Raw genomic sequence first — 72,089 nt, forward strand, 5'->3', positions numbered from 1 at the left:
TACGGAAGTCCAAAGATTTTATATATTACATCCGCCCTAAAGCGAGCGCTTATGACCAGCATTCGAAATGACTACTTAATCTTTAGCAATATTGTATTGGGTCTCAGGTTGCATTCTCAAGGCTCGAGGAAGCCCCCCCCACTGTATTTGTAATGGCGAATTAAAGTAGAGACAGAGAGGCAGCAATATAGATCTCTATAACCAAAGAGGCAGTATAACAAAGATATGCGTTGTTGTTCGAAGGACAGGGCGCGCATGGTTCGAGCGGAAGTTATTTCGTAAAATTATTTTGTCCTTCAATTCGGATTTAATGGTAAATTCTGCATATATGGTTTGACGTTCGCTTCGTTGTTTTGTTACTTGTAGGGGAAGTCGAGATTGTCTTTGTTTAACCCAATAGAATGTATATTGGTACACCATTTATGTTGTCACCAGGTCGTTTCTAAGGTCCGTAAAAACGTACTTAAAATTCAATAACTAAAAAACCGAAATGAAATTAAATTTTTTGTGGAATCAGCTTCCAGTTTGTGTTCGGACGGCAGACACCCTATCCGTTTTTAAGAGTGCGCTTAAGACCTTCCTTTTTGATAAAGCTTATAGTTAGGGCTGATTAGATTCAGCCCCTAGTTTTGCTGATATAGGCTTAGTTTGTCGGGGGACATCTTACTTCTTCCTTCTCTCTGTCTATACCTGTGTACTCTCATGTTCCGATTAACCCAGCTTCCCCAAATGTCTTTCTTTTTGGTGTCTATATACGCCGGGATCCGGAGTCATGGATGATCCTGCGGTCCTGTGTCATGGATCGCGAGTCCTGGATCTTGAGTCGTGGCTGTGGTCCTGGATCATAAGTCCTGGATGGATATCCTCGTGGATTCATCTTCCTATTATACACACATGCATTTCCAAACATTTGGACTACCTATGTTGCAAATGTATTATCTTTTCAATTTACAAACGGCATCTATTGCACGTCTGTCCGTCCTGGGAGAGGGATCCCTCCTCTGTTGCTCTCCCTGAGGTTTCTCCCATTTTTCCCTTTAAACTGTGGGTTTTCTCTGGAAGTTTTTCCTTGTACGATGTGAGGGTCTAAGGACAGAGGGTGTCGTATTGTCGTATTGTCATACTGATATTCTGTACAAACTGTGAAGTCCACTGAGACAAATGTAACATTTGTGATATTGGGCTATATAAATAAACATTGATTGATTGATTGAACACTGGTCACTACAAATGCAGGGATGAGCCATTTAGCTAATACATTTGCCTAGTTGGAGATGACCAAAACAGGGGGGGAACCCAAAATGAATAGTTCAATTTCTGCCTGAGTCATGGAGGATAATAACTCAACAGACCACAACTGTCATGCAGCTCACAGTAATAGACTTACACATTGTTCCTGGATATTGACTAATCTTGTTTTTTTTTAGTAGCTTAGAATCTTGGTGGTTGAGTGTCCCAAGTGCAAAGCTATACACACAGTCTTGTAAATGTATGGTACATTTATTTGGAGCATCCTATTGAAATGACCTTGGCGTGGCACCGTTGCTGAACTCTATTGCATTTCAATCGAAGTATCCTTAAAGCTTTCCCTCTTTTCTTTTTGAAAAACCTATGCTTTTAGTTCAAGGATAGCCTAGAACGACAGAACCATTTTTCTTTGAAAATAAAGTATCTCTGGGGAACTAATCATTCATTTTCGTCAGTCATATAAAATGTTTTCCCCTTTAGGAATATCATTTCTAATTTGTAAATAAATGATAAATGTATTAAAATGCACACACTTGTTGCAGTATAGATGTACATAACACTAAGAAAATGTCTGTGTGCACTGCTTATTTTGCAGTTCTTGTTTGAGAACATTAACCTTTCAGAGTGTGTTTTTACTTCATCATGGTTCAATCGTCTCTTTTGTAGCCTCCATTTGTACTTGCTCTTCCCTCTCTGACCTCTGCAGGTTTCAAAAAACAAGATGGTGATGAGCAAATGCCAAACTTGCAGCTTCCAAACGATAGTCCAAAAACCAATGGGTGACGGACAGCAATTATGGCAGATAATATGGTAATTTGTCATCTTTAATATAATCTCTGTATAAAGATTACATCGTTTTGTTATAAACTGCTCTTTAAGCAGCACATTGTGATAATCTACAATGGTAATATTGAATGCTAAATACAACCTTTTATGTAAAGCAGATACAAATAATTCCACTTCCCTGTTTATCACAAACAACAGAGCAATGATTTATAGGAATAATTGTCAGTACAATTGCACTTATCATTGGAAATGTGTGCACTGCTACTTTAACCAAACTTGCATTTAGAGAAGATCTGACCCACCCTGTGTTAAATCCTCAGTGTTCAATCAGGTTTACAATCGATAGCGTCTCCTCACTGAAGAGTGAGGATGTCTCTTTGCAAAATTAAAAGATCTCGTGATCCATTGAACACTTTTTAAGCATTTCTTTTGTTAAAGTAAGTAGATTTTCTTATAAATGGCGACCAAAATAAAATAGCCCCATTAGTTCAGTACTCTGAATTCCCCCTGACCGCAATTCTTTTTTGCAAACCATTCATGTAGCGGCTTACATATCCCCCCCACACGTCATCATGGCCGTTGTATTGTACACACATCAAGGACTTAGAACAGTCCTGCTCTGATGCTTGTACCAGCATAGCTTTTAGTCATTGAAGTGCAGCACAGACAAAAGCAGGGCTTGATTGAGTGGGTGGGTAGGTGGGCAGAACTGTTGGGTCTGCATGATGGGAAAATAAATACTGAATCTGGTGGTGATGAATGCCACCGCCTTACAGGATGTGAATCCTTGAGCCCAAACATTATTTCTTTCCCTGCATTCAGCCACACAAAAACGGCTAGCCAAGGAAGGACATATTTGTTATCAGCAAACTTCAGAGACAGGATAACATTCATGGGGAGAATCTTCTATAAAGCCATAGTTAAGATAAAGTATTTTGGCATGCTTTGACCAAACCACTGGACTAAAATTAGCTGGCTCATAGGATTTGGTATAGCATGCAGTGTCTTTATGTGCAGAATAATAGTTTCTAGAATATAAAATGGTACAAACAAGCCTTGCTCTTCTTATTAAATATAGCCTTTTAATGAGAAATAGATTATTATATGAAACATTCATTTGAAATAAGCTGATATAATGATCTCAACAGAACAGCAAAAAAGTACATCGGCAAGGTATTAGTTGTAAAAATCTTCAGACATATCCATGGACACATGTAAGCAACACTGTGGTAGCATAACGCCATACGAGTAAATGTGCTTGTTTCATGGACTTTGCAGTGGCTCAAAACTAAATATTTATGTACAGTATGCTTTGACAATATAAAACAGTCGTACATTGTCATGAATCTAATTAGATACACAAGACATGGGGGCCCTGTACTTTGTGCTGATGTACTCAAATAGAGGTTTTTTTTGAAGTAGTTTTTATATTCCTTTTCTTTACTCTTATATTTTATTATATTGTTACTGTAGCAGAGGGTTGTTACTGTAACAGAGTTCATATTTACAGATATATTGTACAACAGGGGACAAAGACAAAATCAACCATAACTTATAAAAGTCATCCTTGACCCTCGGTCTGGTGGCTGATTTCCCCACATGCACAAACTTCCTTGAAGGCGAAGTTCTCAAGAGGATATGGAAAGTGTATATTAGATCAACATTTACGGTCTCAAATCCTTAAGCTAATTCAGTGTCATTCGTCTGTGTTACATCTAAAAGGTTCCTCCAGCTCTAAATGCGTTAAAGGGATAGATAACAGGCACTTATAATAATCATAATAATAATAACTAACAACTCATTTGGATGGTCCAATGTTAGTGCTGAAAAATAAAGTCCACTATTTACTGCATCCCTATTGACTGCAGGCTTGTTAGGCTTAGCTTCAGTATGTTTAAATCAACTCCACAGTACGTTAGCTAAAAATGAATCCACAAGGAGGTACCGTTAGCATGCAAATGTTACAGTGGCAATGCTATAGATGCTAACATATTTAAGAAAGTGTAAAGTCTATCATGTTAACATCAGCATGCTAATAAGCTGGGCTTGATAAACTAAAATACCAAGCAGCTTTGAGACAGCTTGCAGTTACCATCCACACCCAGGCGGACATACCGATCACGATACAGTTTATTAAACTGGAGGTTAAACCGGTCCAATGCCCTCTCTGCTCCTGCTGTTTCTTATCTGATTGATTAAAGTATTGTACTGTGAGATTCATTTGAACCTGACCTGGCCACCACATTTGCAATAACCACTATTTTGGATATCGAAAAATGATTTTGCTGACCACTGAATCTCCTGAAATGTATTACATCTGTAGTGACTTAATAAGTGACTAAGCTGTTATTTATAAAGCACCTCTCAAGAGTTAAAAATGCTTCACAAAAAGACTGAAAACAGTAAATGAAAACATAAGGATCATCATGGCCACACACAGAAATACATGGTTCTGTTACTTACATCATGACAAAAATGCACATTTACGGACAACTATAAAAGTTGTCAATGCAGTAAAGTCTTCAGCTGACAAAGCTACCTACCATGGATGTTTCCTGTATTGTAACATGCCTCTGCTTACAGCTAACCACACAAGACTAGTCTCATCACAATGTAAAATGAAAATGGGTATTTAAAAGAACACAAAATGAAACACAAGAAAAGTACCAAAGCAACCAAACGAAAGCTACATCCATTGACTAACAGACATCAAAAATAAACAATGAAATAATTTGTAATATAACAGTATGCATTTTTAGGTGTTAGTCTTGCAACTTGGCTGGCAGCTTTTAAACCTGGAGATGTTTGAGAGCCATGACAGCAGCGACTTAATGTCTGCTTTTTTATTTTTAAGTTGAACCCATCAATGACCAGGACAGCAAGGTTTTATGACACGAGTGACCTTGCCTTTGTTGTTGTTAATAGCAGGTTAACGGATTGGATTTACACAAAGTCATAAGCAATATGATTCAGGATCGGATTACCCAAATAACATGTGACCAAACATTACATAGGTAGTGTTTCATATTTCAATTCGACGATTGAATGTTAAACACAGTCAGAGCTCTGTTGATGTTTCCCGCAACATGCAAAACAAAAAAATCTGACATTTGTACACAAGGTCATTAAAAGCTTACAGATGAAACACTGCCAAAAAGGTATTTTAAGATTTAATTTAACAATTTCTTTTTTTTCTTTTTCTTCTTCCTGTGGCACAACAGAGCAATTCAATGGCTTTACAACATGACCCTTTTCAACATAATATGCTTCCTCCTGTCATCTCCCTTTTGCTGTGCTCTTGTCTACAAACTGATAGAATAAAATAAAAACATACAAACCAAACATTTCCTTAAATGTATGTTCTTTTGTGAACGGGGATGGACTTAATGTCTACCTCAGGGAAGTGTATGGCTTTAGGTCGTCTTGCAAATGTGCCTGAATGATGAATGTTTACATTTTGCTCTTGGTGCGGAAAAGCTCCACGAATCAGCAGTCACAACATGTACATTTTGCAAAGCTGTACAAAATAGCATTGATTGTTAAATCTTCAGACCACAATATTGCACTCACGCACCAGGAGGTACTGCCTTGTGAAAAACACAGCTTGAATTTCAAACACGGGAAGAAGCGCTCCAAATGCAAGATTTTGCTTAGACTGGAGTCAATCTCAAATGACACATTCAATTAACGAACAGCAATAAGCATCAAGCCAAAATAAGGTATACGCACATTTGCACACGCGCACGCACACATACATTCATCCACATATATATGTACTGTATATATAAACAGCTGGCTTTTGTTATTTGACATGACTATCCATTACTGCCCTGCTGTGTGCCTTACGTATCAGAACAATGACAGAGTGCCTCATAACTCACAATGCAGATTTGCTGTGGGTTTGAAATGTAATAAAGTCTATAAGTAATGTGTTGACTACTTATTCACTAGGGCTATTTAATCCTTACCATGTATAAACATTTTTTAATATTAAACTCTCTGTAATGTCTGAAATACTTTGAACATTAGCTGAAATAAAAGGATATCTGGTCTGCCCTTGTGTTCCATTGTTATTCCTTTAAAAATGTTTTTGTCAGTAAAGAATGGCAGTTTCAGATAAAACCTTTGATCCCTCGGAGTAAAATCAAGGCCTCTTTTTCACCAGTACATAGATTTAATATTTCTTTTTTTTCTTCTTTTTTTTTTTAGATCTTTTTAGGGAATGACAGACATGCTGGGACAAATATGATACAGTCTTTATAGTGGTTCCATTAATCTTCTTTATCTTAATCTGAAATACTTTTCATCAGTGCCTTTTTCCTTTATCTCTTTAAGAATTATGCTTACAAAGTTAATATTACATCAAAAGGCAGAAAAGGTCCAAAAATGAAAAAAGAGAAAAAGAAAATTAAGATTAATATCCCCGCCTAGTTCATTTGTTGGGTGTTTCATGTTGCTGTCCTTCTGTGAATGTTACTATGTTCAGCAGAGTTTAGCAGTCAGATGATCTGATTGTTTTAGTATCTCTGTGCTGTACATGTCCAAGGCATGGTTTACTCGAATCATCTCGCTGTTGTTGAGCTTCAGCCTATGCTTGAGCATACAGGAGAAGAGGTCCAGCTGGGGTTTGCCAGGAGCAGATGGAGGGGCAAGGCGGTTAATCCGATCCCTTATGTCCAGCAACAGGAGCATGACTGATGAGGAGGAGTAGAACTGATTTCCCTGTGTGTACGACTGGTTAACCTGCTGCACAGCACTACGGAGCAGGTCGGCATTAAAGCGTAGGCTGTAGCCAAACACTTGGATATCAGATATTTTGATGTAGATCTGCCGCTTGTTGGGATCTCCAAGATCCACTGGACCCTGTCCCGTGTCATTGCGTAAGCCAGTTGGGATCTTAGCGCGGCTACGCAGGTAGATGTGCACCGTCTCAAAGAAGGTCTTCCACCGGTTGCCCAGCAGGAGAGTCCAGTTGAAGCACTGCGAGTTTTGTAGTCGTACCTTTTCCCAGCGTGGGTATCCATGTTCCCCAAAGGGCATGCTCCAGCCTTCTGAGTGGCTACCACTGAAGGGGTTGACATAAACAAAGAACATGGGGTCAATGCTGCTATTTCTCATCTGGCAGATCTTCATCGACAGACCGATAATCATGTGGAGGTAGTCCATCCGGTTTTTGTTACTCTTCAGGGTCAGGGACATGCGCTTACGCCATCTTGGGTCAAAGAAGGTTTCTAGTCGGATCTCATTGCTGATGAAAGTCGTGTGAATGTAGAGTCGGGAATCCATTTTCTGCAACAGGTATTTGAGTTCCAGGTCCTGAAAGTCCAGATCAGTTTCAAAGCTGATGAACTGCTCGCTACGTTCTGAATCCACGTTCTGGGGCTCACAGCGGCCACGGTACAACTTGTAGCCTTTGTTGCAGGAGCCACATTGTGAGATGTTGGCCAGGCTGCACATGGCGCAGCTGTTGTTGCCACCTATGACGCATGGGATGGGTCGTTGGCATAAGGTAACACCTGTGTGGCACACGCATGTCCTTTGGCTCTCCAGGAAGGTCCCCCAGAACCCGTTCTCATTACAGTAGAGGAAAGACTGGACCCTGTTCAACCACTGCATCACAGATCTAGAGAGAAAGGAGAAACAAAATATGGAGATAATCGTTAAAGGTCACATTTGAGAGCTTTAAGAGTTACAATATAAAGAAGACCTTTCATTCACTTATGTTCATTTTTACTATCAACAAATAAAGCTTGTGTTAAATTAGTTTCAATAGTTTGGTAATGCACTTGAAAGCATTACAAATAAAACCCCAAATTAAGTTAATTGGGATGCCTTACTTAGGCTTGTACTATGTAGTCAGTTCACTTAACTTTACTGAAATCAATGGATGCCAATAGTTAGAACAGATACAGTGGCAAATCCAAAACTCAATGATATGCTTATTAAATGTTTGGCAGCAATGTATACATGAAAACCATTGAGTCAGGATAGTATGGGAATAGGACAATTTCTTCCCTTCAAGGAGGGGGAGGAGTTGCGTTATTTCCCTCAGGTGGAAGGCATTACTTGCTATTCTTATCTTGTCTCTTATTTTCCCTTCAGGCATCTTTCCCTGTCATCTTGACAGCAATGGAACTTCTTTTCAGACTGTAGGAGGTGAATTCTGAATCTTGATTTTTCAGAGACGAGGTCTGGTCAAGGTTAACTTGACATGTTAATGAAGCCAAGGCTTAACTATGATGGATGGAATTGCATTCTCGGCAGGCCAGAAACCCCCCAAGCTTAACCCAAAATGAGCCCGGAACAAATCACCTATAGAGGACATTGCTTGATTCCACTAACTTTGGCGTCAAATTGAGGATGGCATGAAATGAGGATGAACATTAAGGAAACGAAAACATCAACTTTCAACGAGCTTACTCAAAAGCAAACATGTCCTTAATTCTGCCCCACATAAAACACATATAATGTCAAGACATTAAATTGTCCTTGATGGCCTGGAATTCAATAAAGTGCAATCCAAAATAGGTTGTGCAGTTGGTTTTAATGAATGATGTATTTATAATGATGATGAATCTCACTGATTCATATTTTGCCAATGACTAATATCTGACCTATGAAAATGTATTCACTTGCAATTTTTGTAGACATATTTTTTTTCTTTCCAAACTGTAACCCATCGGATCATGTCACTGACTGGTTTCCTGTGTGTTTATCCCATTGGAGATGTGAAATGTACCTTGTGTGGAGAAGTTATTTCTTGACAGTGTTTGCTTATGTGCACTAGCGTTCTCATGTCTGGTTTTGTCTCTTCCCCTAGAGATGAGGTGTCTTAATATCCTGGTGCAGGCAATGTATTTGTGATTTTTATATCACTTTCCATTTCCTCTCTGTCGTATTGCAGTGTTGCCTGGAGTGTCTTTAGAGAGATGAGTGTATCATGTTGGTTCCCTCCAGCGTGTGTTTGCTGTCCACTCCACTATGAATACAAAAGTAGCTACCTAGCAGAGATGTACTAATATACTGGTTTTACTGTTTTTTTGTGACACAATCTGATGGTAATAGATGTTATTTATCTAGCAAAATCTATTACCCTCATTACTGTGATTATAACTTCTTGTGAAGTGTCTCACAGTTTTATTTTGATTAGCTCTGATGGAAGCAGAACAGGCACAGCAGGGTCAGCTAACTAGGCTTCACATCTTTCTGTCTCCAGGTTCTAGGTACTCTGGTTTATTAAATTGTATGTTTATATGAGCTAGTCCACCTACTGAAGCACTGCCAGTTTATGGCTACAGTTTACATAACTGACACATAGGAAACTAGCCTCTTTAAAATTCAGAAAATAACATTTATTATCAGAGGTGAGCTTCATGTGTGCAGGATGTTGGAAAAAATGTTTCATTCACAAGTGAAAACACCCAAAGAAACCAAAATGTGCACGAAAACATGAATGAGGGTAATCCAAATTAAAATCGACAAATAGAAAGTTAAAGATTAACTTGTCTAGTCCTAGTTTGTCTCTAACAGCTTTTATTGGCAAATAAAATACTTTTTTTTGTTCATGTATTCTGCTTAATGACACATTTCAAAGTCAAAATCACTGTGGTGGAACTCATCACAGGAAAAAGTGACACAGACTAAAGGAATGAAGTTCAAAGACCAACAGCGCTGTATCTGGAGAACAAACTTGTTGTGAACCCTTCAAAAACGAAACAACTTATCATAGACTTCAAGAGAAACACTACACATCAACAAGGGCAGTATGGAAATAATTTCTGCTTTCAGGTTCTTTGCACATTGGTAAAATCGCTCTTGGTCTACCAACACCATTACAGTAAAGGTCTGGTCAAGAAGGCACAGCAGGGACTCCGCTTCCTGAGGATTTGAGCAAACCAGGAGATAACCTTCCACTGCTGCCCCATCGAGAGTGTGCTGGCGTACTGTATCACTAACCTCATCGGAGGAATTATTCAGCCTATTCTGCCTTAGTAGAGCAGCCGACATACTGAAAGAGCCATCCCACCCTGGGCACCATCTTTTTAATCTGCTTCCCTCTGGAAGATGCTTCAGCTCCATCAAATCATGGACACACAGATTCAAAAACAGCTCCTGCCACAGAGTCGTACGAGAACTGAACACTGTCAAACACTAACATTGACTGTTTTTCGACTTGTATACATTTTACATAAACTATTTATGCTATTATATTCATAAAAGTAATTCAACAAAGCTATAAAGGGCACATCAAGCCATTCGCAATACATGCTATTTTATTGGCCAAAAAGATTATCCTGTGGACATAACATGTGTTTATTCTAAAGAAAAACGTTAAGGTCGACACGTTAGGAAGCTAATGCCCACTGTATGTCTGTGTATAGGTAATTGGATCCTGATTTAAGAGATGGTATTTAAAGCGTAATTATTTGCCAATAATGATCAGATTTATTTTTCGACAGTTAACATGATTGTGAAACATTAGACATCTAATAATGCCAGATATACAAGACTTTTCAAAATTCTCATTACAATGTGCATACAAAACACATTGATTATGTTGGCTTTAATGTAAAACTTATCCTATTACCTTTTACTGGCTATGTATTATTACATTAGACAAAGGCACAGTCATAAAGATCCCTCATTTGAATTTATTTGCAATAACTGTTGAAATATCCTGTTTGAATTACTGAAAGATATGCCTCCCTCAATAAGCTATTTGAGAGCATCATGTGGCTAGTCTAATTTCTCTCTTATTTGTTTCTACAGCAATAGCTTACATCCCAATACATCCCAATGGATACTGTTTTGTTTTAATGAATTTGAGCACACTTTAGGTTTGTAATAATGCATCAAACAGGCCCTGGTGTTCAGATGACAACTGTCATAGCTTCCCCCCCCCCCCCNCTCTTATGCTGCAACACACAGTTGCACGGGGTGCAGAATAGTTTCCCCCCACTTTTTGCCCGGTCTTTAGTAGAAATTTTCGTTGGTAAATGAGCTCTATACAGTGTTGTTTACATTCTGTGATGCGCGAGCTGATGACGTCACGTCAAGACGAGTTAACTTTTTTTACTTCTCAACTTTGTGTGGAAAAATGCGGGGATTATGCGGCCTTTTGATAAATATGCGGCTTTTTAAAAATCTGCGCCATTTGGCTGATTATGCGGTAAATTCTGCGATCGCAGAATCGCGTTTTTCTGGAGGGTCTAGCTAATACAACAATGTTATTCAAATGAGTACTGAGCCACAGTGGGAATTTAATCGAGAAATCTTTTTGCGTTATCTGGCTTTAGTTTTATGATGCAATGTTTTCACATGCTCTATAGACAAAGACTGAGTTGCATGATGTTGTATTATTATGTAGTATGTAGTGTGGTCGTTGCCATGGCTGTGTTCTTGTTGTCATGATTATGACATTAGTTTATAAAACATGCAACACTTCAACATGGTTTTGTTCAGAGAAGTTACATGGTTATGCTGGCGGAGCTTTGAAGCCACTCTATCAGTGAACTCCTGTGGTGTATTACTGTCCTAATACTGCCCAAGCTCAGCTATTTGAAAGGAATAATGAGTTATAAATGCATGATTAAAACAAATGTCACTCCATTCTTCCTATCTCTTGTGTAGTGTTCCCATAAAGTGACATTGTATCATAATCCACTAAATTTCCCCTGCAAGAAATATTGCGAGGGAATGCAAAATTAGTTTCTAAAAATATTCCCAACATGATCTTTCAAGAGCTTCGTATGAAAGAGAGCAATACCCTTGATGATTTCATGAGACACTATATACAGTAGCGTAAACTAAATGCAAAAATTACGTTTGAATATGTTAAGGCGAGATTAAAAAGCAGCGTCAAGTCAAAATCAATAGACATTATGGCAAAGTGACTCATCACATGGAGGGTACATTTCTTATTAGTAAATATGCTTGACTTGACATGAATAATTAAAGCCAATGCATAGCCTGGATGCAAATGATTTGGCTAGGAGTGAAGCTACTTCATATCTGTCACTATGAATCATTTACACCAAAGACAAACTGCTATGTTTATTATACTTGAAGCAAGCTGCTATACTCATTACAGGAAATGCAATAGGAAATCCAATATAGTTCAGCTATAAAGTTTCCACACAGTTATTGCGGTGAGTGTTCGCAACAGGGATTTACGATGCTTGTAATGGATGGATGCCTTGCGGTGAGGTAAGAGAAATTATAAGGTGGCGATATGCATTTGTAATTACAGCCGGCCAACAATGCATCGGACTCCTTTCCTCCATTAGCTGATGTAAATATGTTTAGTGACTGACCTAGAACGATATGCAATGTTGAAAGTGCAACATGTTTTAACATTTAAAAATCTTTTTTGGGGAAGTTAGACTTGATAACACAAGTTCACATCAGAATAATTGCAATTAGTATAAGTGACTTCCTCTTCCCTACTTTGCATCCATAATTTAATTTAACTAAAAGTGTACAAGGACATCATATTAATAGGCATAATATGAATGCTTTAAAGGCTCCATGTAAGAGTAATGGAATAACGTGAAACGACAGTTTAGGAGGGGCTGGATCATTAACAATGCATCACTCTTCTGTGTTGTGTCAGTCAATACATCGGAGAACTCTATCCGTCCCTCTATTTTTAACTTGGCCAATACGCATTTACTCACTTCCATACATGCCTACAGAAGGCTGCCTGATACATGCAGCACTTTCTAGTTCTAGTATCCCTCCTTTGTATTCCATAAGTATGTGCAGCCCTGTTTTCTTATTACTACATGCGTTATTATCTTGGTCACCTTCAGTCACTGGTGATTTAAAAAAACACTCAACTACCCTGTCAGAACAAAACATGTATCCTTCCTCTCTTGACACATACACTGCTCCCTCACAACGTTTTCTAGGACCCTCTGAAAATTGCATCTGAAAAGGTAGGATGTGAAGGTGAATAATGAAAGCAATAAAGGAGCCACAGGTTTCCAACTACACGATCTAACATGTTTGTGATGTATCAAAAATTGTGTTCTTGGCAAAGTAATCTGTGATCAATGGGGTTTCTATATGCATAGCTTTGGGAAATGATCCCAGGAGAGGACCACGGTGGTGCTAAAACCCCTGAGGAAGTCAGTGAACAAGATGCTTTCAGTGGCTGTCCAAGTATGCAGAGAGAAGCAGGTGGTTGACAGCATCATCCTTCCCATTGTGGGCCTGATGTATGAAGGATCCGGCCTGCTGCCATTTAGAACCCTGGTGTGCCCATTCTTGGCCACTGGGTCCAGGCAGGATGTTTTTCACATGATCATCAGCACCCTCTGCAGCTGACAGGTTGGGAATGTGCTGGAAGCCCTCCCTGAGGAGGTTGGCAAAAACCTTCAAAACACTTGGCGTGATGGTTTATGGGCTTTCAGCTGTAACTCCATTCCACCATCCACTGATATTATAGGCTGCCCAGTGACAAGGTGGAGACTGGAGTACCTGTTGGTGACTCGGGCCATTTTCTTGAATTGAGGACAAAGACAGAGATTGTAATGTGGCAAACTTGCCAATATGTTATTAAAACATAGTCCTTTAACAAAGTCATTTTGAGAATGCAGTAACATTCAAATAAATCATAAAACAATTGCTAGCCTTCATTAGACATGAACATAAGACAAAATAGGGATTTTACTGTGGAGGAACTATTACAAATGCATATTCTGTATGACAGTGTACAGTAAGATAATGTTCTGTGTGTATCAAAGGGCTGGTATGTGGTTGCTTTGAGTTTTTAGTTTTTTTAATCTTGAACCTTTAATCTATTACATTATGTTATATTCACACCAAAGTTAGGTTTTATTTGAGAAAATAAAAAAAGCAAGAGCTGATTAGATCCAACCATTAATAGCTAGCCCTCACTCTTAAACCTTGGCCCCCTCCCCCGCTTCTATCTTCGGGAAAAGACGTAAGCCCTATGATAGCCCAACAAATTTAAAACATACATAGTGTAGGAATGACCCTGTCATGGTGCACTCTGGGCTTTCCCCTGAGAATCTGAAACACATTGAAACATAAATGTAGCATATGTTAAGAAAGGTGTGGGACTGTGAAGAATATGAGCTGGGACACGAGTCACGACACAAAGCCATGTGGGTATTGTAGTTGTCCATCGGGAGCATGTTTCCTTAATGCTTAACTTCTACTGACATGCTGCATTTGCTTAGTCTTCTACTGTCATGTTTCATTGTTTGTCTGTTTTCCTCACTGTGCACTATGACAGGGTTGCACTACAAAAATCTTGTTGGATACTTTGTACAATGACAATAAAGGCTTCCTATTCTAGGCTGGCTAGTTGTTGTAATGAGGGCGAGCAATGGGGGGTAGATACCAAGGTAGAAAAAGCCTATCTTGAAAAGAAAAAAATAAATATATGCCTCTCCCCAATTCTTTAAAAGGTATTTGATGTGCCTCCCCCGTTAGCAACACCCTTTTATCATATATAACAAGCAGTCCCTTATATGAAAATGTAGCGCTGTAGCCTAGGTTAGAACATGTGTGAAAGCAATAGACCACTTACCACCCACTCAAGCACGTAGGCAAAGTGCACAGACATGCAAACAGATGTGTTGAAAACAAATAAGTCCTCCATCTGATGCAAGGCTGCCTCACACAAGCAAACAAATAAACATGCTGCTCTTATTTCCAGTGCCATCAGGCCCTCTCGATGCGCACTCCATGGAAGAGCAAGGGCACATAGTGCGGCTCTTTGCAACACTTCAGAACAATCCTTTGCCATCCCTTGCACACAAATGTGGGTGTGCCCCTTTTCTGTCGTAGACTGTTGACATCTGCTCATTTTAAGACCACTTGAAGAAATATTTCACAGATCCCATTTCCATCACCTACAGAGAACCGTTGTTGTGTGTTTCATGTGGCACACTTTGCATATTTCGCATAGTGTTTTCTAATATTTCCTGCAGCGAATGTGGAAGTTCCTGGCAGTGCTGACACCATGGCACATTCACAGCAAGGCTCTTAAGCTGCAACTGCAGTAGGTGGTGACAGATGTGTGCAATGACCTATCAAGAACACTCCCACAGCTACATTTACTTTTCAGACTGCAATGAGAAATACAAGAGTGAGCAAGAGTGCTTTGGGCATGTGCAAGCCTCAGCACTAAGTTGGCTTGATGGACAGAAACAACAGAGCCATAAGTTGAGATGTATAATAGATGGCATCCTTACTGTGCATGCTTCGAGAAGCAACAATCAAAGTTAAACCTTTACATCATTTCAGAGAAGAAGTTTCCCTGAAATATCCTCTGTGGGATACATGTTCACAGCTGCTATTCTCACACTTGGAAAAGAAAATATCCCAAAATATAAAATGCCAAGTCATCACCGAGTAAATTCACATCTAATCCCTATCATGATCTAGAGGTCGTATTTCTACCCACCTCTCCCTAGGCATCTGGTGGTTGGGGTTGTGGTGACAACGGATGCTGAGGCCAAAGAGCTTGCGGGCAGTGCGCTGGATCTTGAGCCGCTGGATCTCCAGGGAACTCTGAAGGAGCCTGTAGCGAGCCTGAAGGTCCCAGTCACTGCCCCACAGGAGATGCACACTGCTGATGGGCAGGAAGTGAGTGGAGGGCAGCCTCTTCAGGAAGGACTTGAACTCATCTGGATGACAGAAAGTGATGAAGTGAGAGAGCAGATGGCAAAACACAGGATGGTGGTGAGACAGAAAAATGAGAGAAAAGTACAAGTTCAAAATTAATTTTCTGACTTGAAAGCTTGGAATCAGCAGAAGAAAGGGTGAATTCAATATGAAAGTTCTACTTGAAAATGTAATCAATTGATTTCACTTAATATGGATCTACTTCTTTTGTGGTTCTTACAAAAAAATAAATCTGAAGCAAACTTTTCAATATATTTTTTTGAATTACACTGACGTTTCCATGGCAAGACTTAGACTTTAATGCAGCTTTTTTGAAATAGCAAAATAAACTGAAAAATGTACACAAACAGTCTTATCTGTGAACCAACCATTGTGTTTTTATACACATGATTAAGTGTCAACAATATCGGAGAGTGCGTTTGCATTACAGAATACTTATTTGTTCAACCCTATTCCTGCTAAGCATCCTGGGTAGAATTTCAAACAAAGCAGCAACTGGATGTAATTGGTAGTGTTGACAGAAGTTAACAATTTGTGTGCATGCATTGTTTTGAATATAAAAGGGTTATCATTTAAAACTTTATCATCACATCATTTCACAAGTTAACCAATATGTCCAAAGTTTATTTTTTGGAACACTGCAAAAATATCCAGTAGGCTCTTTTTCAAGTAGGGACAATTTAAAGAATCACCAAAAAGAGTCAGTCCCGTTTTTTTAACGTGGCAATGGTCAGTGAGCACACAGAAACTCGACCAATCTTCTTGATGTATGTTTGGAGGTCTTTGGTTGGATTGCTTCAGTTGTGAGTATTTGCAGTGAATTGAAACTCTCGGTGCAGTAAACACCCTCTGACTGTGCTCCCACAAACTTACTGAAGAGCCTTGCTTCAACAAATATGTTCCCACCAGTGTCGCTTATTGCCCTTATGTTCGTCCTGCTGCTTCTGATAACTCACGGCTTGTCTCCTCCCCAGACAACCCGTGAGCCCAGCTCTCTGACCCTTGTTTTCAACTCTGGTTCCAATTTTTACTTACAATGGGCATGAGGATGCTTGTAAGACTCCAGCAGCAAATACACAAGTAGAAGGAATCTTTTATTTGGTGTGCTAATTAAGGAAATATGACTCAGAGTATAGCTCATTATTGTCTCCGAAGATAAATTCAAGCACATCATTATAAATAATCCAATGAACAGTTTTTTCAATTCCAGCATGTTGAAGAGAGTGCAGAAGTAGTCTAACACAAAGATGCCTCTACTCAGGGTACTGACAATCTAATCCAAATCTATGTATAAAACCCCTGGTCCAACCACATTTGTTTGGGGAGAAAAATGAATACACAGCATTAGGCGGAACTCTTAAAAGAAAAGATCCCCATATTCAATACCTGCAAAATAGACATTTGCGATAAGCCAGTGCTTTCCTACAGACGTCTTAGTCTAACAGCATTAACCACGGAGTTGAGACTCTCTTTCAGACACAGCTAAGAAATGTCAGAACTTCCTCCTCTCTCCTCCCAGGCATGTCAGAGCTCCTTTTCCCCTTTTCTTCAAAGAAGCCAGATTCCTTCTCCTCCCATGTTTCAAACTTGCCGTATTCCTCCACCCACTTTTCAGAAATGTCAGGTCACCTCCCTCGCCCTTTTCCTAGAAAAAGATGGTTGTCCCCAGCATCCAGCATTCAAAAATGTTTGATTCCCACACCAAAAGAATCCATTATCACATCATGCCAGTTCAACAGATGCCAAGTGCTTTCATACAGGCTTCAAAGCCACCAAGGATCTCTTCCTTGATACAGCTTCCAAAGAGTCCACATAGTCCCTCGCATGACTCTTATCTCAAGTCACCAAGCACCTTATCTAGAGATTACAGCTCTCAGAGTGTAACCCCACTTCATACCTCTTGTGCCATTACATCTCAATATGAAAGGTCCAAAATATATATAGAGATATTTCATTTTATTAATCTAATAGCATTTGGATAAATGATTGATACAGACACTAAGAAAGTTATTAATTGCCTTGCATTTTAATTTATAAGTCTTAATATAAACCTTTATTTTTGGCCTCTTCGTGTTGCACCCTTTCCAGACTCACTGCACTCAGCGACTGACATGCACTTTCTATGGTATATCAATATATTTATCTGCTGCTGGCAGGTTTTATTGGGACACTTTTAAATCATATCAATAATAGATTAACAAGGTGACTCGTCGCCATGTAGCAGCCGGGCAATAGCTGTGCTTTTATTTCTTTTACCACCGTGTCCAATATCTTACCCCCCCACTTTGGGTCTGCATTTGTATTCAATGAAAATAGATGCATTGGTTTAAGAGAGAATATTAGCTGCAATGACATTCAAAGATTTGACATCCTAAAGTTTACCTTTTCAATGAAATTTGTTCTGTATAAACACAAAATGACTAAGTAACAAAATGGGTTATTTGTAAGCTAGTGCATATACAGTAAGTGTTCTCCTGATCTGTAGCTTTTGTTTACAACAAACATCATGCTGTATTACATATTACATGAAACTAGTTGTTGATACCATAAATAAGTAAGAAGTGGGGTCATTGCTCATATCGTATATGTATATAGTATGTGTACGATATGAATCAAACGTTTTTGCAACCAGTTAAATTCCCCCCTTGCTTGGCATTTAAAAAAGTGCACTTTAAGGCATTTCTGAATTGGTTTCACTTTTCAAAAAAATAAGGTTGAAAATGAATCAGAATAAAAGAGGGTCATCGTTGGCCCATCGATGAACCTTGACCTTTTGTAGCACTATGACATTGTCACAGTACTTTCTGCAGTGAATGTAGGAATGTTCTATTAATTATGTAAATGTGGTATTGAACAAGGGCAGACTAAGCTGCAGAATTATAAAATGGGATTTTAAACGATCTTCAAGCAAAGAGAAAATTGCAAGGTTATGATATCACCTTAATTACCTGAGCTCTGCATGTACCCATACACAGAATAGGATAGCTGCATATCTCAGGAATGATTCCCTTGCCAAATAGTAAAACAGCTACACACTTCTCCTAAGCTGTCAAGGTAAATATAAGTTGGAAGAATTGTAAACTTACCTGAGTTCTCAAAGTCTTTGTAAGAAGAGGCCCAGGACTCAGACATCCCCAGCAGGCTATTCTCCATGATCTGGATGTCAGTGATGGGACAGTTGCACTGGGGATAATCGTCGGCGCACTGACAGATGCAATGGTTGTTACTGCACACGTACTCTCCCTCTCCATTGCACATGATGTAGCTCAGGGCTGACTGGACAAACTTCTCCTGCAGGTATTCTGGGAAAATGACCTGAAGACCTGACAGAAAAACAGAGACAAATGGGAGGTTTTAGTGCAACAGAATGTGTTTCATAAATGATCTATTATCGAATATGACATAAAGAACAAGAAAAAGCCTACAATCTCGCTTTCTTTTCAAGTATACAGTGAAATGAAAATATGTGAGGCAGGATTATTGTCAACGAATGATACCCATTTTGTCTTTGCATCAATGCAAATGTGTGAAAAGGTTAACACAGTATTAAAAAAGCGGCGGTGAAAGGGCGGACTGACCTTCCAGGATTGCTTTGTGTTATAAACACTCATTTATTTTTCTGAAGGGTGTGCTTCAAAGCTCGAATATGTTCAACTTGAGCTGTCTTTTCAGTGGTGGGTCACTCATGATGTGACAATGTATAACAGTGATTGATGCCTGCTCTCTTCTGCTGCGTTGGTTTCCTTAGCACAGATTGTTTAATACCCTTTGTGAGCATTTTTATTATACTCCTTGCTTTGTACAATACATGTTTCCATTTGTATTTGCCTGTGGTTTACATACCAAACGTTGCAGCATCCTGCTAATTATTTGCTAATAGCGATATCGGAATTTGTAGTCAAGAAGCCAATTTGGGGCTGAAGCTGAAAATACCTCGCCGCTGACAAGGTATTTATAATTTTCATACTACAAGCCAATCCGTATCTCACCCTGGGGATCTCATAGACGTGAACCCTGAAAAGCTAACAGTAAAGCCTTTTTCTTCAGTCCAGGCCCGTTGAAAATAAATCCTTAGCTATACAAGCCACTGAATTGGAAAATAACTAAATAGATTTATTTTCTCCTGTATGAAACAGAATCTTGGTGAGGCAATATTTTCTTAATAGGTTTTACTTGAGCACAAACAGTGTTTCAGCAGGAAATATGCAGCCAGGAACCAGAACATAACATGTTATTGAATGATGAATGATTCCATTATTTTTTCTGCTCACGTATTATTTTGACTTTCGGTGAAAATAGGAATCAATTCATGCAAAATTAACATAATGTAGCTGAAAGAAAGGGAAGAGTAAGCCTATAATTGAATACTCTACACAAGAATCATTTCCATGGCATTGTCATAGAATTGAATGGTATCTGGTATTATTCCAGTGCCAAAGTGTGCTCTTTATTTACACCCACAACATGCACTTTAACAGAAAACAGTGGGTGATTAAGAAGCATTAATGTCCTAATATGTGCCAAGATGGTTGGCTTTGCAACATAGGGCAACTTCATCCTGCATGAACAGTGACAGTCTCTAAAGAAAATAAAGTGGCTTTGGCCAATATCGAGCAATGTTTATACAATTCTAAATATTAATGCAAATATTCATACTCATACCAAGCTACAAGCCATGTTTTACTTGTCTTTAAATGCAGCACAATAACCCTACTCTTTATAATAAACCGTCTTCTTGTGTTCCCTTTTTAGTTATGAGTAGATTCCCTTCTCCTTTCTCCCTCTTTAGAACCGTTGCCCATCAGTGATGAAGGGAACAGCAGGAGGGAGGGAGTAAAGGGGATGGATGGATCATGTCTGACCACAAAAGAGTTGGGTTGCACAGGGCTTTTTCTCCATCAGGCCTGTCTGCGGCCCCTGGATCCAATATTCATTTAGCTTGATGTATTCCTGGGCTTGAAACTTTAATGTGATTTGTGGGAGAATCCAGATGGCAAGTTCACGGATCAACGCTGCTTACTGACAGTGCTGGTGCCAGCGGCCGGGTGCACAATAACACCGAGTGCCTCAGCCCTCCCCTCCTTCCCTCTGCCGTCTAACCATTCCCCCAACCCTACTATCAACACACACACCGACACACATTTTCTTCCTGTGACATCATCGTATTGGTACCGGGAGGTTGCAGAGGGATTGGTTGGGGATGCTGACATTCAGCTCGGCACTATCAGTCTTGCAATCTATTGTTTTCCACTCTCTTTTCTTCTCAATGTTTCTGTCTCTTCTCTTGCCAAACCTCTCACTCTTTAGCTCGTACTCCGTACACATCTCTTCCGTCTTACTTCATTACACTCACTCCTACTCTCACCATACTCATGCCCCTTGACTCGTCCCTCTTCATCCTTTGGCTCACATTCACTCCATCAATCACTCTCATCATTCCTGTTTCTTCACCTCTTTTGCTCTCCTCAACACTTTCCCACCCAGCACGCACTCAAGTATTGGAAATTCAACGTCTTGTCCTCCCACTCCAGTGTAGAAATGATGTCATGCAATAAAAACAAATCCATCCACATTTGTTAGTGCAGTGGGGAATGAGTAAGAGAATTGGAGCCCTCGGGCCCAAAATGAAATGAGAAACTAATCAGAGTAAAAAAACATTTATCTTTGTGAATATCCCGGCTTTGCTCTGGTAGTGCGGTACCATGTGAACACTTTGAAAATGATTGGGCTATAAAGCTACAGTTTATATGGCTCTTATGCAGGTGTTTGTTGAGTAAAAAAACAACACATTGGAGCAGGGAGTTACACTTTCCATCATTAAAGAGCTGCTGATGAAATAAATAGCTGGGTATTGGAATTCCCGTTCAGCCATTTGATAACCTCCAACTTCATGCTCTGTCAGTGCACATAATTCCCTGCAACCCCTATGCCTGGCTTGCTCTAAATAAATAGCACCTGAAAATGGCAAATAGATAATCTCTCTGCATACATCAAAGGCTGATATATTTCCTTCACGTACGTTGGAGGATATAGCCCCTCAAACCTTCCATGAATGCTAAAAATGGAGCCTGCAACTGTGACTTTGCCTTTTCATTATGTCTCTTTCTAGAGTGCTCTATTTTCCCATGGTGATAGATGGGGAGTGTAGTCCACAACTGAGGCTTGTAACAGCCTTGGCAAGCAGTTGCCCGCTTATTGCAATGCCACGCTCCGCCTCATAAGTTACAGTTTCATTAAAGATTAATTGACCATTGTGTGGCCGCAATTTCGCAAAATAATCATTACTTAATCCACTGGTGCAATAAAGTGCATTACTTGAATAGGGGCATTAAATTACCATTGGAGGTTATCGTTGCAGCCATGATACAAAACCAAAGACCTCTGAACTGGAAGATTGCCTGTTTCTCTTCAATCTGGGCCACCCTGCTGATCCCTAGACACTTAAAACAGAGGGGGCATACAGCTTTAAGATTTGCGGTATTGGCCCATTTCACACGCAAGCTCCACTCTCAGATGAATGAGGCAGAGGGGCATTTAAAGTTGCTTTTTATCCACTCATTCCGCCACATAAAGCACTTGAGTCTTATACAGCGTCTGTTGGGCCTGACAGAGGGTAACATGTTCCACTGGAGCTATTCTCAGATCTCAGAATATGTTTGCATTTTTTAAAGTTCTGAATGGGGTTTACTTAGCATTCAAATGGGTAATGTGTTGCTGTGTTGAGTAGATTATCGTAGATTATCATAAATGTTCCAAGCAGTCTCTAAGGCAGCAGCCCATTTTCCAACTGGACTGTTTACTCAGTGTTTTTTATACAATCTTAGTTAACTTTGTGGGAAAAATAGTTTAGGACCATGAAGTTCATATCTTCATGTCAAATGCATCCAAAGTGCAGCACAAACACTTTTTTTTTTCATCCCTGAGTGCTATACTTTGGGATTTATTTTACAGTACATAAGATTTAGGCATGCATATATTTTGAAAAAGCAAAACAACCGAGAAATGACAAATCCCATTTCCTAGAACTTATTAACATACAAGAGCCTGCATGTGAATATGTGATACACTCCGCTCTTTCTACATGGAACAAAAAGACACAATGTGCTCCTTACGATACCTCCAAATAGCGTTAGCTTTGAAGAAGCTCACTTATTCATATTGTTAGCACAAACTGCAAGAAAGAAAGCAGGTGCAGTAATTACTGTAAACGCATAAATTACATATAGAAATGGTCTTGGCATTCAGGCTTTCTGCTCCCGCCTCCTGAAAGAGGGATATGCTGAAATTGCATGTTGTAGCAATTGCTGGATTGAGAAGAGCGGGCAGTCTGGAGAGGAAGATGAGCTCTCCATGGCGCTGAGTTATTGCCAGGTGCGCAGCACTCTGGACACAGACATGCAAGATGAGTCAGAGAAAAGGTAAGTTAAAAAAAACGTGTTAGATGTATTCTAATTAGATGTGTGCAAGATCACAATAGGGTTCCTTTTTTCTTTCTGTTATAGGAACAATCTCCCATAAATGGTGCTAGTAGATTGTAGTAATTTTGGTTTTGAATCATACACACTGAATATTGTGTTTCAAGATGTGTGATGTGGTTGCTGTTGGCAGCCTGTGCTCTACAGTCAAGCTGCTTCCTCATGTGCTGCCATGTGTCCCCGCACAGCAGTAGCACTAAGGCCTCGGCTGGTAACTTATCATCATAGTGTCCCACTTTCAATTGCATGCACACACACACATAAACATACACATACAGGCACACCAACACACACGCTCTTGCAGAAATCACATGTTTTACAGGAACCCTGGAGAGGGGGAGGAGAGATGTTTGACAAGATTTGATGTTTCCATTCCAGCTATCAACGATACAACTGCCCTCAAAGTGTCAAGATATGCTGCACACACATCCCAGATCAAAAGCCCAGATTTATCTCAGAAAGTACATCAAACTTCCCTAAATAACAACAAGTAATGTTTATCTATTTGAAGGAACATGTTTGCTGTGCACTAATCTGCTGATTCATAAACAAACTCACAATAGTGAGCAAAAAACACACAAAATATATGTTTTGTGGGTTGCCTTTTTTCATTTAAATATCAAACTTTTTTAAGATCGTCAATCTAACACAGTATTATTGGTAACGCATAATGATTTAGCACTACATTATAATGCAAATGTATTAAAGTTTGTGACCAGCCCGTTGAAAAGCCATTATCAGTTTTTATCACTGCAATTCTAATGTCTAAGACGTGGCAAAAAGGGCTTCACACTCTGAAGTATCATCAGTCGTAATTACTTTTTAATTGTGTAAAACCATGGCCCACACATCTGAACCGACACAAAACAGAAAGTGACTTTATTACCAGTTCAATACTTTCCTTATACAAAAGACGAATAAAGTATAGAATTCCCCAATCAATTGATGAAACAGTCTGTCAGAGGGAGAAGAAAGACTGAGTGGAAAACCATGGTACTTGCTGAAATGGCAGCCTGAAGCTGGCAATGGTGAGTGGAAAAGGAGATTTATGGCATGCTGGCCCAAATGGAAACTCACTCTTGATTGACCACTTCCAATTGAAAGCTGACCTTCAGGTCTACATGGAAAGATTTCATCAGGAACTTGGTTTTCAGAATGTTAGAGAGAAGTGAAAAAAATGTGTGCAGCCATCCATCTCGATGGATAAGATCCTGCGTTGTTAGTTTTCTGGGCAAAAAAAAAATGGCCACCTTGGTTCAATGCATGGGCCTGTCCATGAGTTGGGTCAATACCCCAGATCACTACTGTGACATGAGGTATTCACATGTGACTTCGAATGAAAATAAGAATGGTTTTAACTGGGATGAAGCATCAAATGAAGATATAGTGGGGTGTTTTTCGGTTGGGTCCAAGTTTGAGAAAGGAATAGATGAATAGTTAAAGCCAGACAGTGTTTCTGTGTACAGATAAAGATGCAGAGGAAGGGAGCAGCTGAGCGAATAAAAAAGATATGATGAAAACGCCTTGTTGTGCTCCTCCAACATCTGCTCTCCATGCTTTGCACCACATCTTTTTCTTCAGTAAATGATTCCCTGGTAACCCAAGACATTATGTTTACTGATATACTTTAGTCTCCAAATCAATTAGGCCGTCATCAAGAACAACTCAATTGATTTGTGTGTTTGTCCGTCTTCCCCATGGTGTTTGCAGCTTTTCTTTTACTTGAAATGAGGGACAGGAATCGAGCGACAGAGCAATGAGTATCTAATTCATCACTCTCCACACGACTTGCCTACAGGGCCAGTCTAATTTATTTTCACTTCACCACTTTGAAAACTGTTGGCTCAGGCTATTCTAACATATTCATAAATCTTCCCAGATAGGCTCATGGCTCTTCCAAGATAGGCTGTTGAAGAAACTGGAGAAAGAAAAATAGAGAAAGCATGTGTCGGGGATTGAAAGAAACAAATTAGCTGGCTTTTGTTTTGGTGCTAATTTATGACAGCCATATCGGAGGTGATTGGGTCCTTGCAAGGTAATGGCTTGTGGAGGTTCCAGGGCATTTTATCTTTCTTTGGCAGAGTTAATACATGTATCCAATTTGCTATTTTCATTCCCCAGTACACGTTTTCTTTATTTATGTTGGCTATAAATCAAAGAGCACAACAAATATTGCAATATTCTGCCCAATAAAAAGCCCCTGCTCCTTTGCTATTTAAAAATACCACCTATTCAAATGTCAAACACAATATAAATACTGACAGATGGAAGGAGTTAGGGTATTAAGAGAAAATAAAAAAGACAAAATGATCCCTGCAACCTAAAGCATCCTGTGAACGAAGGGAAAGTGAGAATCCAGACAAAACCAATATCATTGGGTTTCCTCAAAGTAGCCCGGGGAGAAGACAAACACACAATGAACAATCAAGGTGGTAGAAAAAGTGTATTTAAATCCCCATAGTAGAGAAGCTCAATGGTGTGAATATTTTAGATTGAATTTATTCAAATATACATGAGGAAAACATGTCCATCAAATGCATACAAAATCCACAAGGAATTTAAGAGTGTAGTCACATTTACGGCTTGTGGTACCTCTGATAATTTGTTATAACCAATAGGCTGATTATATCAGGTTCAGGGACACAAGTGCCTGCAAGGTTAAACTATAATTGATGTTAAGTGACAGAGGAAGACCGGTCCAGGATCAATGAATTCCTCTTGCATGCCCACAAACAGCCTCTGCTGATAACATACATGCCAAAGCCCTGTGGTTCTGTATGTAGCTGCCAATACAGCTGTGCAATATGGCATTAAACATCCACAAATGTTAAACCTAATCCTCCATAGCCAAATTAAGTTTAAGGGATGCAAATGTTCATATTTGATGGATCAAAGTTTTGCGAAATCATGCATGAAATCTAATGTGAATTTATTTTTTCCAGTGCCATCTTATTCTGCTGATGAAAAAAGGCCGATAAAGGAGGAGGCACAAGGTGTTGGTGAATTTGCCAAACATTTCACAAAGCAAAACTGTGGGAGAGGAAAGGACTGACTCTAGCTTTGATAGGTAGCTCCCTTGATGTGAGATTTGACTAGAGCATTCTAATCTAAATCTAAGTGAAAGCAGAGGGAATATCCAGGGAGTGTCATATCCTCACTGTGTTATCTGAGGCTCACAGGCCCAACAGCTCACATAGAGCGACCGCAGGGGTGAGAAGGAGAACAGGGGGAAAAAACCCTTTTAAGAATTCGGTTATTTTCCTAGAGACAGTCAAAAGTGTCTCCAGGAGCACTTTGGCCACAACGAAATTGACTATCTTGTTCATTTAAACCAGAATGCTGTCTCAGACTTTCTATAACTAATCCCAGCAGTAAAGGTGTTTGCCAACAGGTTTGTAATCATTTTCTTGTATATATTTTCTAACAAAGTTTTGCAGTTACACTTGTGCCTCTAGGTAGATAAAGTGCTGAGGTTTTTAAAAAAAAGAAAAAGGCATGATTACAAGTTTAATTAGAAGAATGAAAGGAAGTGGGTTTTCTATTACTGCATCCTTGTTGTAACTCACATGGCGCTGCATACTAATATGAACCCCTTATTAAATTAATATGCAATTAAAATAGCTCGTCTCGATTAAGGTTTTTACAGGTTTATTTGGATTATTTCCAAAATATTGCACTATACATAAAAGGTTTTTGTTCAACACTGGTCACAGTTGGTCAGAGATAATCATGTTTGTGCATACACGTGAGAGTCCAAAATGTGTCGTCATGGTGTTTCGCAGAGTTAAATGAGGAATGGGCCGAGCAAGGGATAGATAAAGTAACTTGGTGAATCATTTCTAAAAGAACAATTTCAGTAACGCATAAACAGGAAAATATATGTGCATAAAACCAGCTAAAGTGAAACCTTCTGAAAGTAATATTCAAAATGGTTTCGCAATCTCTTCATTCACTCACTGGCAGTGATTTAGACAGCTGTCAAAAAAAACAAAAAACAGAAGCAGACAAGCCTGTATATAGCAACGGCTACATGTAAGTGCCATAGGAACCTAGAACAAATGTAATTATTGGAACACATTATTTGTCAGTGATACAGTGTTATTTTATAACATAAATCATTTAATAATAATATATAATTTAATACATAGTTGGCCCAGAATCAAATTACAAGAACACCCAACCTATAATTGGTTATTCTCACTTAGCTAGTGTCGTATCCGAACTACATTACTACATTACCTCAAGAGATGTGCATTTCCCTTGAGTTATTTATGGATGAAACATCAACATTCAAGAATAATTGGGTGGTTGAGCAATATGGAGTCCAGAAACACAAATTTAATGTGTTTATTTTAAATGTCTAACACAAATCATACTCAAGGTATAAAGACAGAAAATACCAAATATAAGAATATATACATATCACGTTTTTGAATCTTTGTTTTATGCTAAATCTACATTGGGGCAACGTTTTTTTTCTTTTTTGCTGGTATTCTGTTTCATCTAAAATGTTGCATGCTGTGCAATTGTTGCGATTAGATAGTATTGCAAGTGACCTGTGATCTTCTGGCCAGCTGTGAATCCTCCTCACAGTTTAAATGCCAAAAGTTCGCATTTTAGCTAATTGTCTGGATAAAGGTCAATGGGCATTTGAAAATGAGACACATGGTGCGCATTCATTAGATGTGATGGGAGCCATGAGAGCTTGTAAGAGCAATCCTGGGCCCAGCCAATGCTTCTCCCCCCCAGGGATAGGTTGTGAAGTCCATTCATGGCGTGTTGTCAAAGACGAGGACAAAGCTGTCAAAGCTTTCATTTTTCGGGCATTGACTGAGTGGACCAGACAATCCTGTAAATCTGTCAGAGATTCTAGCTGTTTTGTACAAATAAAAGGCGAAAAAGCTGCTTTTGGAACCACCGTGAGGTCCACGAGTTGTTCCAAATGGCTTAAACTCTAGCTTGCAAGTTTTTGGAATTATTCAATATGTCCAAGTGCACCCAAATAGAACAACAACAGCTGCTTGTGGCCCGTTCTGTCGAGATTAAATGTATTAAAACTCATATTAGCACAGCGATAACAAACAGAACAATTTTGTTATAGAACAATCCAATTTATCTTTACAACTCATACATAATAATCATCCTTGAGTCTTTATGAAATAATATGTTAAACATTAGATGGACAACACCACACATACACCTACCAATGTGTTATGGCTGAGAGCTTTCAACCGAATGCTGTGTTGACATTTTAAAAAGAGAGAAACCTAGAGATCTAGAATAATATATGATGGTTTTATATTGCACTTCAGGAAGCAACACATTTTTGAAGTTTATTGAAATGCCTGAATGAATGAAACAGCTTTAATCCAGCCAACATGATACTCAACAGCAGAGTGTGTGACCCAAGTGAATAACAATGTTTAACCTATACCAGCAATTTAAGTGCAGCAGGACAAGTACCTTTTAAATGCACATGGATGGCTTAATATGAGAAGAACACATGGTCCACTGAGGGATAACATAAAACTAATTGTTACACTTACACCAGTGTTCATGACAAAAGGATAACTATAAGGGTGAATTAGAATCTCATTAAAAAATGTATTTGAACAGCGTAAACCTTAAAAGCCCTCCTTTGACTAGACACCTCCCTATGGGCTGTGTGAAGTGCTATCACTTTGAAGAGCACTGTGATTTACTGGGGAAGTTACACCATCAGCTGTCTTTATAATTAAAGGTGCAAAAGCATAATTGCTCTATAAAGACTACATTGTCAGCAGAACTCTCAACACCTCCCATCACCCTTCGCCCACACACAAAATGCATAAACACATCCAATATAATTTGGCATAATACAAAACTCTGAGCCAGAAAACAATCGGAAAAAACGACTCCAGTCTATTGGGGCTATTATCCAGCCAAAAGAAAATAATCTTTCCCAGACCTGTCATCTGTCAATTGGGTGACAAAACAGTCTTCAAAGCACAAGGCTAATACGTTTGGTGCATGACAATAAAGCTTTTCCCAAAACCTATAGAGTCCTTTGAGTAAGTGGCAGCGGAAGACTTAAAAGTGTTTCTTTGACAAACCACTTAGTTCTCTGATTTTCAGAGGACGAGTAATGATCCCTTCAGAGAGAGGAAAGAGAGGGAGAAAGGTGGGTGGGGGTGGTGGTGTGCATTGGATTGAAAATAAGCCTGTAATTCTCACACTAGTTTTAATAACCTGCGTACATTCGAATAAATCAAAGAAACAATCACTCTGTTCAAACACTTGACCACAGTTACAGTCTTTTATCAGTCTTTTCCCCAGGGTGTCTGTCACTGCAAGCTATTCCTTCTCGCATGCTAATTATAAATTGTGTCAATGTTTAAGACAGAACTATTTTTCGCTTAAAAGAACATAACCACTAATGGGTAACCGTTGCTATTTGCACATACTGACATTTGATCTGTGATATAAAGTTATAAATTAAAGCATTTATGTGTCTACTACATTAAAGAGATACATTCTGATCAACTAAAAATAAATCAGTTTGACACTTATATTGATCAGTACAGCGATACCTTTCCTTTTATACATTGTTTCTACTTAGACAGTGCTGGTTCCTGCGTTAATGTCTGAATAGTTTCTTCAGTTCAGTTGAATTTAGGCCTCTCTTCGCAGAAAGCTTTAAGAAAGCTCTAAGACCATGGTCACGTTAGCAAATACCTTTAACAGGAGAAAATCATATCGCATTCCCCGGAGAGGACTGGGAAGCAAATATATCCCAGTTCCAATTTAAAAATGCATTAAAGTATTGAGAAGGCCTTGTCCAAATAAGAGCATTTCATATATGACTATGGATCTCCTTTGCTTTAGGGAGGCTAAAATGAAGTTTGGCCCTGCTAACCTGTGATGTCCAACATCAATGGGCAGCAAGTGGAAATGATTGATATGCTGGGATTGTTTACCTTGCAGATTAATCTTGCTCTCTGGGCTCTGCAGAAGGATGGAGCTAACCGAGTCGAGATTGTCATAGCTACTGCATCCCAGCGGCCCCGTCCGTGTCTCTGTCACCTGCAACAGAATTAGGACAAAAATTAGGCACACATTTGAAAAGCAAACATATTGATATGTGGATTGTGACAACATGTGAATGTGTGCTGGTACATTATGTGAATGTAGAAGCGAACACCTGCATCTTTGAATCTCAATTTTCGGAGAATGCAGAATTTATACCATGTAAATACTTTCTCTTGCAGAGCCAGCATTTAATCTGTTTTAATTAAACTCCATGTGTCTTAACCTCTGCTGTGAACACAGCGATCATTCTTTCTGAGACTGCTTGCGAGTAAACTCTAGAGTGAACCGTAGTGTGATTCAATTGCAATCAGAAACAAATTTGACCGAATTACTGGAAGTCGACCAAAATGCAGACAATGATGGGCTGCCTGTGCGGACATTTGTTGAAATGGACACAGGTAAAAGACAGGGTTAAATGAGTGGGAGAGGACTAACTGGGACTTCTGGAGGAGGTATGATGTGAATAGGAATCTTGGCTTGTAGAGAAAATGCTGAATATTCTAAATAAAGTTAAAAAAAGTGATTCTTATGAGCAAACTGTAGAAGAGGAAACCTAATTTGTCCCATTTTCCTGTATTCATTTGTGCGTTCTAAACCTAACTAGATAAATGAGAAAACAAATCAAAAGTGAAAAGAAATGATTCTGATACAAAATAACCAAAGATATTGAGAAAGAGATTAAAGTAAGCATATGCTAAGTTCAGTCACATAGGAGCCATGAGCATATTAACAATGTCAGGTGGTATATGTGAAGATCTGTTCATTACTGCTGTCAGTGGATAATTTATAAGGCCGACTTTCACATGTGCTAATTGCACAGATTTCACACTGGTAAATGTAACACCCTGTGGCCCAGTGACACAGGAAGAGATGCGGTGACAGAAAGTATTGCCACAGGTTATCACAGTAAAATCCATCATCATTTTAGCTTTTTTAGTTCACAGGACATAATTTGAGGGCTAATTACCTCTAAGAAAAAAAGGGCATAATTGCATTTTTAACAACACGTTTACACAGCGCATCTTTAATTAAGCTGCTGGTAACATGTCTCACGTGTTGCAAGGCTGTGGTGTCTTTTAAACACTTTAAATAGGTTTTATTCAAACAGAAACATGAATGGCTATTTCTGGTGAATCTATATCCTTGGTCCATTCAAAATAAACCGCACTATGGTGGTGGCTCTTGTTCTCTACCCTTGGACAATGTTCTAAAGAAATAATGATGCTTTTCAATGAAAGAAGCCACTTTAAAATACAGAGCTTCCACATTTGAGACCTTGAGGAGTCTGCTCTTGAAAAGGAAAGGAATGAATGAAACCTCTCCTCTTTTCAGCTGCCTTTGCTCATTAAGTTCTTCCAGAAGCTCCTATCCTAATGGTACTTGTACAAGGTTCCAAGAAGCCAAAAGAGATAGCTCTCAGCAGAAGAGATTAAGGGACTAGATGAACATAAAAATCAGTTCTATCCTTCTGGGTTTTTGTAGAGAGCAAAAATGAAAATGCTAGGAAGCAGAAATTTATCTTGTACGTGCCAGAAATATTAAGATACTATTATTACATGTCTTTGACGGCTATCTTGTTTGTTTTTAAGTTTAGAACAAAATGTTGTATGGTTAGGGTTAGGGTTTCTTATGTATTTGATACCAGTCAGCAATGGTTGACACAGTAGGGGTTTCTTTCAGCGCAGTTGGGGAATTCTGCTTCAACAGTAGTGAAAGTCTATCGATTTCAACCCGCAACTGATTTTTTGGCCAGTTGGGGGCAGTGGAAACACGTTATGAACACAGCATCGACAGATAAATGCCTTTTAAGTTAAATTTGAGCTGTTTTTATTCTTGTTATAATTATTAGGTAATTATCTTGCTCTTAAACTGCGGATTGCTTCACTATGTTTATGAGCTTGCTTTGTCCATCAGCCGCTCATAGGTAGCATGCATAGGTTTTATAATAACAACAAAAGCTGATTGATAGTGTATCAGCAATTCAAAGGATAATGGATTAATGTTTTTCCTATGCTGACATAATGGTGATTGTATTTATGTCTATCAGAACTAAGATGTGACAGTTGTTTGGCGCTGAATGTCTGTCCTGAGCTTGTGCTTGAGGACGTGAAGACTGCATTTGAAATCCTTGATGACAACCAGTTTTTCCACAAGAATAGTTAATGTTATTGTTAGACTGTATATAAATGTATGTAATTATAGGTAAAACAATTTTATTTCAGGCACTGTTACATTTTTGGTAGAACACATTTGTAATACAGATGCGTGCAAGCAAACTGTTTTTTTTTTTGCTGCAGTAAAAATATTGTTTTTGAGAGGCTAAAGGCAACACATTTTAATTAAAGCGGAAGATTTTGTCTTCAACAATCATGTTTTGAATTTTGAAAATGATTACATATATCTTATAAAAAAGCAGAGCTGGGTCACTTGCTCTGTGTGTGTTTGGATGAGCGAGACAGGATGCCAGAGAGAGGGAAAGAGCAAGAAGTAGCTTAAAAAAAATTGTTTTAGTATTTCAAAGCTGTCAGTTGCTGAGCAAAGCCTCGTCCGACAACGATTAGATAATGGGTAAACAAAAATGACTAATGTTTGTAAGATGCCTACCACCTATGGCCTCACTAACTTGTGCTTTCTATATACGTGTGAGTGTGTGTGAGTGTGTTGGCGTGTGTATATGTCCGTAAATAACAGTGTGAAACCAATTTTCCTGTCTTTAATGTTGATACGCCACCAGATGGTGGGCTGACAAGCAAGAAATTAGACAGATGTATATCTTACCCTTGGCATCGGGCTGTTGGGGGTAAATGCAAAATCATTGGGAGACAGACAGTGACAGACATGGTTGGAGAACTATGCAATCTTAGTATGATAATGATTTTCATCAACATAGAACACATGGTATTCACATTAGAGTGCATTAACATGATTGCAGTTTGCACAGTGATGTCTATGTGTTAAAGCAAGTACAGTTCGGTGAAAGTCAGTATGGGGTGACACACAAACATCAGTCTTAGAAATAGTGATCTATTGTGATGGATATAACTATAACAACTATTATGGGGTCAGTTGTTGCTTTCCCCTGTACAATATGCTCAGCTGTAACTCTCACACTGAACAAATAGTCTGTTTATTTTAATTTGTTTATAAGAGACCTTTTGTTTACATCCTTGAGGAATAATGCATTTCAAATAACGCAGAATTGGAGATTAGGGCTAATAAATTATAATGGTTACTGAAATTGCCTTTTTCAATAAGTTGTATTTCAAAATTGCTGTTCTCCCTTTATGAGACGCAATATCATATTATAATAAGTTTACTTTTTTCTCTCTGATTATCTCAGATACGTTTGCAAAGGATTTCCCCCTCTGGGCAGTGGGCTCTGGGATAAGAAATCCGTTTTGATTTGTGTTTCTCTTGATTTGAGGCTGTTGGATCTTCAAAAAAGTAAACATTACTGTGTTAGATTACGTTAAGCTGTTTATTACAATTTTATAATCTAACAAAATTGTAATAACAAAGACAAACAGCCTCTTTGGTTAATTCAAACTAATTCCTCCTGGGTGTAGAAATGTCTCTTTTGTTGCTGATGGGAATTAATGTGAACTGTAGGGCCTATGACAGTCCAATTTCACCCGAATCACAATAAATCAATGTTGTCTTGTTTAAGTGAAACAAGAAAATATTTTTCTTTACAACTACTTTATTGTGTTTGACACAAAAACTGTAAACGAGACATTTTGTATCATCTCATTGCATTTTTCATCCAACATTTCTCATCTAACTGGGTCCAAGCCTTTCCCTTCTTTATTTCCTTCCAGCCAAGCAATGGACTTTGAAATGCACTTCATGGCCTTGCATAGAGTACATGTGCAGATTGATTACAGAGCTACACTTGCCTATCACACTCCACCATCTTGATGGCTGCTGACGCTGCTGTTTCCCTTCCCTTTTTGTTTTGCTTATCACCGAATGAATTACTTCCTTCCAAAGGTTGTGTTGCACGATACATGATGAGTAAGAGTCTGTCCTCTGTCGCCAATCGACAAATCTTCCCAGGTGGCAAAGCAGGCATACGCACAAGCTCTGGCACATTTACATTAGTACTTGCACACAAATTACATCCTCCAATGGATGTGCGTAAACACGAGCAGCTTGACACAACCAGTTTCCAATTCAGTCATTTTCTCTACGAATTATTATTCCAAGTTGCAAGTGGACATACCCAGCTTTATGGATTAGAGACTGACCCTTGTAATCTGAATGAGTTTTGGAGGCCAGTATGCAGCACTTGTGTGGCTCTGTCTTTCATTTTCTCCGGCACACACCATAAGAGTGCTGTGCCCCAGATTATGAAAATTAAGTATAACGCAATAAAAATACAAGGAGCAATCAAAGGACTGAAGTGGGCCGAGGGGGATTTAGAGGATTTGGATTATTAAGCAGAACACAACAGTGGATTCCCACTGGGCCCAGACTGTATCACAGCCCACAGCCCCGAAATCACGGTTCTGGAACATCCTCTCTAATTGTCATCTGTCATCAAGAAAATCATTTAAGCAAGTAAATAAGGGATGATGCACATGAGATCCTAAGTTTCTTCTGTTTTTGCATTTTCTGTTTGCAACCAAAAGCACACATACTATTCCCCAAGCCCCAAATGTTGGAAAACTAACTTGCTCTTGTCTGGGCAAACTTTGTTTTTTCAAAATGTGAAATTCATCCTGGTGACATAAATACAATGCAGCTGCAGTATATCAGGAATGTGTAGGTGTTGTTCTGGACTGTGTTTGTGTGGCTGTGTTAAAACACAATTACACTGCTAACGTCTTCATATATAAAGAAGAATGCTGATCCTGTCATCGAAAAAATTGAGTGTCTATCTACAGGTTTTTTTTTCTTCAAAGAAATTGGTAATATACTCCTTTCTTACCAGTGGAAGAGTACAGTTTGTTTTGTTGTTGTGCCACGTTGTAGGGCCTGGTTAATTATCTCTAATTTCTTATTAAGTCTCTCTTTCAAACTCCTAAGCGAGTGTTGTTGATGGTTTGGGTCGGTGGATAGACTAATAGATCGGTTTGATGAGTGACAATGCTCTGTATTAGCTTGTCTTTGTTGCTTACATGAATCTTCAGTTGCTTATTAAGCCAGCAAAGTTTAGTTGACCTCATGCATCCAATAACCTTTTCTAAATGTTATTAGATGCATGATTGAATGTCCTTAAATTAGAATATAAATAATTGTCACAGTTTGATTGGAAGTGGCATAGTTGATCTACTCTGTATAAAACAGCAAACTGCATGTACTGTGTACTTCATTTATCTAACAACGTGTGCCATTACTGTCCATGTTTCTTTAGCACTCCAATTCACTTGTACAGTTGACCTTCATGGTGTCTTTAGTTTACCACCAATTATAAAACATCTCATTAGGATCTTGAGGCTGAGAGACAATTTTGTGTTCCTTAAATTCAGATAGTTGTTCAGTTGTAAATATGGAAGGCAAAGGTCTGCTCATGACAGAAGAAACAAATGCTATTATTGAACCAAACAAAGCCATGCAAAAGTTCTTCTCCAGAGTGATTGTATAATAGACTTACTTTAACCTGAAGTGTTGCGAATTACCAGGGATAATTGCAGGCCTCTTAGAACATCAATTGTTAGATAGTACTTTCTCTTGATTGAGAATAAACGGATGTAATCACTTTCCTCATCAATAATGTCCAATTCATTAAACGTTGAGTGTTATGTGAAATAACATTCAACTCAATAGAAAACAAAGAACTACGTATTTTCAATGAACTAACCTATTTCTATAATGCATGAAATAACATCTAAAGGCTCTCCATATTTTACTTTAGCAATTGGCAGTGCAGCACTGTGAGAATTGAGAAGGAAACATTGTATGTGTTGGATATCATCCTCGGATATCTCTGCACAATAAGACCTCTTTTCATCAAGTTCATTAAAATGATCACAGCATATGGAGCTCTCATTATTTCTATAATTCCTGGAACTTGTCATGGGAGCAGTCTGTCTTCACTTGTGTTTTTTTCCGATACGTACTGTGAGGAGTCTATTTCTCAGAAAGAAAACCTCTTTATTATACTGTGTCCCCAAGTTGCCTTTGAACTTGAAAGACTGAGAAGAAGAAAAAAGTGGTTTGAAGCTATGTGGGATACGGAAAACAAGGGATGAAGGCAACAAGATGAGTGAGTTGGACAGGGAAGAATTCTGTAAGCTTGAACTGTCTTCATTACACAGTGCCTCTGCTCAGCCTTCCTATTATGCCTATCACCTGCCTTTCTCTTAATGACTTGCTATTTCCGGATACATAGAAATGAGGAGAAGGCTCGTCAGTAATTCTCAAAGCCTGATGGTGGGAGATCTCTGAGGACATTTTTGTTCTGCCTTGTTCATATCGTATAACATGTGGCTAGAGTTACTGAATGTCACATCCCATTAGTGAGACAATGGAACACATTTAGAAGAAACCATGTAACGTAGCATTATATAGAATTCCTTTTTGAATATTTAAAGTAGTTTCCATTGGCAACTGCTAGATGTGTCTGTGGAAGCCAATTGTAACGTGACTTGTTTTAAATAACACTGAGAAAATTATAAACTTTTGGGCCTTTCTAATTATAACTGTGGCAATCTCGAGTGTGCAACTCGGGCAACGCTGCATGGGAAATCTGTCATGCTTGCTTGTGGCAAATGCAAATGAGATGTAAACTGCTTCAAACTTGGCGACTGCAGTCAACACAAATGTGGGTCATATTGTATACACGTACATGTTTTCCTTATTTATCCATGAGACACACATGACTGGACTGTGAAATTAGAAATGGGATAGTATGGATTTAGCTACCACACTACCATCACCCACAGCACTGCAGCATCATCAGGAAATATGCATATTGAGCGCTGGTGTAAATCAGAGTAACTCTATGCATAGGTGACCTTGCGATGGATGCAGTAAGCACTCTCCCCAGGAGGAATGCATACTCACGCACTTCATGCATGACTGAATATACAGTGCACACCCCACATGCACACTGTGACAGGATAGCATGCAAACACGTATACACAGAGTCGATTCCTAATCGTACTTCTTCCTGTATTATCAAACTTTCCCACAAGAAGGCAGTCACTCGTAAAAAATGACATTTTCTTTCCATTAAAACACTCCATTGGGTATCTTATTTTCATTCCTAAATGACCCTCCCTCCCCACTGGAGTCCTAGCTTGCAGCAATCAGGTTCAGTGACACAAAGACAAACAACCACATACCATTTATTTCTATCAGTTGGTTTGTTATTGGTCACAGCGGGAAGAGACCTCTCTTTGTACTAACTACATTTTCTTTTTTTTAAGAACCCCACTGATGTACGATATGGAGAAGCTTGTCTCTTGTCCTTTTTTCCACGAAATTACTAAATTATGGCAGAGGGATAACATTGCTACACCAGTGGGAAAGACATCAGCCCTGTGCAGCTCAGTGTAGCTGGAAAGAAGTGACAATGATGATTAATACAGACGCTGGCACAAGAGGACACTGAATAATGATTTATGAATCAGTAAAAAAGGGATAACACCCCTATGTCGAATGGCTTCTCTGATATTTCTCCAATTTAATAAAAGAGTGGAATGCATTCATGCCCTACTGTATGAACTCATCACATTGTAACCTCTGGCTGGTTTGTTCAGTACAGTAGTCATAATGTTTGCTTTTTTGTATGTCTATACATGTTTGCTTGAAGGCATTCCTTAAAATTCAGATACAAATGTAAAGAGGCAAGGTAAGAGACTCTATTGTGTCATTATACAATTGTGTTATTTACCTTTTGACATTAGTGGTTCTTCACTTTGTTTTACCTTGTGTGCGGTCTAGAGACACAGCTGTGGTTACGGTTCTTTTTTAACTGCACAATGTAAATAACAAGGCTAAGATTGTGCTGAAAGGCGGCAGCAGCACTGTGGGGAGATGTCTTGGTTTTGATTAACGTTCACATGTAGCTAAGACTTCTTAAGCAGTGCAACAGCTCAGGGAGACGGAACGGGGTATCAGGGATGAAAGGTTTGATAACTTCAGACAGCCACTATGCACGTAGTTTATCAGCCCACACATTTAGTGGCAAGCAATTGGATAGATTTATCCGGCACAAAGGACACACACACACACACACACACACACACACACACACACACACACACACACACACACACACACACACACACACACTGACACACACAGGGGATAGCTATTCCTCACTGTTCAAAGCTGTCTATTATTTGACACTTCCTTTATTACTGATATGTATTAGTTATGTATTTTATTAGCAATCAAATCTGTGTTCCTTAGGGAACAATTTGATAAGTAACCTTAAAAGCACTCTATAAATGTATTTTCACTTTTCCAAACCATTTCAGCTTGCACAGCATGAGCAACCTGTAGGAGTCCAATAACAATCAAATCATTGTTTGTATTTCTCGCTGATGAAAAGACGACTGAGTTTATAGTGAGAAGGCTTGGCATTACTGCCTGCACAGATGTCTGATGTCATCAAAGACTGATTGTTATATGTCCTGCTGGCTGCCCTGATGTTCTCATACTGTTCTGCTGCCTCATTAGTAGTCTGATAATGTTACAGTTAATCAAATAATACTTACATTTTACAAAGCATAAATGTTGTAGTTGATACACTGCAGAACAAATATTTAAATATAAAGGGGAATTATATAGAATTGTATTCTACATTTCTTGGTTTCATGATGGTGCCCCCTATTAGTCTATTTATTAGTCTATTTACGATCCATAGAAGGAGAAAACCCACAGTGGCTTGTTTGTATATTTTTTAACCATCACAGTAATGTCGGGCGTCTGTGGCTAAGTGGATAGAGTGCTGGACTTTGAATCAGGGGATAGCAAGTTCGAGTCCCACTGCAGTCAGCATGTCGTTGTGTCCCTGGGCAAGACACTTCACCCCAAATTGCTCCTGTGGGGATTGCCCACAGTACTGAATGTATGTAAGTCGCTTTGGATAAAAGTGTCTAACAAATGACATGTCAGCGTTCTATCATAGACAGAGCAGACATTGTATAAATATTAGCTTTACTCAGGGTTCGAGTTATGTGGGAGGGGATAAAAGCGTCTAACAAATTACATGTAATGTCAGCGTTCTATCATAGACAGAGCAGACATTGTATAAACATTAGCTTTACTCAGGTTTCGAGTTATGTGGGAGCCAATGGGAGCTGAGCTCACACGGACGCAGTGAAATATTACATCTGTGGGGGTCGCTAATACATTACCAACAACCATTATTTTAATCACAAATAATGCATGTGTCAATGTAATGAGTATTATTTACGTTAACGAGGGAAATTGGCTAAAAGAAAAACATATTTTCCAAAAGAACTACGCATCGTATTCTCTCTTGAATGACAATATGCCTGCACTGCACTTCCAAGGAGCGCAATACATTATTGCGCAATCTATGCCTGTGAGCTTGCTGCGCAAGCCAAGATGATGTGTTATGTGGTGTGTGCGAAGTTGAACCTTTTCATATTTAAGTTTGTAGCAAGTAGAGGGCTGCTGCTGTGTGTGCGCGTGCTTGCATGCGCGCACACGCGTTTTAAAGACCCCCATAAAGCTCAGATTATAACTCGAACCCTGATAAAAATCAAGGCTGAATTGAATTGTTTCTTATAAATGATCAGTATAACAGCATGATTAAATACTGTCTATCTGCATTGTTGAAATAAATATTCAAAGCGGACAAATAATGGGAAAATACGGGTTGGTTTTGACTTGACAATGCTTGATTATGAGTTAATACAGTGGTACAGGAATGAGTCCTAAACCCGGAAAAGAGTTAGCATTTTATAGACCCTCCAGAAAAACGCGGGCTAAATTCCTTGATTATGCGATTAAACATGCGGGGTTTTTAGGTATTTTTATGCGGTGAAATTGCGGGAAGTTGCTAAATATGCGGGAAAAAAGAACAACAATTTTTTTAAATATTGGGCTGTCTTATTTATTCTCTCTCACACACAACCTGCCACTAACGTTAAACCCCTTTACTATTCAATTAAACACATTCAATGTTTATTTATTGTAAAAGCTTCGTTTCTTGTAGCCCTCGAAAGGGTTTTGGAGGTTGATGCCTCGGTGAACGTGGGTTGTTTGGCTTTCTTGTCCGCAGCAGCAGAAAGCATTTTCGAATGTTTGAATGAATCAAAGTGGGTCGTCACCGTCGATTTTCTCTTATGCTCCAACACACAGTTGCACAGGGTGCAGAATAGTTTCCCCCCACTTTTTGCCCGGTCTAAAGACCGGGCAAAAAGTGGGGGGAAACTATTCTGCACCCTGTGCAACTGTGTGTTGGAGCATAAGAGAAAATCGACGGTGACGACCCACTTTGATTCATTCANTCCCATCACTACAACCTCCGAACTTCCTCGTCGCTGCAACCTCGGACGCCTTAAGACGTAAACCTCTCACGGAGTCTTCTACCGGCAGTACGTCGATGGTGGGCTGTGGCTAGTAAGTGTCAATCTCTCGCCGACCGAGAAGGGGTACACAAACATTCCTCTAAATCGAAAAGACGACCTGTTGGACGACGCTAGGTAAGGGACCTGCGGTCTAGTGTGCGCTTCCTCCTACATGTTGATGGCGGTGAGTCGGCACGGTCCAAACTACCAACTTACACGCCGAAACCGTAGGAGAGTAGGGTCACCTCTACAAGTCCGCACAGTAGTGTGCGTCGGGCCTCCATTGTCTCAAACCACACTTCCGGTGGCACACAACGTGTTGAAGGAGGCGTCCTTCTGCTGATCCTTTCTGTGTGCGTGTGGATAGCGGTCTCAGGTGCCTCTTCGAGGTGAGGAAGTTTGGTGACGCATTACGTGGCCCATCCTACCCGAGGTTGTTGCGGTGTGCGTTCTAGGTAGGTTGACTACCCTCTGGAAGTCGAGGGGATAAAAGTTACTCCTCTCCACGCTCACGGTACGTCGTCTTTACACCTACATCTCAAGTGGATGTTTTGGTTTTCGAGAAAATTCTCGATGTGGTTATAAAAGAAATTTTTCGTTTATAAGGTTTACTGGTAATTTTAGTTGTAAGTATTATTTGTACAAAGAACTATAACTATAATACTATACTGATTGTGGAAAAAGAAGTCAGGACAAAAATCACTATTTGGTGGGTACTAATGTTTTCCAAAAGTGGACTTGTTAATGTCCTTCTGCCGTGTAATATAATAGCTTGTATGATCCCAAAGTGGTTTGATTAGCTGATCAACCTGATCAGCTGATGGAGAGAGTGGTGATCAGCGCGACATCGGGATAAGTTGATCAGCACTTTTTTTACCTTCCATTTGCTACCACGACGTTTTACGTATGTTTTGTGCAGGCTGTAAGAATACATACCGATCATGAAGTTGCTTCTTTACATTGTTTGCAGGTTGTCACTGTCACAGTAACACATGTCGACATGACTTCGAGTTCTGTTTACGTAGACGATACGCGTTGGTAGACTTCTACTTTGTGGACGACTGCCTGTCGATCGTGATCGTCATTACGATCGTGGTCACTCCGTTGCCTGGCGCAGTCGTGACTTGTCTCCGTTTGCTTGTCGTTCTTTTGGTGCCCAGTTGTCACTACGCCCACTACTCGATGGCCCGTAATGACGGTCGCCTGTGGTCGTATAGTGGGTGTTACCTATTAGGTGACTTCACCACTAACGTCTTTTGCACGGTGGCGAAGGGGGCGAAAGCCCCTCGATGGACGAATAAGGTGGTGGGGCTCCACTCTCTCCAAAAAAGGGAACGTCCGTTGTTACATAGTGGGCCTTTCGCAGTTCGGATGAAGGGAGTGTCACAGCTACGCAAACCACAAGTCTTGGTTTTTGTATACCTTTCACCTCGCAATGCAACCTCCCTGTCGCTTTTTACACAACGCGCTTACGCGACAACCCCACGTGACCTAAATGCACCTAAATTACATTTGTTCTCAAAAACGACAGCTAAACCACTTCAGGTCAATGAACAAACTTATATAAATGAGTCGGTACATTGTGTTTATATTTTACGTCAAAATTACAATGAACATACTCAAGGTTATCTTTTATGTCAACATTTGGAAGAGAAGACAACAGAAATTAATACTGCATTGCTGATCAGCTGATACAGCCCTGCGATAAAACTTTTGCACAGCTGAATCATTTATAACCATCAACCACTTTGGGGATGTGTATGTACTTTCGGAAGACACCCTTACAACGTTGACTGTTTGGTGTACTTGGTTGCACTTCTGGGTGATCATATCGGCCTATTTGTATGAAATTTATAAAAGAAAACATTACAACAGTCACTCACCACACTTACTCACATTTTGTCAAATTACACCTAGTCTATAGTCATTTAGTTATAAAGGAGAACAGACGGGGATTTTGTGGAAACACTTGACAGTTTAGAATGAGAATTGGAGATAGCAGAACTTTAGTTAAGATACCACCCGGGGGGGGTTATCGAAGAACTTCTTACTGTCCAGGAGCAGGAGGGGTGGTGGTGACCACCCCCACCACCACCGTACCGGTCTTATCCTGGCTGCCGTTCTGTCGTTTGAAACAACTTTCTCCTGTAGAGTAAGGGGAAAAGGAAATAGGGGCCAAGCGTTGTGAGCGAGAGGACAGGACAGAGGAGACGACGACCAAAGCGACCGACTGAGCCGTCAGAACTAACGACGACCGACGGACCGATCTGACCGGACTTACTGACCGACCTGACCGACCTGACCGTACCTGTACCGACCGACTGACCGACCTGACCGACCTGACCGAGCGACCCTGAAAAAAAACCCCCCCCCCCGGTGGACCGACCGAAAGGACCGAGCAGTAAGGAATCCCGTGGTCCCACCTACCTCCTTCCCAAACGGCCCCAGTGTACGACCTGCAGAGTTGCCTAGTTGTACTTACCCAAATTTTTTGAGTACTGACAGCGCTCTGCGGTCCCGAATTCATAGGGGGGCTTCGGGACGTGGGCGAAGAAAAGGGGGAGGAAATAGTAAAACAAAGAGGAAGGACATGAACAGGGGGGAGTCACAGAACGCCGTAAGATAAGACGTGTGAAGCAGATTATTTTACTTTACTTTCTTATATCAATTACAGAAATTAAAAAGCTTTAATAAGGAGGTAATTACTATTTGGATAGTGAAATAGTGACAGTTAACGTATTTTCCAAAATGTACCAGTGTGGAAATAGTCTTATTTTTATCTTTTAGTCTTGTCCAAATAACGATGGTCCATCCAACGTGTATGATCTTAAACTGAACTACAGTACCACGTATATATTTTTTTTTCTTTCAGATATTTTTTCGTGTTACAAAATGTGTGATTATTTATGTCTAATTTAACGTTCATCTATTGTTAATTTTACTTTCGCTCATTAAATGTACCCTTTATCTGTACGATACTTTACGTAAAAACGTATGTATTCTGGACATCTTTCACACTTTATGTCTTATCACGTCTCTTCTTAATACTGTCACCGCACATCTACATACGTCTATATCAGACTAACTACGACCGTCTCCATTCACAGTCCCCTTACCGATACTACTTGTAAATACAAAACAATTGTAAAAATGTACAATACTCTAATTAAGATACCACGATAATAATACGATGTTAAAGGTACGACGATCTACTATGTACAGAATACTGAACGATCGTTGCTTCATTGATCGTTGTTTCATTGACTATATTTGCTTCATTGATTTTTTTTTTTTTTTATTATTTTGGTGTGTTGTTCGCTTTTGTCGATGGGTCAAAGTGGTGTACCGAGCACGTGTGGAGGTTGATGGTATCTGCGACCAAGGATGTGCCCATTAATTTAGTGGCTCATTTCTATTTATTCCTGACCAGTATTTCTTTAGTCTTTTTTGGGCATCCACGACAGCCAGCAGTACCAAGGAGTGGGTGGACTTGTAGTTGAAGTACAGGGACCCAGAATTTGCCGGAGCCTGGATCACCACGTGCTTTCCATCAATGGCACCAACGCAATTCGGAAAGTTCCAGCGCTCCTGGAACCCAGCAGCGATGGCTCTCCAGTCCTCCATCTGTGGTACCGGCATGGTCTCCTCCACCAGGGCGGTCCAGATGGCACCCGCAACCTCCCTGACGATGACAGCCACTGTTGAATGCCCGACCCGATAGCTGAATGCTATGGTCTTGTAGGAATCACCGGTTACCAGGTACCTGAGAAAAAAACAATATACATGATTAAAATAAATATGTCAGACCCCCACATACACACACAAGACTGTGTTTACCTAGCTATCTAAATTAATGTCATCCATCTTAACTAAATCAAAGACTTCAGTCATCATTCATCCATGGCATGCATTCTCTTTCTTTCTATACAGAGTCATATTAAAGAAATAGAAATACACAAAACGTACCGTAGGCAGATGGCGAGTCGCTCGGCGGGTCCAATTGACAAACGCATATGGGTGTCCGCCTTTGTAATCACTGGACCCACTTTCCGGAGCAACTCGTCGAGCACGTGTTTGCTCATCCTAAAGTACTGCTGAAACAGCAGGTCATCCAGACGGAGCTCTTGGACCAGAACGTGGTATTCCCCCCGTTGCAGACGTTTTCGGAGTATTGGATGTACCCAACAGCGACGCAAACTATATGGCCTCCAGCGAGACATTGCATCCACTAAATTCACCCTTGCTACTACTCCTACTACTCTTGCTACCCTTGCTACAGAACCGGCATCCATTTTGACAATAGTGGAGAAGAACCGGGGTTTTTTGCTTTGTATGTCGGGGGCGGGACATTCATGTGATTGGTTGTTGGTCGCGTTGCTCGCGAAAAATCCCCAAGCTCTCAGACACGTCCAAGATTTTCAAGATTTTTTCAAAGCTGCTGTGTGGACGTACCGTGAGTCTTAAAAAACCCACACACGAATGCACAGCGATCCATGCACAGAAAGCGGTTTGTGTTTGCAGGTGTTTGGAGGTTTTAAACGGATAACAAATATGTGAGGATCAAAAATACATATGTAAAACTTTTGTCTGTATTTGGATTTTATTTACATGTATATGAAACGGAACACATTTGTGTGTGCATTGAAAAACACAAGTGTGGATCCGGAAATACAAGTGTAAATCCTTTTGCGGCTCATGAAATACAAGTGTGAATCCTTCTGTGTGCATGTGTGTATTATGAGACTGTTCTGAGCCCATAAGACCCCGCCTCCGACGCTGTATCCAGTTCTTATATGGTGTTTCTCAATGTCAAGTAAAGATGCTCCAGAGCCACTATTTCAAGTATACTACGTCATCGAGTGCCGCCGAAGGACTGTTCCAATGTCCTTCTACCGAGCCTTTCTTCATAGCGAGAAATTTCGAGGCTGCACATGTGTGGACTCCGCGGTCTTAAAATCCCCACAATGCTTTGCGCACGGACCAATTTCCAAATCTTTGGCGGAAATCGCGCTCCATTTAAGGCGGGGCCTCTCATATGCTGCACACCTGTTAGCCCGACTGTCAGAGAAAATATCCCAGTTAGGAGTTTTTTTAGGAATTTCAACTAGGGACTTTTGGCCACTTTAAAATCTAAATAATGGTTGAATATGAAAGGCTATATGCAGAGTGAGAGAGACGGAGAGATATCAGTTGGTAATTAAATATCGTATACAAGATATACATTTCAGAAGTAAACGTGAACTTGTGGCTGAGTTTAATGTGTAGCTATCCAAAATAGGGGTGTCCCAATATCACATTATCAGTATCATAATTCCAGCATGTCTTTTCTGATATACAACACATATTTGCCAAACAGTAGACAGCTGTAATGATATACATAAACAGGAGTGTCCTTTCCGAATAGAACAATGAGTCAGGGAACATCTCATTATCTGATGCGAGTTACCTGCACTGAGGCCTGCCAGCAGATACATTTGGAGCTTGTTGTTACAGCAAATGGCAGAAAAAGCAGTTGAACAACAACATCCCAACTCATTCAGCTACTCTCCGAGCTGCGATATATCAGTGTGATATTCCTGCCAAATTTGTATGCATTAGTGGCATTTTACTGAGTTTTTATTTCTCCTGTCAACTTTGTTTCCTTGCTTTACAATATGTTCTGTTTTATTCACATGACTTTGTCAAGGGTTTGCTGTGTTGTTTGTGTGCTTCAAGGTGAATGTTTTTTACAAGCCTCTAGGGGATTGTCAACCAGTCATTCCTGACAATCACAGTATTTTTTTACTGCCGTTTTTAATTCATCTTGTGGCAAAAGAAAAATCTGATTGTGTCTTGACTGTGAAATATGACATAACTGACCATGAGCTGCAGGAGACGAGTCATGATTTTCTTTAAATGCATCGGATAAATGCATACTCATTACTCAAACATGCAAAGGAAATTTGAAACTTGATTTAAGGTGAATCAAAAGTGAAACGGAAACCACGGCGCCTGAGGTGAAAAGGGCGGTTGCGTGGAATAAGATATGGAGATAGAGAGGATAGAAAAGGGAAGGAGGCTGAAACATTCCTCGGATGTTTGTTGGGCTCGGCTGGCAGCGCTCTAAGAACCAAGCTTCCGTTTAGCTGCAGTACAATTCCTCAGCACAACAACAACAACAACAACAATAACAACAACAGCAAGTGTCCCTACAGCTGGGGAGTCAGCCCTCTATCTCTGACCAGTCTGCATCAGTGCACACAGTCACCTCTGCTCTGTGGAGCCGTGGATATCTGCCATCTGCAGCAGCTTGTTCTTACCATCCGGAGCAGGTCAACATGTGTTCACAGCTCGTGCTGCTGCACTGACAGGACATGCTGGCATGGTCACAGTTTATGGCACCATATTACCAAACAATGTTATTGGAATTAAAGCTTTAAACGACAATCAGACACCATGAAACAGGGATGAATGTTCTGACTAAAGAGAAGAAACCAGGGTTAGTTATCAAAACCTTGTCTGTAGCAGTGGTACTAGAGAGTTTGCATAATTGTTTAAATCATAAAAATGATAGATTAAAAAAAAATGTGAGAGGCTGAAAAGCGTATTATCTGGCATTTTTTAAATAAATGAGATAATGAATTCAATATTTGTATTATTATTATTTTTCTGTTGTTGGAAATTTTTTTGGAGTTCTGGCAAAAATCCTCTCCAGACATTTAAGTATTCATCTTGATTTATTTAGACAGTTTCGCCTAATTCTAATGTTGTTATTTTATTATAAACTGTTACTCACATTCTTTCCTTTTGTTTATTTCTCCTTGTTTGAACTCTAGTCTGATCTATCCTCTGTTTCATTGTCATTGCTGCTCAATCTTCCTACGAGAATCAATACATGTTTATCTCATCGTATCTTATTATTGCTGAAAAGAAAAAATGGCAATTTTTAAGTAATACAAATTATGAGTTACTTAAGTAATGAGCTGGAAATGTGAGTGTTGCAGAGTGAGAGAAAGGGCAAATAAGCGTGGAGATGAAAAAAGAATAACGTGGTAAACAGCAGTGAATTAGAGGACGCATTTCCAGGGTGATATAATCTCCCCTACTGTCTCGCCACCTTACCACTGGGAAACAACAGCATTGTCTGCTGCCAGAGAACACAAGCACACACACACAAAGCCCTGCGAGACACACCGGCTGCGGCTTTATCACACAGGAGACTAGGTGCTGGAGAAAACACTGAAATGAAACTCTTAAGGCCCACACACACACACACACACACACACACACACACACACACACACACACACACACACACACACACACACACACACACTTGATTTGCCTCTGCCACAAATGGAGTGGGGGTGAGCCTCTTTATATATATGTCGGATTAAACTTGGAAGGGAGAGCGAAATGGAAAGAGATAGAACGACAGGAGCATAAAAAGAGGAGAAATCCGATCCACTGCAGGTCTATCACACACACACAGATACAGCTGGAGCCAGCTACAGATAATACTGACATAACCCTGATGTAACCCTGACAACAACTCTGTTTCCAGCTCCCTTGCCGTGTTTGATATAGTACCAGAGAAACCCACACACACCAAAGGGTTCCTTTAATACACCTTGCTTTAAAGGCAACTGTTTCAATAAGCCAGATACCTTTGCTTTTCTGAGAAAAAGCAATTGTGCTCATTACCGTATTCACGTAATTAGTTTGTGATTGTAATGCCACATCTATTAGTTCACTGTATATATTACTGCAGTGTCATATGTATTTAACGGCAAGGTGCACTGTATTCAAATCACACAACACGTGAGCAGTCTGTAATCCACAAATAATTTAACAAATACAAAAATGCCATTATTCAGCCTTTCAAACACGGATAGTTCTGCTTTTCTCTGTTTCACCTGACATTCATTTAAGTATTATTAAGTGACTGTATCTTTGGACTGACTTTACTAAACTTGGATGAATATTTTGTTATGTTATGACATTATGATTAACTATGAAAATATTCAGCAGATTAATCAATAAGAATAATTGTAGTCTGTTGCAGCACTATAAGACATAATTGCGAACAACCTATGTGGAATAAAGCTTTCTGTACCCTGTCTGAGAAAAAGTACACAATGGGAATATGTAAAAGAGATTGAATTTGAAGCAATGCTCACATTGAGTCATTAGGTCACCATGCCCTTAGTAATGAGTTGTGCAGTTGTGATAATAAAAGGTTCATTACCCGGAGCCATGGCCAATTAGGCAGCCTCATCCTGGATTAAAGCGCGGCTTCTGCAGTAAAACCACAAAGGACAAACGTGCTTCTGCCCGGTTTCATTCAATTGAGCTGAAACGCTTTCTGAGAATCATGTTAAACTGTAGTTGCTGTGGTTTGACCACCAGCTGCGACACAGAAATGGAACTGAAGGCCGAAACCAAACGTGTGAACGAATCCCAGAGACAAAAAGAAAGGTTAAACGGTTCTTTTGAACAAATTAACCAACTTGAAGAGCATCAGAATAAATGCTGGTGACTCTTACACTTCAATCAAGCTCAAGGTGGATGTGAACATTTACTTTATATTTAGAATGACTAAAAATGACCAATAATTTATTTGCTTTACTGTGACACTCAAAAGTAAAGAGTACGGCACATTAAGAGATAATATGTTCCCTTTCCAACAGTATTATGTGGATAAAACGTGTCATTATTTCCCAAGATAAACAGTAATGTGTGTTGACTTCAGTATAATCTGAGAAAAGGCGACTAATCAAAGTGTGTTCTGCTCTTGGTGGAGAAATAAGTTGTTCTTATGCTCTACGCGTAGCAGTAGAAGTTTGCTTATTGATACAAAATCAGTTGAATTTTTTCAATTTCAAATAATACTGGGTTATACAAGTGATGTGACAGGAGATTTACAGGCAAGTGGTACCAAAAACTAGTTTTAATAATAAAACTGACCTCAACTCAGCTGATAAATTTAAAAAAACTAAATATTACTCAGGCTAGATGTTGAAATGCTTTCTACCCCACTCCACTTAAAACAAATGTCTTAGATGTTCCTTCAAATGAAACAAACATTTTGGCGATGGCATTAATCTCAATCCACTTTTATAAACACTGAAAATGAATCTCATACATTTCAGGATTATGTATTCTGTGTCCGTTAAATTGCATTACAGTGAGTTTCAACTGAATCATAACTTTGGCCAGCGTAGCACACACATCTGTTTATCGTTACTTTATTTCAAGGTTTCTCTGGAGTGTGCTATAGCCTGTGGTGAGCTTCCTGTAAATACAATGCAGCCTCCATGTAGTCTACAGCGCTGAGGTGAAAGGTCCAACACCATATTAGGGATTAGCTGTAAACGTGGCCATCTGCCTGAACCTCTGGATTAAAGACAGAAGCATAGCAATCACAGTTACTTAGAAAAGGACTGAGAGGGAGGGCTGACAGATTAACTATGACGACTTCTTCAGACCTTCCCTTGGCCCCAACGCTGCCGTAGCCTCCGGTCACACAGGGAGAGGGGAGGAATGGGAGGAATGCAGGCTACAGTGGGTGTGGGGAGAAGGGGGGGAGCAGGGGAAACGTAAGGACACAGGATTCTCTCTGTGAACATTGAGATGTGTCCCTGCTGCCACCCTTGAATTGCTGCTGCCACAGTTTGGGTTTCCTCAGTGTCATACACAAAAAGACAGCTCACTTTAGAAATGAGAGATAAACGCTTTGTTCTTTAAGGGCTTCTGGCCGGCATTAAAAGAAGAGAAAAGGCTGGAATCAAGGAGCAGAAAATTGGTGGGAAAACATTCTAATAAGTTGCTATGAGTTTTCAGATAATTTGGTTTTTACACAGTATTTCGAAGAGTGTAATGTCACATTGGCTACAGTAGATCATAGGTCTCATCCACTTTGAAATGCAATACTTTGTCAGCCATGATACAAATGGGTGTCACCCTTGTCAACAGTGTGACACAATGTAAATCTAAAGAATCTAAAACAGGAGAGAGAAAAAAAACAATTTAAAAGCGCAGACTGACAAGTGTTTTACGTGGTCTGCAAAAGCACGGGAGAATAAGTGGGTCTTTAAACTAGATTTAAATACAGGCAAAGTGGGAGTAAGTCTGATCGGGGCGGCAAATCGTTCCACAGCCTGGGAGCTGCTACTGCAGAGGCCCCGTCTCCCAGCTGTTTCAACCTGTCCTCGGGACCACAAGGAGGAATCTGTCAGCAGACCTCAGTGTCCATGAGGATCTATAAGGTTGTAGGAGTTCTGCCAGGTCAGGTGACACTTTGAATGATTTTAATACATAATAAGCTTGAATTATCACTGATAAAAAGGTATAGAGAGAAACAAAGAAAAACACAACCTGCCCTTTCCCTCCACACACCAGGCAGGTTATTATTTTTGACCGTAGAGACAGTGGAGACCACTAAAGCCAACGTTTTTAAAGTCTGGAACATTTCTCCCGGGAAAGTGTTGAGAAGAACGTGTGATTTTTTTATCCTGCAAGCACTCCCTTCACCGGGAGGAAATCCCACAGCATGCACTCCTTCTGCAGCAGTGGCACAGCTGCACCTCAGAGAGGAGGGGAGGGGAGGGGAGGGGGGGGGGGAGGAAGCTTCCAGTAGCTCTACAACACTGTTAAGTTATTAATTCTAGAGTAGATCGCCTTCAGTGGTCTGATCTAAATGACAGATTTTTTCCAATAATTCAGTCAATGACGAAAAATATTTGGTTAGATTAAGTATATTGGCTGATCTCTCTTTAAGGAAACTGAAGCGAAAAGGCTTTGCTTTAAATTGTGAAGTGATGTAATGGGAAATGGACCATTAATAATGTATAATTGCGCAGTAATTAAGGAAATGACCCATACCAATGAAAAACACTGGTATTTTCCTTTAAGAGCCATATTTATCTTCGGGACAGGATCTCTCCAGCAACATGATATATCCGGAGCGCCGGGTCACATGGTTCCTCACCCCGCTCTCCCTGGGGTTTCTGCAGCTAGAGACACTGATGAAGTATGGGGAAGACCAAGGGGTGGGGGGGGGTACTTAAGAGAGGTGCTGAGTCTTTCTGCACATTAATCAGCAGTATTAGTCTGCATGCACACTACATGTTATCCATGCACATTTCTCTGGCTGCATTTCTTCAGCTGATATCTCCATTGTGTGCCAAGTCACCGCCTGCCCTCTGTGTGCACCGGCTCACATGTACATTGTTGACAAGCATGTTTGTGTGGCCGTCTCCTTGTGTGCGTCGTGTTGTGCTGGGAGCAGGGAGGGGATACATTTAGCGCTTTAGCCCCAGACTGGAGGCAATGGCCCTTTATCCTGCACTGTCCTACTTAACAGAGTGCTGCTCTGTGCTGCTGCCTGCAACAGAGCAGCAGGACTCACACATTCACATCCCAACGTTGGGCTAAAACAATAGAAAAACGCAGTCACGCAGAAAAATGCAGACAGTTGCATGTGTTTATGCAGGCATACTTCTTATTGTGTAACTGTGGTTTGCATTTATTCATCATCTTTTGCTCTTGTTACATTATATGCTGCACACTGGCCTCATTTCACAACAGCTTGATTAGTTAATGATGCTTTCAGTCAGACAACTAAAATGCACAACCGGCGGCACATATTTAAGTGGAGTAGTAATCCAACACTCTTGATTACAGCGCAGTTGGACTACATTGTAGGGTCTTTTATGTGCAGCACAAATCAAGGGGATACAAATAAATTACACCTTGATCAAATTGAAAAAACATCAAAAGCAGGCGTGATTTAATATTGCTCTGAATGTAGTAATGCAGCCAATTAGGAGCAAGATAACATGTTGGTCTGCCTTATACTGACCAATAGAGCACGAGCATCCCGCTTCACCTTGGAAACACACGATCCCATGGTGCATTTCCCTGCTGCCATGACAACCAAGAGGAGCTCTCCCTTGCTTGTTCCTTCGCCCCCTCCCTCTCTCCCTCCTTCCCTTGTGTGCTCTCCCTTTTCTCTCTGAAGCCAGTCTACCTAGCAGCACAAGGTTCACCAAAACAACTTGGAGCCGCCTGTACTCCAAACAAAGAGAACTGCTGTCAGCTGTATCAACACAAACTGCTGCCTTCGCATTGAAAACAAAAGGCTTACACTAATCAATGCACAGTCACACTGATTTAATAATTAACATATATTAAAGAGTTCAAATGCTCTGAATTATTATTATTTTCTTGACATTTTGTTGCCTTTTAGACTCAAAAATGAGAAGACATATGGCCAACACCTGAATTAACTCATTGATGTCTAAATAGGAGCAACTTGAGGCCGCACTATTAGAGGTTATTATCAAAGATCTGGAGGATTCAGTGTGCTTCATTCTGCTAACCACACACATCAGGGCGAATTGAGGAAGGAGGAGGGAGAGAGAGATGATGTAAGCATTTTAACACAGGCTGAGGTTATGAACACTGTCAGCTGGCCACATCCTCCACCAGCTGGAGACTGGATGCTGCACAGCAGTCGTCTGATCGTCCGAGGGGCAGCAAGGGTTTCCCACAAGCACATTTGATCTTAGCGGCCCACACACAAAGATATTTTGGAATGTATTATTTCTAGCTGTCGAAAAGTCTGACTGACAATGACGAGCAGTGCTTGATTGTGAATTATTGTTGAACTGCTAACCAAAAATGTTTCAGCAACTATTTATGTAATCCATTAGGACTGCAGCTTATGTTTATTTTTGTAATGAATCGTCCAGTTATTGTGGGTTCATTATTAGGACTAATTGATAGTCATTAATATATATTACAATTATCTGAGCAGAAGGTGATGTCATTATGTCTTGTTTTGTCCGAAATCCTGAAACATTAATCGAGTTCATGATTCAAGAAGACAGTAATTGAATGGATAAAGACTCTGTCCTTAAGTAACCTTTCTGAAGTTGAAGTCTTCCTCCAGCATGTAAACAACGCCCCCGGCCATATTAGTGAACTTTAGGATATACAATATCTTTGACTTAATGAGACATATTTATGAACGTCACTCGTCCTGGTGACAGGATTAACATTTACTCTGAGTAAACTCTTCCTCAATTCAAATGGTTGTCCTCATATGACCCTACAGATTGTGGTCTATAATAACAATGTCATTATAGAAAACTATTTTCTGAGAAATTTGTGTCACATTTAAAGTGTATTTGCTGCAAATCCATGTGTGATTGCAGAAGAAGAGGCAATACTAACTAGGGCCTGACCTACTTCTCCTTGAGGGTAAACAAGGTGCTTAGAGGAGAAAGATAAGGTGATAGGAAACACTGTTTAAGTGTGTTTGCTAAGGGAGGAAGTAAACTACCAAGAAGGGCAGACCAGAATGTAGCAGGGTTTTCACAAGACAATAACAGTGGGAACTCCCTGGAAGGCTTCTGTATTTATTTAAGTGTTGTCTAATTAGCAGTTGTTTGTTTGTATGGCAGTCCCAAATAAAGAGAAGAAAATGTGAAAAAATACAGTATGTGTTTAAACATGTCTTAATCTGAGAAATTATACCTTATAATACTATTGTGGATGATGTCTCTCGACTGAACGCACTGTTTTTATAGCAGTACTGGTAGGATAACATGAGCATTTTAAGGTTTAAATAAAATATTAATGAAACGGTATATGAGCTCTGGATTACATGTAAGAACGAGAACACTGTGCCGTAAGAAACGGAAGTCAACATTACTCTCGCAATCTAATAATTACCAATACCACAACCCTACATCAATAACAGTTCAGGAAATGTTTCAGTGTCAGACCAGCGCGGCAGCGACATATAACTAAATAAAACACAAAAGGGTTCTTGTAAATTTCCGCCAGAGTTTTGTCGTGCTTTGTTTGCCGAAATCCCAGCGTGGCCAGAGCACACCAAAGGGAGAGGGAAAACATCCTTGACGACAACTAAGATTCAGGGTGGCTGCACCACTATTTATAACCTGCCCAGTCTGCTCCGTGACAGCAGAGTGGGATGGAGGGAAGGGGAGGGTGAGGAGAGAGAGTAGAAAGAGAACCAGACACACAGACAGAGGGTGGCCTGTGAATTCCGGAGCAGAGGAAAAGACCATTGTGTTGTTTTTCTCCCCTTTGACTGGGGCCCTGTGCGATCAGCGTACTGGGTAAAGAGCTCAAAACAAGCCGCTTGTTCTTCAGTATTAGTTTCTCTAACCTTTTGGTCTATTATTCTGCAAGTTAAGTGGAAATCTATCACACTCGTCCTGACAGATGAGAGTCTGTCTGCAGACACAAGGCCGTGAAAAAGGCTGCAATAAAGCTGACAACTCAGATTGTATTAGCTTGTAATTTTTCTTTATAATACATAAACTCTCTGCAATTCAAGATATATTAGTAATACACATTGTAAGTCTTCTGTTTTAAGTCCGTTTTGTGTCTACAAATAATGGAATTGATCTGAGCCCCCACATGGGTCGATGGCAAAAACAAGCTGACAGCAGGTAGCCAAGTTCTGAGCAACTGGCCTGCAAACAGACACGTGGCTCACACCAGATTATGTCACCGCATTCACCCCATGGTCACCTGATTGGGAAATCTGGCAACAACACCAAAACAACTCCAAAACAATAACACTGACACATGTACACACGTAATACAGTCCAGATTATGAAAGCTATCAAATGCATTTAAAACCACCTTTAGTTGTTGCTTCCCAAGGTTTGTGCTGCTGTCTGCCTCCTCAGGGGGTTACACATGTGTTAAATGTGGAGAAAGGGTGAGGTAGGAAGAGTTGGGACCCAAGGTAAATAATGCCTCACTAACGGCCTTTCCGTCACTTATCAATAAACCCAGACAACCATGGCAAGAAAATCCAGATCAGCAGATACACAGAGGAGGGGAGGATGTCTCAGTTGTACACAAACACTCTTTGAGTAAACAGAGGGATAGGAGACAGACAGAGCCAGCACAATAGCACCTTTTTATTACTTTAAAACTCATATCACAACTGTAGTGTAGAGTACAATGCAGGACAGTTGTGAGCTGATCCGCAAAGTCAAGACTGTGGCCAATCCAGACAGTTTTTTGATACATCAATATTATCCATTGAGGCTTAAAAGTGCCCAATCGTTGTCCTTTAAAAATCTAAATGCAAAGCAACCTGCAAGCAAGTGACCCGCAGGTTACCTGTGGAGCTCACTAAATCAATAAACAGCAGCCAGCGGTTTCAACTGAACTGATAAAATGGTGATGTATGCTGTAGGGCTGAAGGTGTAAAAACATGCTGCAAATATATTTTTAGCAACATTGAGCTACATCTCATGTTGAACTTTTTATTTAGTTCTGGTTTACATAAAGAATCTCTGTAGAGATCCAACCTAGCAGCTTAAAACCATGCGGGCTATTCAGCTGTCATTAATAATTGTGCACCCTTAGTCTAGGCTGAATGTGCTGTGAAAGAAAGAAGACAAATGTGATAGAATAAAGATTGCTCAGTACCATCAGATACTTCAGTTGAGATCAGAGCGAAATAAAACATGAGCAGGAAATCCCTGGTACAATATAAGTGCTATTTATATCTGACTCCATCCACAGGATCCATATTAACACATATTTGTATTAAGTGGGAACAAAACTCCTGACCCTGGATGAGTGGGTTCAATAACCTAAACACTGACTGACCTCCAGATAAAAACAAGAGAGATAACAGGCCTACAAATGGCAAAAAGAAGAAATACCCATTTCCACAGTGTAGCTGCAGAGCCATAGAGAAGAGACAGCCTGGACAACAACTCAGCAGAACAAGTGGTGCTAACGTACCTTTTATTGATGGGCTTCTCGTCCTTCTCGTAGGGTTTGACAAACCACTTCCCGATCCGAACGAAGCTGCGATTCATGAGGCAGCGCTCCAGCAGGTTGTGGATGGCTTTGAACAGCAGCGTGCGACACTCGTAGGAAAGCCCGTTCTCCCACAACCCAACATCCTCGCCTGGGGACAAAAAGTAGATGGAAAAAAGTTAGAGGAGCAGAAAGCTTTAAGAGTTTTGAGGTCCTTTAAAAAAAAAAAAAAATGGTAAGATCTCTCCAGGGCAAACAATGTCACTCCAGAGAGAAAAACTCAAGTGGACAATCACAGTAAGAATGTTGCTACTGGCAAAGGAGCCTTACAAAATCACTAATGGGGATATTCATCAATGTTACTAGATTAAGCATGAACTGTTTTAGCAAAGATATTATTCCATTACACTGTATTACCAATATCAAGCCTTGAAGTAATATTGATTAATATTTAAACCCCCAGTTTTACATTGAGCTGAAAAATGAGTCATACATTTTCCTCCATATGTAGTTCAAGAGTATTTGATACACTGTTTATGTGGATGACATCAACTCTAAGTAAAGTTTCACAGCGACAATCTCAGAAATACAAACTCAATGAATTCATTCATGTGTATCACATTATGTAACACTTTTCAATTCTGCTCTGAAAAAACGTTCTACTAAGTGTGGCTGTGAGCACTTCTGTTTCCGATCCGACAAACGGGTGTGAATAACATCTTGTGCAGTAAGAATATTCTTATTTCTTACAAGGTCATTCTAAGCATGACAAGCCACATTCAAGGGCCTGCTAGGTGAACACCTTGATACAGAAAATTGCACATTTCCTGCAATGCAAAGCAGTACGTCATATCTAAAGTGACATCTGGGAATCGTATCATAAAAAGGCTGTAAAAGGCAATGAAAAAGCAAACAGGAGTGTTTCCATTGAGAGAGAGGTTAAGTAGAAACCTGCTGCTGCCTGCTTTCAGTAGTTTCACTTTCAGGTGCGTTCTGCTGCTCCGCTCATTGAGTTTTGACACCAGAGTTAAGGAGTGTTAGGGTACGCAGTGTCACAGTTCAATAGCGACCTGGTTTTGATTTCGGTACAGTGGGGAAAACCAAGATTTAATTTATTTTCATTTGCTGTAAAAATGATGGCCAGAAAGCAATAGTTTTTTGTGTGAGTGTCTCTGTATCTGTTCACTTTTAGTTACACTACACCGATATATTTAATATTCTAAACTGAATTAATAACAAATTGAATGCGAGTCTTCCACTGCCAATGCTGATGTTTTAGCGATTTGCTGCTTAAACACAATGGAGAAAGAACCTGTATCTGAAGCTAATTAACCTCTTTCAGATAATAGTTACACTCTGTGTTGCTGTTAGACAACATGCTCGTTGTAGCTACTTCAAGAAAACCAAAAGGTTACTGGAATCCTTTGTCCAGTAATGCTTTAATCTACTGGAACACCATGATGCTTTCAACCAGGGTGTGACTTGGAATGCTTCTCAGGTTATCCCAGCCTGTATATCAATGCTTAAGAAAAGCCCAGAAAGTGACACACACTGCAAACACTGGTAGAACTTGCACGCTTGAGTTTCTGTTTCGACACCTGCAAAGAGAAGGCCTGTAATTAAACTGTTGGGCTCGCAGGACTGTCATTATTTTGTTCATATGGCGCATCGAAGCGAAACGAGTCACGCGCCGTACTGAGTGTCCTGTACCAAGCTGTTCAGGGTGAATAAATGTACCGTTACACCCATATCGGAGATGCTTTCTGAATCCCATTCTGCGCTGGCCTGAATGCTGCTCTAATCTTATTAACAGCCACTGCTCACATCATACAGCACTTAAGCTCCTTTCAGTCAAGTCTCCGGCAAACATCTCCCCGAGTGTGCCGTCTCCGCCTGAGCACAGACGGAATAAATACCGGGTGTGACCCACCCTTCATGTCAGCTGGCACCAGGGCAGCCCAGAAGCAAGTTAATCAAGATGTATTTAATTATTAAGTGAATACTTCGCCTGCTGTTGTAATAAGTAAGATAACAGATAGATGATTCAGAGGCTATCAAAATAGGAAATGACATTGATTTCCCTCCTTAAACAAGAAACACCATGAATGCAGATAGCTTTTTTATGATTGTACCAAGTTGAGACAGTTATGTATTGAATTGTAAACATCTGCTGAAAAAATGTAGTGTCAATAAATCAATAAATGGATATTATATAAATATTGTGATATGAGAATGGACATTAGATTATCATATCATGAATTTACCAGACTTTTCTAGTTGTTCCATTATTTGCCTTTAAGCATTTAGTATAATAGATAATAACTTATTAAAGATTTCATTGTCTTAATATGTTGTTAAAGCACCAATTGTCAACTCTAACATCTTAGCAATATCGATGTTGAGGTATTTCATCATCGTCATTTTTCTCAATTTTGCCAAGCCCTAGTGTCAATTCTAATTTCCAAAGGAGGCTCACATCCACTTTCAAATGCCACAGCTTTACTAGACAATTATTAAAGCCAACCAAGGGAAAACAACCTCAGGCTAGCTGCCAAATCAAGAGGGCTACGTGCCCTATGATTTGGAAAGCAACAAACTAATTCATCAGGTGCACACACATTGAGAGATAGGATCAGGAACACAGTAAAGAGCAGGGTAAAGGCAGGCAAGAGGAAGGAAAACAGTCATTTCCCCATTGAAAATGAACAGCAACACTAAAATAGAAATCAATCAACAACATTCTAAAAGCATTTCACTTTCTAGTAAATGTGGATGCAGGAGACTTTGCATGCCTGGGATCAAGAACACTTTTCCCCAAGTCTGCTTTGAGTGATTTGGCAGCTGTTGTGGCCATCCTGAGAGGCAAGAGGGCGAAACGTCAACAAGAAAAGAAAGCGGGACAACTGAGGTATTGACGGCAGATTAAGAGAAAGGACGTGAAAAAAAGAAAGAAAAATAGGATTTAGGCCAAACTGTTGGCTGGAGAGACCGATCAGTTTGAGTGATAACTTTACAAGACAGGGGAAATTAGGAGAGCAGCAGCACTCAAATCTACGGCAAGAGGCACATTAACCCAGCTGGCTTTTAAACCCTCAGACCTACTTCAGTGCTCCATGGATCATGGCTCTTCTGTAGAAATCTCACTACACTACTTTTACATTAACTACCATGGTGATCCCATCTGCTTTGTTCTGCCAAGACCACATCTGCCCCGGCCTCCTCCTCCTCCTCCTCCCTGTCACTCGTTCCTCCTCCTCAGTCTCTCTCTTAAGTGCCGAGCGGCTCTGAAACAGGCCTCTGGTTTACATCAAGTGTTCCTAACGACCTCACGTATATCATGAAACGCCTGATGCATCACTCCCCTCTTCAGACGGACACAGAGGTAAAACAAATGACTTCTACGCATTTCCAAGCAGTCCGTTTTACTTCTTTAAATTCAGGTAATAAATGTAAGAAAGTCAACTAGATGCTATGAGAAATTAAGAGAGAATTAAGAATCATCTGCATAGAGTCATCAATTTGACCCTGACAGACGTGATCTCTTTAAGTGTTTTCAGCTGTATAGTAACGATCAACTATAGAAGCAGTTCATCAATCTGCTAATAGTTTCAGCTTTAGTGAAAGAGTGCATTAGCATTGACATTAAACTGTCTTTAGTCAGTGTGCTTTTGTAGGGCTTTTAAAGTTGACCTTGTGCACTTAACTCATTCTGTGTTGAATATGGTTAATGCTTGTTATAATGAACAGTTCAAACAAATTACTTTTTAAGTCTGTGACCCAAAATTAGAGCTTGTGGACAGATCTGTGGTTGCACATGTGATGGGTCTTGGGACATGGTGAGTGGTGGTCAGTGCACAGGGCAAAAGATGAGTGGCCTCATTTAGACGGAGATTTATGAGCTGGGCTGATGGCTGGGACACGTCTCTGCCTCCTGTGTAGCAGACCCACATGAGCTGACCTTTAGAGGGGCTTTTAAGCGGGTGCACAGGGGCCCCATTAAGATCCTCACATTTACCTTTAGCAGGGAAACACCTTGTGACACAAAAGCGCACATCGTAGAACATTGGGTTACGATCAAGCGGCAAACTCTGGGGCAGAGCCGGGAAGCCCATAAAGAAGTGCAACAAACTGCACTTCATCTATTGGCCGGGGAGTGAATTTTTTTATAACGCACCCCTTTTAGTTATATTAGGTCGTAACGTTTTTGCATAAATTAGGGCGTGGTCACTTTGATGGACAGGTCTCTGCGGTGACTGCTGCTTCTAGCTTTCTGTCCCTCTGCTAGCTCCGTTAGCTCTGTTAGCTCCTGGATGCTACAGGGGCTCAGCTGCGAGGCTGATCCGGGGAACACAACTTGAACTCGGACGTGTTTGTTGTGTCGGTGCCTGGTGGAGTATTCTTCATTTAAATATCAGACTTATCGTATGCCGCCTCGTCTCCGCCTATTTGCCCTTATTTGAATCAGGCTAGAGCAGGCAGCGGCCGACTCCGCCTACTAAGGGCTTCTCAGCAACTCTGCAGAAACCATCAGAAACCTATGGGTGACGTCACGGACACTACGTCCATTTATAGGCCTACAGTCTATGGTTGGAATATGGTAATTTAATACTCTTGTAAGGGTGAACATTTAAACAAGCATTTAAGAGAAGAATATTTTCTGTTCTTTCTCTGCTACTGACTGACAGGATCTGCCGGAGATGTTTTAGGAAATAATTATCAATTATCTGCTGCTTTTCTGCCGTCTGAACATTTTAACTACCTCGTTCCTCCCGAAGCGAAGTCACTGGCATATGTGGAAGCTTTAATGTAGGCATCAAGGGATATGTATTTTGAAGTTCAACACATGACCTGACTGCATCCCGTGTGCATGCTGTGCGCGGAAAACACTTGAAGCCAAACCAGAATGAACACATCTTAGACTTCCCAGCAAAGGAGACCACGACTGTGAGTCGATGCCTCAGAATTAAACCGAGTTCTAAAGCTTTAAACTGAAATAATACATAAAAACAGTTTGACATAGATGTTTGACGTCTTTGGTTTGCCTGCAGCCACTGAGAACAAAACTAAAGGTGCTTATTGACGGTAGAAGTCAAACCTTTGTGTTCAGTCGATGCACAACAAAGGCTGTGCTGAGTATAAATGCAAGAGGAAGGTAGTGCTACCAGAAAAGGTGTGAAGGACACGCATTTGCATTTTACTAGAGCTAAGCTAAAGCTGTGAGGGTCATATTTCACCGCATCTGTCATTCCCTCTGCATCATATGTTTGAAATCAGTTTTACACTTTGAGTGAGAACGCTGCTCTCTCGCTGTGAAATCTGTTGGTATCCGTACTGAGGGGGAATTGAGTTTGGAGAGAGAGGCGAGATGCAAGTGTTCATTTTAGAGTAGGTGTGAACATTAAATTGACTAAAACTACTTTTTATAAATGTCCAGTATTTTGGGCTTTCGAGGTCAAAATGACACACCACCAATTCTGAAAGAGGGATTTTGTAACGTCTGATTAAACAGCAACCACTATGGTGACAAGTTTGAAATACAACACCCAGCATTGTCGAGAAAACAGCACAATCAATTTCTAAGTTTTCCCAAAAATATATCACAACTGACAATACCAGATCATAAAGGGTTGCATAGCCTCATGATTTGAAGAATGGTACAGTTTATCGTTTAGTATCTCTTATTTCCGTTTCAATAGAAACAAACGGTTTGTGTCCACATTTTCTTGGTCTCGCTTAAAGGTCTGGAAATAACCGTTACTGACCAAATAAAGATATCATGTAGGAGGGACTGTATCTCAGCTGTGAGGACTAATTTGCCCTCCTACTCTCTCCTGCATACTCAAGTCTATGACTGGATCGGAGACCTCTTCAGCACCCCAGTCTCATGCTGTCAGCATTGAAGAGGTGGAAGTGGTTTATTGAAATGATTTGTGGTCACTGAAGCCTGAGGCTATAGTTCATATGCAGAGCCCTGTGCCCTGGGTTGTATTGGAAGACGGCCCTGCAGCTGTTGATGCTACCTAACTTTTTTTTTACTTGTTCTTGTCACGCTGCCAACACAAAATGCACAGGGTATAATTGGCCATTGAGACCGTGGCTATCTCAAAGCAACAGCTTCACTTTCAGAATATCTCTTGCATAAAGCAGGGACAATCGAGTTATGGTTGAGTAGAACATTGGTTGAATTCATTCCTCTACTTATTGGAATGTATTATGCGTTTGCAGTTGTTACATTTTTTTATTTTAGGAACTATATACACCTGTTTTTAAAGGATAAATTATAACAGTATAGTCAGAGATGGTGTTTGTAAAATGTTTTCCTGCTTAATGTAAAAAGTTAATTTGCCAAATCGGGTTTCTTCCTCTTTTTTTGGACACGTTTGAAACTTACACACAATTATTGTCAATGCTAAACAATCACAAAACAATTATTATGATATGCCAAGCTTCCCAAAAGACTTACGTAAAAATACATTAAAAGAATAATGCATAATACGTTTCAATGTGTGTATATATTATGTTCCTCTAAAGGGTGGTATTCGTATAGATAGAATAAACAACGATAATAACCATTAGCGTCTTTCCACTGCACGGTATAAAGCGGTGTAGTTTAATGTGCTCCATAAAGTGACCCACGCATGTACCATTAACACCAAATAGCACTCCCAGCAATTCCATTACTTTTAAACCATACTTGCCCTCCTAACCTTCATTGATATCCACATGCTTGCACACACAAAAAAGAAAAAGATTCAAAGGTACATCTGTAGGAGACAGCTTTGCACACACACTGTTCGAGGTGAAACAGTACATTGTTTTAAAATACATCTGAGCTGTAAACACATACGCTCTGCATGAGCTGATTAATTCTGGCAGTGTCCCAGCAAGGAGCCCCCTAATAATGTAACACAATGTATTACTTACAGAAAGGTGCACGCTGATGAATCTTTTAAAGCCACGGAGGAAATTATTTAGCCAGACCAGCAGCAATAACCACACAGTATTTATGTACAGTGAGCCTCCTTTATGCCACACTAGGATGCAATGGAGATAAAAAGGGCTTAATGTGAGACCGTTATTCTTGCGCACTAGTGTAAGTCAAGTGTGTGTAAGTAACTTTGCTCACCCCGAGGGTAAAAGGGCATTGCAGCGTCAGAGAATGGGCTCTTGTCCCTTCAGTGCTTCTACTCTAACCAGGCATAAGACATTTGCCCTGACTGCTACCCACCCTTACACATGGTCACCACAAGTTAAATGACCAATTCCAATGTGTCGCTAGGGGCCGAATAACCATTCACATCACTGGAAACCTGAACATATGTGACATGCTCTTGAAAGAGTTCCAGGCATAAGGTTTGCCATTTGAACAGTAATCTTCGAAGGCAAGTTTGTGTGTGCTCCCGTGGGAAAATGTCTGTATGCTTTGTATGCGTCTGTCTCTGCTCGCGGGAGTGAGAGATGGGAAAAAATATGATGTGTAAAAGACGAGCAGCTCAACCATTTTTATTGAATCAACAAACAAACATGCCATGCAAATTGGAGAGATTGTCTGGTGCTCTATAAATATTTGGCCCTGTTACTGCTTGAAAAATCTCCATTTGTAGCACGCAGACGCTTACTGAAAGGTCAGTGGTTAGGTTTAAGTACACCCCCTCACAGTTCTCCTGTGGACTTTCAAACTCAACATACTGTACATACTGTACACACATCTGGTGAGGCTTGATTTCCCACATCACAGATATGAATCTGGGCATAGTACTGCAATAATGAAAGAGATAAAAGACATGCTGATTTGTATGTGTGCGTAATCCTTAATATCCACAGTAGTTGTGACCTTATTGCAGTTGAGCTGGATTTAAATTCACTTCACACTAAAGGTGGATGCCTTTTCACTTTGCCTCAGCAAAAGAGTAAGAATTGCAGGTACCACTAAATCTACATGTTTCAGAAATTACAGCAACAACAAACAAAGACAACAATAGATCATTAGGAGTGTTTGGCTAAAATTTGATTTCTAAAACTAGTCTGGCAGATACTTATACTGTTGATTCAAGAGAAAACAACGTGGCATTTAAAAGTATTCTTCTTTGGTTTAAAACAATTCGAAAGAATAGAACAAGAAGTGGAATGAAGGAAAAGAGAAAGAAACAGAAAACAACCCTGCAGGCAGTGTTATTATCACCAGATGGGTCAGTAATTACATTTTTAACCATCCGCAGATAATTTCATTTATTTTCCAGAGGAAAAATGGGATAGACTCTGTTTATCTAGGAACAGGCCACACAATGCTGCATTACAGTTAAACAGGTACAATCCCTCCCAAGTGACTCCTAATTAACCTCCTGTACTCATTTCTATTTTACAAATTTCTCTGCACTAATGAAATCTCTGCAAACGGTTATGTAATTTTCAATTTCTTTGTTTACCTTCAATTTGTCTTTCTCTGCCTGGGGAAGCTGTGGAAAAAAGATACCGGATGTAATGTATTTTTCTCCACAGGATAAGATTCCTGTGGTCTTGAGGTACAAATTCTATATCACTAGACCTCTCATGGAAATAATACCATCCCAATAGGGGTAAATCCGGGGACATTTCTGGGGATGGTGCCAGCTAGGGATAAAGCAGCAAATACAGAGACTGTTCCTGGAAAACTGGGGCATCTGGTTTCTCAAGCTAAAAGTGCCTTCTCTGATATTCAGACCTCTGTCTTATCCCTCCTGTTAAGAGTTCTATTGGCTTCTGAGATAAGCCTGCATGGGACAATTCTCATAAATGAAGATGTCTACTGTACACTCACAATATTTGTTTGGTGCCCTTTTAAATCATGAGATCCTAAATACTTTACTTGTTAAATCAAGTACTTTTTTCCCCCCAAAACAACTTCAAAGGCAGTATCAATAATATTAAACCTGTTTTTGTTTCCTTGTGCTCCCTTTAGGAGAGGAGGCACTGACCATGTACCTGGCCAAAAACAAGCTGGACAGGAAGCTTATCAATGCTACTCAGAACGTGGAAGCCCTTCATCAGCTGGCCTCGTCCTACTTCATCGACCGTGACGGGACGATGAGGAAGCTGCATGAGATCCAAATTTCCACCAATGCCATCAAGGTTTGTGCATATTGAAGATGTGCGATCAAATACAGTTGAGATTACTGACAAATACTATTTTGACAGCTGGATTTTTTTGTTTTTGTTTACCATAATACATTTTTTGTTTACCATAATACATTTTATTACAATTAATTTCTTTTTTTAGTATTCTTTGCTATTTCACCTTAATTTGACAGAGAACTGAAGACACACAACAACACAAGAGCACTTTGTGAGTGGCCTATAAGAAAACCCTTATGAGTTGTTACTGATCTGGTTGGATCAGGTTATTGACAACCAAAACAACATGTTTAAATCTAAGCCAGAATATCCTGTCTGGAAAACAAAAACATGGTTTGCCGTCCTCCGCATAAACCATGTGATTTCACAGTCACATAAACACCTTACTCTCACTTCCTCCAGAGACAGATGGCGGACTGTGTAATACAAATAAATGTAACTGAAAAACTAAAATATCTAGAAAATACATCTAAATGAGATAACATCAGCATAAGCTGTGCGGTAGCTTTATACAGATAAGCTAGTTTTAATACACAAGCTTACATAATTAACATATTGCACAAAGGTACTTATAAAGAGGAGTAGGTGTTCACAAAAAGAAACCACCACAGTGTGAGTGAGTGCAGGATGGGAGCCGATTTAATGTAACTGAAATAGCGGTCGTCCGATTCTAATCACATACTTCCTGTATGCATAATCATTACATTTCAGGGTCAGATGAGCACGGTTTTAAACTGAACAAATATAAATGTTACCAAGCTGCTTAAAATAGGTTTTCCATAAATGTAAAAAACAGGGTCAGGGTACAAAGATTTTGCCTTTTGAAAAAATTTGAAGCTGAAGATAGTCACCTCTTTCTGGCTGCCTGTTGTTCAGATTGTGTGAGTGCACCGCCTGCAACTGCTTGCCGGCTCTGGTCATTCACATGCTCATTCATCCAGGGACATAGAGGAGACATGGCTGGTGAAAGCAACTGTGAAGTAGACATTATATCAAGTTAAACCATCAGATCAGAGTTTAAAAAAAAACCTTTCTCCTGAGCAATTTTCAGTAGGTAGCCCAAATGTTTATTCTAGTCTCAGGCTAAAAGGGAGGTGGCTTGGATAATAATCAACATGAGAGCGGTATTTTCCCAGAAATTGCGCTTAATATTGGTATACAAATATTTAACATGAATATATCCGTATACCAATAAATAAATAAATAAACTAGTTTGCAAAGCAATACATACCCAGAAACTACAAAAATAAAGTCAGAGCCAACCTGAACATGCAACATGGCTTGAGGAATGTCTGAAGATTTAAACTTGATTAACAAGTCTGCAGTTCAGCAGCATAGACTGTTTGCTCCCAGTATAGCTGTGTGGACCCGGATAACCCAGAGGAACCAAGCGTTGATTACCCAAATGCATCAGTGTATTTCGAAAATGTATTCCACCCAAGTGTGTTCACTTATAAGTAAATAAGCACAATACATCACATCACAGATAAAGAAAAAGGGCTGTGTCTACAAGTGTATTTGGAGAAAAAACAAAACAATTATGCAAATGTCATTCAGCCTCTCTTTTAACATTTGCAATCCTGACTACAATGCGTTTGTGTGCCCTTCTGCTACAATAAAACAACTACTGCACTGGGGATGAAAGAATGGGAAACATACCACTTTATCAACTAATTTATATATTTTCAAATGAGTAGGTGGGAGAGAATGCACACACAGTTGAAGCCTCAGTAGCAGAGAAGTACTGTGTTGATATGGAAACAGGGTCAGAAATCCTCAGCTAACAAAGCCTGCAGGTTGTGTTGTAGGTGTTACCTGCCACAGTCAAATTGTGAAATTGAGTGAGTTAGCTCGTGTTAATTTCAAGCTCTGTTGAGCATAATTATTTAGACTTCTCTGGGTTTTTTTCTGGGTCTGAAATAACACATTGCTTAGCAGATAGCAGTTTGGAAAATAGGCTGCACCTTGTAGAACTTGGAATGTCACATGATTGTATATACCTTAATCCTTAACACGTGTTTCTTTAATATTCAAATCAGATTTACTAAGAGATTTAGCTATTTGGGATTATTTGAAGAGACATGTGGTTTAAGGATTTGTTTTTTATTTATCTGGGGACTCCTGATAGTGTGGGTTCCAATAAAGCACCATTTATACTGCTGATTAACTAGTTGAATCACATATTTAGAGCCTTAAAAATGCAATTTTACAATAAAAGTATATCAACAAGGGTAAAGATGCAATTAATCCCACTATTAGCATCACCATCCATTTTAATCTGACTATGGCAACGATGCCAGTAAAGTCTCATTTGAGGCTTAGATTAATGGGTTGTATTATTCAACCACAACGGTATGAATTGCTGTTTGAAGTTCTTATATTCCATTTGAGTGAATTCAGATGTCTTGGGACTACAGAAATTATAACTTTAAATGTTACTAATTTGAGAAAAAAATCCCTCAGCAAAATGCCTGAACCGAAATCTAATCCATTGGGGCGAGCTTTTTAAAATCATACTCATTCAGCACTATAGGCGGTTGCAGAATAAGCAACCAATATGTTTGCTTATTGTATTGATGTCTACAAAAACTGCTAGTTTTTCTCATAGCAGATCAGCAGTAGTGTTGGCAACCTAGAGGCATAATTAGACACAGACGGAATATAGAGATCCATGAAAACTAATAAAACATATCACTCCTCTCTACATCACCAAACCTCTTCAGGACTGCCCATTCTGCCAATCCTCTTTCCATGTCTTCATCCCAAGCAACAGCTGCACGCCTTATGCCCGTCTCGCCTGTGGGTCTGGCTAAAGTAGCATTGAGTAAATGCATTTTTAATTCCATTCAGCTATAACATGCCGGAGAACAGAACCATCGCTTAAATGTCGCAACCTCTTTATTCATAACCTTGGCTATTATCATACAAGACATTGCTTACATGGATTAAATATGTGCTTTTTATGGGCATATTCTTGGAATATGGTTGACATTTTTTACATAACGTTGAAACCCCTGCAGCTGATGCCATGCACCTGCACCTGCGCACCTGCAGAAAAACAACCCTCCAATCTTACCCTCCCATGCACCCACCAATGCTCCACTTCCTTGTCTTAATTCAAGGAGTACCTTCCTAGCTTTTTGTCGTTGTGAGTGACAAGCGGATTAAGGGGCTCTGGCAGATGAGACTCCAGGTAGCAGGAAGTCAACCATGACAAAATTAAGCACACCTGACAGTCGCTGCTGAGTCAGTATCTGAGGAAAGCAAGGCAGGAGGTGTTGAGAGGACAGAGTATCCATACAGCACACTCACATACACATACACAAGGACACACACGTGCACAAAGTTAGTCCAAAGCAGAGTGGACTGCATGTCCGCTTATCTAGACCGATGGACCTGAAGCATATGTCAAGAGGTGACCCTTTGTCTGAGTTTGGTAAAAGGGCTAGGGGTGAATCGGTGATAAAGTACATGTATTCAAGTTAGTTTATGATTTAGACTACATCTATCGAGTGTAGCACCCTCCTAAGGTTAGTAATGACTTGTTTGAGATTGAAGATGACTCCTAACAGGAGGAAATAGGTTTGCTCTATTAAGTACTACAAACATGGCCCTGTACACATAGGGTATAAATTAGGGATAGTGCTAATGACGGAGCGCTCTGTATTCTTAGTATATATTTGCATTCATTCTATGCCCTATGTAAAATGTAGTAGTTTTTTTCAGTTTATATTGTGCTTACATGATGCATATTTCTAGATACATTTGACATTTAACATAATGCAAACTATGGAGCCATTATTGACAGGTGAATATGAATATGTTTATTTTTACAAACCCATCAAATGCTCAATATGAAATGTCCCTGTTCACAATGCCTCAGTTCATTTTTCTCGACTATGGGATGAATCGTAATGTGGAAAATACAGTTAACGATGAAATGGGAAGAATACATTGTTGAGGAATTATCAGATGATTGAGTTGGCCTAGCCTTCAGTAATGGGCAATCACATTTAGTCTTCTCATCTCATTTAAAAGCAGCAGACAGTTTCCTAATAGCCTGGGCACCTTCTCTCAAAAGAAAACTGTCGCCTGTCTTCAACGCTATAATTTGCATTTCATAAAACTTGAGAGCTATATGCATGGCTATCAGTTAGTATTTTGATGTGCATAAAGGAAGATTCTGCAAAGGTCGGTACTACTGTAGATGATTTTCAGGAACGCATATTACCACATAATTATGCAGCACATTATAAATATATTACATTTTTTTAAATGACAGGTCCATAGTACATCTGCACCTACTGTGTAATCATGATGTATTCAGATAGCACCATTGTGATAATTGTAATAACATTAAACATTGCCAAGATTAAAGTCGGAAGCATTTCAATCTGCAAAATGTGCTGCGAGTGTTATAATACAATAATAAATACATTGAATTCGGTTACATGTTTGTAAATATTCTTTAAAAATCTCCATGACTGTCAACCAAAAATGGACAAGGCTGGACTTTATCGTAGCCATCGTCTATAAATAAAGGCAGCCTAAATTGCAGTTCTCCAGTCACGTCGACAGCAGACAGACAGTGATCAGAATGTGCAGAGGAAGCAGAGTCCAGCAGAAGGAACAGATCTATAAACACAGAGAACAAGGGCTTTGCTCCTCCAATATTGATTCAGTATGGCTGTGAGACCTGCTTTGGAGTGCAAACTTACAATCAGGATAAAAAACATGTGTCAATAGAGCCTAAATGTTTCAGACATTTCCTGTCTGCAAGTAAGCAGGTTTGAAGTCGTGTCTATTTTGTTCCAATGGAACATATTGTGTGGCAAGTGCAATGTTGGCCTCATGATAAGTTCATTTACCAGCTTTCTAACACTTTGTATGTGTTCAGCCACTTGGTTTGTGTTTTGCAGACAAAATGTTAAAACACACACATGCTTCATTGACTTGTCTTTAAATCATGATGAAGAACAAAAATAATCTTCAATTCAAATTATATTTAAAGAGCATTGTACAATATATATGATAGTGTGCTAAATCAGTTTCTCTTTGACTTGATTTCCTAAGGGTCAATGAGGGAAGAGTCTTCTTTTATTCAGTATTTCTGTATGCCCATACATTAATAAGCACATGATTGCAGTATGGCGTAATGCAAACTTACTGATGCAAGCTGATTATCTTATATTTGATCTCCTGACACTAGATACATATATACAAATATGTATGTTGTCTTCCATCAAAGATGTATTTCCAGCAATGATAATTATCAGCCTGAAGCAAACACCAGGGCACATCAGAGTCTTTGTCATATATTACAAATAAGTTTTATTAATATTAACTCTGTTTTGACTTAAACATAATATTTTTGAATGATTCACAAAAAGAAAGTTTAACATGTAGACGAATCACAATTAAAAATCCAACTGGCTTGATCATTTAAGTGTTAATGATGACACACTGATAATGAAAGCACCTTCACAGCTTGATGTGAGAACTTAAAACATATTGCTTCAATAAAAAAAACTCAATTGTGTTCCCTACAAATGTCTTTCAGCGCTTCTTAAGGAAAGCTCCTGAGGTTGGTTTGTTCCCAGTTGTTAAGGTCCATTAATGCAATATAAAAACACAGCAATACACTCACCACAAATGCATTTCATTTTGATTTAGAAAGAGAAAAGAGATTGCTGCCTATTGTGCAGATGTCAGGTTCAAGCTGGTGGATGCCTGCTTCCTTTAACAAAATGTCCCAAATGATATGCCGCCAACCTTTGTTTGGCTCGTCTCCTGGTGTCACGCAACATTTTAGATAGACAGCAGGAGTCCTAATGCTAAAACAAACAACAAAAATAGTCAAATGTGTTACCTCCTCCGAGAAAATGTAACATTTGGTTTCGGTGGATATGTTCTGATATTCACATACTGTATAGCATTGTACATTTTAATAGAGTGCAGTGTGTTGTTGAGTGGTATTGTATAGTAAGGACCACCGGAGCACACCAGCATCTAACTAGAGTCATTAGCGGGTACAAATACATGCTGTTTAATATGTTGCAACTCAGCAGCTATAGCCTATACAGCCTGCAACTGATGATAGCAATTGACCTTGATACATGTTTATTTGGTCACTTGGTTAACAAACTAAGGTGTATGTCAACATAAATAATAACTCTGGAGTAAAACCAGGGTTCGCACCATAGACTGTAGGCCTATATATAAATGGACGTAGTGTCCGTGACGTCACCCATAGGATTCTGCAGATTTGCCGAGAAGCCCTTAGTAGGCGGAGTCAGCCACTAACGGCTCGACAGCGACGTCAGAGTCTAATCCCGCCTGCTCCAAATAAGGGCAAAGAGGCGGGACCTGCTGCCTCCGAACTGGAAGTAAACAGAGCTAGCTCAGGCTAAGAAGCTAAGCTAACATGAAATACATGCATACCAAGTTA

General features: G+C 39.8%; 3 protein-coding genes across 3 annotated transcripts in view; 1 reads left to right on the plus strand and 2 right to left on the minus strand.

Annotated features, from left to right (window-relative positions):
- Positions 1 to 3,930: 3,930 nt before the first annotated feature.
- brinp1 (bone morphogenetic protein/retinoic acid inducible neural-specific 1) lies at positions 3,931 to 30,354 on the minus strand. The gene is made up of 5 exons (XM_010785002.1): positions 30,349 to 30,354; positions 30,125 to 30,230; positions 18,780 to 19,016; positions 15,473 to 15,695; positions 3,931 to 7,657 (listed from the first exon to the last, which is right to left on the minus strand). The coding sequence occupies exons 1-5, from the start codon at positions 30,352 to 30,354 to the stop codon at positions 6,517 to 6,519; spliced, it is 1,713 nt and encodes a 570-aa protein (XP_010783304.1). The 3' UTR covers positions 3,931 to 6,516.
- Positions 30,355 to 42,776: 12,422 nt separating this feature from the next.
- LOC104957378 (uncharacterized) lies at positions 42,777 to 45,021 on the minus strand. Its single transcript, XM_010785003.1, has 4 exons — positions 44,696 to 45,021; positions 44,157 to 44,492; positions 43,157 to 43,185; positions 42,777 to 42,874 (listed from the first exon to the last, which is right to left on the minus strand). Exons 1-4 carry the CDS (start codon positions 45,019 to 45,021, stop codon positions 42,777 to 42,779), a joined length of 789 nt encoding a protein of 262 aa, XP_010783305.1.
- Positions 45,022 to 64,715: 19,694 nt separating this feature from the next.
- LOC104957379 (mediator of RNA polymerase II transcription subunit 13-like) overlaps positions 64,716 to 72,089 on the plus strand; it is a 34,446-nt gene continuing 27,072 nt past the window's right edge. The window contains exons 1-2 of the mRNA XM_010785004.1: positions 64,716 to 64,719; positions 65,469 to 65,638. Coding sequence (XP_010783306.1) covers positions 64,716 to 64,719; positions 65,469 to 65,638 — 174 coding nt within the window. The remainder of the gene's footprint in view (positions 64,720 to 65,468; positions 65,639 to 72,089) is intronic.

Source organism: Notothenia coriiceps, unplaced genomic scaffold (assembly GCF_000735185.1).
Source record: "Notothenia coriiceps isolate Sejong01 unplaced genomic scaffold, NC01 NC01_scaffold00026885, whole genome shotgun sequence".
Classification (NCBI taxonomy): Eukaryota; Metazoa; Chordata; class Actinopteri; order Perciformes; family Nototheniidae; genus Notothenia; species Notothenia coriiceps.

Coding starts and splice junctions, on each gene's coding strand:
- brinp1 (XM_010785002.1), bottom strand. Junction 19,017..30,124: donor GAGCAAGATTAATCTGCAAG/GTAAACAATCCC, acceptor TTTTTCTGTCAG/GTCTTCAGGTCATTTTCCCA. Junction 15,696..18,779: donor CAAAGACTTTGAGAACTCAG/GTAAGTTTACAA, acceptor TCTGTCATCCAG/ATGAGTTCAAGTCCTTCCTG.
- LOC104957378 (XM_010785003.1), bottom strand. CDS start 45,021: ATGGATGCCGGTTCTGTAGCAAGGGTAGCAAGAGTAGTAGGAGTAGTA. Junction 44,493..44,695: donor CGACTCGCCATCTGCCTACG/GTACGTTTTGTG, acceptor TTTTTTTCTCAG/GTACCTGGTAACCGGTGATT. Junction 42,875..43,156: donor TGGGGCCGTTTGGGAAGGAG/GTAGGTGGGACC, acceptor CTTACTCTACAG/GAGAAAGTTGTTTCAAACGA.